Source organism: Lissotriton vulgaris, chromosome 7, assembly GCF_964263255.1.
Source record: "Lissotriton vulgaris chromosome 7, aLisVul1.2, whole genome shotgun sequence".
Lineage (NCBI taxonomy): Eukaryota > Metazoa > Chordata > Amphibia > Caudata > Salamandridae > Lissotriton > Lissotriton vulgaris.
This window is the reverse complement of record NC_141695.1, coordinates 1,053,805,759-1,053,877,847: the sequence shown is the minus strand read 5'-3', so window position 1 is coordinate 1,053,877,847 and position 72,089 is coordinate 1,053,805,759.

Sequence of the window (72,089 nt, the reverse complement as noted above, 5' to 3'; positions counted from 1 at the left end):
AGTGTATTCTGGCATCCATGAATCATTTTCAATTACATGCCTCTCTTTGATAGTAGATATTGATTTACTGGGACACAAGAGTAATGGTGTGAAGTCCTAACTCAGCTACATGACACATTATGTTATTTTGAGCAAAACAACTTCCAACTCAAGTGAAACTTGGAACCACAGAAGTAAATACATTATAAAGGCTGATATATATGTATTTATAGTTCTGTAGCACAATCTAGCTTGGCAGCAAGACAGAGCTGTGCATTATTACTAGGGGTCAGCAGAACTTGCGGAGTTTTACTCTGCGGAATTCCGCAAAGTTACATAAAAACTACACAAGATTCCGCAGAGTTCCACCAACAGGCGTAAATATGCATGTTGCGCTGCTCACATTGTTATTTAGTGCCAATAGAGCGAGCAGTGCTGATAAGTCATTTCTGGAACCTCAACGAGAACCGTTCAGCCATGCAGCGATTGGCGGAATTCGGCTAGAACTCTACGTTACCAGTCAAATTCCAACGATTCTTCGGGTGGAATGAAACATTCTTCCAACTCCTAATTAATATATCTTTGAATTACTTTTCATATATTTACATTGAAGCACAGGGAAATTAAAAGATTTATTCAGAATCGTACAGTTTTGAGGTTCAAACCCAATTCCTCAGTTTCAAGGTTGGCAACTTAGCCACTTGGCCACATTTTTTAATAAATTCAGCAAGATTAAACAAAAGCATGCGTAATATCCATTTCAGGCAACACATTAAGAGTCTAACTTTACGAGAATCTAAAATTCTGAATTACCAATGATTTGTTCAGAACTAAATTGCAAAACAATAACTACACTATGTTATACAAAAATTCTGTGCAAATATATGATTGCATTACTCTATGGTTATTTATGAAGTAGTAACTGTAGTGAAAGAGAAACAAAATCTCAATTAATTCTTATTGAAAATCACTTTACATAGAACTAAATTGAAAAAATGTGTCTTAAATGAATTTTTCGATTTTGTTTCAGAATGCAAGTAAACATTGTGTGCATGTAATATTTGTACCACTACTGTTTGGTGTGAATACACGACGAATAAACCACTAAGAGGAAGAGACTTCCTTTCTACTTCCAAACCCTATTATTCATTGAGCACCATTTGCGAGTTAAAAAAATTAAGTGTTTTTCAACGACAGTTTTGTATCACGAAATGATTTCACATATTGTTGTCTTTAAAATGTAAATTAATTAAGTAAAAAAAATGTTTTCTTTCAAAGAGAAGTATGTTTGGATTCCCTAGAATCCTTTGCTTATACCAATCCTAAATAACCGTTAAAACGTCTCATTTAAAAAAAACAACAGAAAACTAGCTCGTTGAAACAGAGGCCATTAAATGTACTCGTGCCTTTCTTTTTTTGTAATTATAATTATTTCCCATGGCATTTCCCGGATATTCTCTCCCCTTCTGAGGGAGAACGAATGTTAGTTTTATGTCCCTAACATTTTCACTTCAGCCAGGCCTTCAGTACAATTTATAACTTGCAGTTTCTCCTTTGTACTCGCCAGGTTAGTTTTGCTGTGGAAATGCAGGGTTTAAATTGGGTGAAATCAGGGCTCACATTTCATGCAAACAAAGCTCAGTTGAAGGATTACACAGCACAACCTCTTCAGTTGTGGAAAGGGGTCATTAGAGGCCAGCACTGTGGCATTGTGTGTTTCTGTTTGTGATGAAACGTGTATATAAAACAGATCTTAAAAACACGTGTACACGCATTACACGCTTCACAGTCCAGGTTAAAGCAAATCTGTGAGAGGGTGGATGGGGGTGCAAGGGTTGTCCAAGGCCATGGAAAGTCTGGGGTGAAACATGCACGCTTGTTTTTGCAAAGAATGTAGTGGTGTACATTATTTGTAAGCTTCTCGGTCTACACAAAATATTGCAACTTTTGCCACACCTGTTTCGGCAAGCGTACGATGACTGAATACCTGCACCCTGCTTTCCACCTGTGCTTATCCGTTCTATAGCGCCATGAAACCAGTGGTGTCTGAGCGCTCTATAAATATTTTTTACATTACATTTACATTACACCTGTGTGAAAAACTCATGACATTGGCGTTACTTGATGTCACACAAGTCCTTACTTAACATCAACAAAATAGGTCAGCATAATACATTCCACTCAGAAACAGTTCGAGCCCCATATACAAGGAAACATTACTGCTGAAGTTCATCTGGAAATTGTGGTAACCTACATCTACGAAAAATACACCATATATATAATAAAAATTGCAAACCCAGCACTTATCTTCAGACTTAGTTACAACTGGAAAGTTCTGATGTAAATGCTGCAAAATGTGTGGGAAGGAGGACCACGTACTACAGTTTTCCCAACCGGTAGGCTGTGAAAGTGTATGTAAAGGGAAGCTATTTAAAAATGAGAGACTAAAGTATTTGCTCACTTCATTTAAAATGGTGTGTAATTCCTACTCCCAATGTGTTGTGTTTTATGCATACTTATGAAGTACCAAAGTTAGGCTAGCAATACGGTACGAGAGCTATTTTTTTAGTAAATCCATACACTTAGGATGGTTCCCTAGAACAGGTGTAAGCCCCTCTTGTTTGAAAGCAAAAGTTTTTAAATACCCCAAATAGAGCAACATAGAGAAGAGGGTGTAATTTACGTTAGTTTTAAAGATACACCGGTATTGGTAAATGGGTCTCTTACTATAAATCTCATCTCCAGTTTTCCATTGTGCACAGAAAACGGTGTAGAAGGTAAAAAAACATTCTGCCTAAATGCCCAGCCCGGCTCCTTTCTATTTCAGTGAGCGTTACCTAGGTATGGGGAGAAAAATTGATCAGGAGAAGGCGAAACTGAGACCCTTAGCAAACTTTGGGAAAGGCGGAATTGGACAATTTGACAAAACTAGGCTTCTTATCCTAAGTCACTACAGAGTAATTTAGTATATGGTTAACACCAGAAGTGAAAACCTCTCAAACTAGCTTTGCAATTTGTTACTGGGAGAATTCTCATGATGAACTTTTGCAAGCATGGGTGCCTTAGCATTTCATTTCAACAAGCGCCTTGGAAACATGGCGTTGTTTTACCTCCTGTTCATTTTACCATGGATGACTGTCTCGTATCATCAGACCGCTGCAGGTTTGTCATAAACATGCTATATCTCTGCCGTTACTCTTTATTACAGCTCTATGGTTATTCTGCTTTTCAGTACCTACATCTGCATTAGTTGAAACCACTGCTCTTTTGCATAGGTAGAGTTTAGAGCCCATCACAGCACTGAGCTGGTGATGCTGTCCGTTCTTGACGAACTCAGACTTATGGCTGACAAAGAAGACACAGAGCGCCCTGGTCCTATTAGATCTATCAGCGGTGTTCAACATGGTTAGCCACAAACAACTGTTGGCCCGTATCACAAACTTGGGCATACACGGGTTGGCACACTAGTGGTTGGAATCTTTCCTGTCAGACCGTTCCCAGAGGGTTCAGTTGGGGGAGCTAGTATCGGACAAGGGCTTCCTCACTTGCGGCATCTCCCAGGGCTCTGCACTTTCCCCACTCCTTTTCAATATATATCTACAGCCCTTGGTGGTGGCCCTAGCCCCCATGGACTGCCAAATCTTTAACTATGTGGATGACACCCAACTCATCCTCCGGATCGACAATTCCACACATACTCAAGAGCTGGCGCAAAACATTCTTAGATTCATAGTAAACTGGATGACAACTAATTCATTAAAATTAATCCAGATAAAACAGAAGTCCTGGTCATTCCTACAAAAAAGAATCCCTGGAATTATCTTTTCTGGTCCCAAGAGCTGGGCGATACGCCCACTCCAGTACCCGCTGTAAAAAGCCTGGGCTTAAAAATAGAGTCTGAGCTCTACGTTGTTCAACCAAGTTAATTTAGTGGTTGGTACCTGTATAGGCCTCATGGGAAAGCTGTGGAAATTGGTCCCTATCCTCTCTAGAACATCATTACAGATGATCGTGTCAGCCACAATTGTCTCCAGACTAGACTATGGGAATGCCCTATATATCGGTCTCCCCCAGAAACTAATTCACAAGCTGCAAGTGATATTGAACGATGCAGCCAGGCTGATATTCAGGCTCCCCAGGAGCTCTCACGCCACCCCTCTTCTGTACAAGTTGCACTGGCTCCCCATTAAGCAGCGAGTCAAGTTTAAGGGACTCTGCATTGCCCATAAGGCAATTTTTGGAAATGCCCCTGCCTACATTAAAGATCGCGTGAGAACTATGTTCCGAACCGTACATTATGGTAATCACAGGCTTTTCGCCTGACCACTCTATGCTGCAATACTGTATCCAAAGGGGGCAGAGCATTCTCGGTCCTACTCCCACAACTTTGGAACCAGCTTCCTGACCACCTTCGGAGAGAACCCGGACTCCTCCCCTTTAGGAAACATCTCAAAACTCTCCTATTCAGGGAGGCTTTAGGTATTGTTTAAACTACCCCTCCCTGTAAAGTTGTTATGTTCCACCACAGGCCTCGGGCCTCTCTCTCAAAAGCGCTTAGAGACCTGCCGGTGATTTGGCACTATACAAAAATGAATTAACATAACGTATGCGATCTCATTCGCTTTCTAAAGCGCCTTGGAGAACATCGCTACTACAACTACAAATGTACCATGCAATAAACATTACGCCTTAAAGCATAGGTCTGCATAAGACCCCACTCATACTGCAGCCTAGCTCAGACCACTGCCTCTCAGATGGGTCCTCTTCGCTTGCAATTTGGGTCTCGTCCTAGTACCACCTATTTCTTAAGGTTGACACTATTTTACTGTAAACAGATCAATTGACTATATTAACTTTACAGATTTATTGGATTCTTGTTGACTTCGCCGGATTCTGGAGTTTCCTTTCTTTTGAGAGAAATCAGAGGTAGTCACATTTTTGCAAGAAGGGCACCCTGTGGCTTGATGCTGGATTATCACAATCATGCAGACACAACATGAAAAAAACACACACACAGCGGTACACACAAGCATTCTTAAGAGCACACACAGTAAAACAGCTAGAACTAATGATAGAAAAAGTCTGCCTCAGACTTTTTGACTGTAAATTCACCTTGGAGTAATTTTAATAATAATAATTTTTATTCGATGATTATAATCTGACCATTAGAACAATCTTCAATACACACCCTATAAAACATATCAATAAATATAAAATTCATAATAATCTTAATTTGACAATTTCCACAGGTCATACCACAATACATTATGAGCATTAAGTCAGTCAATCATTTTTACAAGACAAATAGGTAAAACTTAATTTTGAATATTATCAATTATAATTTCATTACTTATGTGCAAATTTGCATGTGCAATACAGAGTTTAATCCTAACTACTTTAAACGTCCGGATTTACTATACTCTACTCACTGGTATCCAGTTTCTTTATTGCAAGTATCAAAAATTTGGCAAAATTAGCATTCATTATAGTATACATCGGTTTAAAACAAACTACCACAGCTTTTCTACATTTTCGAACACCTCTATCAATGAAGCAATTCTTCAGATATCTCTTTCTTTCAGCCATCATTGACGTACATATGCAAACCAAATTAATAATATTTTCTTCCCACTGATTGCATAGTCTGCGGGGAATCTGCATAATTTGTCTCAGCCAATGCATCGTATACTTTAAGCCTGGCAGGTTGCTGAACCTTACTTTCATGAATATATTTTTGGTTTGTACTGTCCAGGGTATTTCCAGATATGATTGAACTTTAAGAATCGTATATTTGTTCACTATCACCCATGCTTCTTTATCTTTCAGAAGGGATAGATGTTTTATTGATGTATTATTTATTTTCTTAAAAGCTTGTGGTGTTAGATACATTTCCCAGATCTCATGCATTGACAATTCTTTCAGAACCATGTGAAGATATTTATAAAAGACAGACGTTTGATTCAGTTGAATCTCTTGCCAAAGAAGACAGCACATTGGATTATTAATATTGGTTTTAATTTGTTTCCCTGTCTTTACGTATTGACCCATCCTTGCAATTTGCTGGTTGCAGAAACCAAATTCTAGCCGAATCTGGGCAGGCGATGCATTAACTGCAATTCGAAACAAATGTTTGAGAGTTTTTGTTACAGCGTTATTCAATAATGTAGAGTCCCTACCCCAAAGAACTTCACTTCCATAGGTAAGGCTAGGGAGTAATTTCGCTTTTGTCACTTTTAGAAATGGAAGATAGGTTGGACCTCCCAAGGAGCCATGCTGTAAACGAAAGGCCCCTTGTAAACAGTTGCGTCTTTTTTTAATCTCTGTTTTATGATGTGAAAAATGTCCGTTCTCGTCAAACAGTATACTAAGATATTTATAGCATTTCACTTTTTTCAACTGCCGCTTTTGCAGATACCATTTAGGTTTACTGCAAGTCAATACCCTATTGCTGACTTCCATTATTTTTGTTTTTGTTTCGTTTATTACCATCTTATTCTTAATTGAATACATTGATATTTTGTTTATAAGTCGCTGCAACCCTATCTTTGTTTGACTAATCAAAGCAACATCGTCGGCTTATAATACATGTGATATTTGTTTATCTGCCAGTTTTAGTGAATGAGCCAACTCGTTATCCAACACTACATTGAAGTTCAATAAAAATAAATTAAATAAATATGGTGCTAAAACACAACCTTGCTTTAAGCCTTGGGATGTATTTGTTTTCCCAGAAAGCCGTGAGCCATTACCTAGTCGAACCCTAGTCCAGGTCTTGGTATATAATAATTGAATTGCTTTTAAAAGACCAGGACTAATACCATAGTGATCCAAATTCCTCCATAAAATGTGCCTATCCACACAGTCAAAGGCTGATTTCAAATCCATGAAACATAGATATAGTGGCTGTTTTTTCACTTGATATTTTTCTATTAATATTCCCAATATTAAAATATTCATTGCCGTCCCTTGGCATGTATAAAACCCGACTGATTCGGTGGGATCAAGTGCTTATCTGTTGCCCAGTCTATTAGTTCTGTGAGGAGAATTGAAGCAAAGAGCTTTGCTTCAATGTCTTGCAGCGTAATTAATCTATAGTTGGCTGGTAGTGACCACTCCCCACTTTTGTAGATGGGTGAAATTATGGAACCCTTCCAGGACTCTGGGATGGTCATTGCAATGCTTGATTGAATACCGGTGTTAGGTAATTGGACCAAAATAGCGCATTCTCCTTATAGAAGACAGCTGGAATCCCGTTTGGGCCAGGGGCACCATTAGATCTCTGTTTCTTAATAAGTTTGCATACTTGGCTTTCCATTAAAATTGTGTCAATATTCTTATTAAGCTGTGCTCCACTTATATTCTCAGAGATGGGATTCATATCCGTACCCGGCTTGTGATTCAAATACGAGTGTAAAAACTTAACCCATTCTGATTCAGTGACTGTATAAGAAGTAGGTTTCCTACTCGATCTCTTCATGTTGTTGACTAGTGCCCAGAATTCTCTTGTGTTACTCTTTTTACAGGTATATAAAGCTTTTACTCATAGCGCTTGTTTTGCTTGCATTTTATCCTTCCAGGTCAATTTCTTTACATCTGCATTATCTTTTTTGTTTTTCGCCATAGATTAGATTATCTGGGTGCTTCTTTACCAATCTTAGAGTTCTATTACACTCTTTTTTAATAGATGGCATTTAGAAGATAATTTAACCAGTGCCAATGATTTTCTTTTCTGCTGCCCTTTATTTCCATCTCTTTGAAACTGACTTGAGATAATTTTTTTTGTAAAGAGGGACCATTTTTCAATAGCATTCAAGAAGTCTCCTTTAAAATAAATCTCAACTGTTGCTTGTGCATTGGCTATGATTGATTCTTTAGAAATTTCTGAGCAATAAAGATTCTTATAATTTACTGTTTTTATATCTCCCGGGAGTGTCATATATTTTTCATGCCTTGTACCATTTAAGTTTAACTCTATTATTTGTTGATTATGATCACTCCCATTTGTTCCACCAATCTGATAAGACGACATTTTATTAAATAAGTCCAACAATGCTATTGTGTAATCTATTCTGGACTTGTTACCCATAGCTTGATACGTCCAAGCGGGTGGCGATTCTTGCTGAAATCCCCCCATTTAGCACCCTTAGACCTATAGATTCTAAGTCTTTTAAAAAACTCTTACTAAGGATAGAAAAAGTCTGCCTCATACTTTATGACTGTAAATTCACCTCGGAGTATTTCAACCCATATTTCTCAGATTTCCTATGCCATTATATAAGGGAATCAACTATCTGAAAAACAGTTGTACTCCACCCCAAATCGGGGAGACCAGACTGAACTTCTAATGCTACCCTCTAATTTCTGTTAAACGAGAACTCTAAAATGTGCATTCAGCTTTCTTCGTAATGACTGAGCTGCAGTTTGACTGTATGGTGGTGGGATTTTATCATCTGCGAGGTGCACCATGAGTTTCATCAGTGAGGGACAGTCTGAGGCTCTACACAACATCTTTGGAGAGGTGCAGTCTCATCAGAGAGGTACAGTTTGAGTCTCATCTGAAAGGTAAGGCTTGAGTCTCATTGGTGAGGTACAGCATGAGTCTCATCAGAGAGGTACAGCTTGAGACCTATGGCTCTCTGGCTTTCATCACTGATGAGATTCACCATGGTTGTCAACAATACATTACGGCTTGAGTCCCCACAACACTCAGGACCTCATTGTTAGACCTGACAGCCTTAGGGTGGGCTTTCCCCCAACTTCTTGCCTACCTGCTCCACTTTTCTGACCTAGTTTTTTTCTGACTCACAGACTCTGTGTACTTTACCACTGCCAACCAGTGCTAAAGTGCTTGAGCTCTCTCCCATGACATGACTTGTAGGTCCATAGTAAAGTGCACCTGATGTGCCCAGGGCCTGTAAATTAAATGCTACTACTGGGCCTGCAACACTTGTGACACCCACGTAAGTAGTCCTATAACCATGGCGCAGGCCTGCCATTATAGAGCCCATGTGTGCAGTTACACTGCCATTTCGACCTGGCAAGATAACCTCTTGCCTGGCATAAGACCTACCTTTTTTATCCATATAAGTCACCCCTAAGGTGACTTATAATGTAAATTTGAATACTCATTTTGGAGTTTAATCGGAGAGATAGAGCTTTACTCCTTATGGTTATCAATACTTCATCATTAGTGGGTCTCACCCGAGAGGAGCAGCTTGAGAGCTTGTGCTTTGCTGGGCCCTCATCATTGATGAGGTTTATTGTAAGTCTCATCAACGAGACACCACTTGAGTCCTTATGTCTACCAAATACATCATCATCGATATGGTAGAGCACTAATCTCACAAGTGAGGTACAGCTTGACTCTCCATGTTAAAGCAACAAGTCCCACGTCTGGCAACACCTCACCAATAAAATGAGACCTTTGCTGGGAAGAGTAAAAATAAAGAGACCAGCAATCGTTTGTATCACACTCAATAGTGCAGTTTAAACATTTCTTAGCGTCACAAATGACAGGTGTTAATGTTTCACATTTTTTAATGGTATGCCATTGATCAGCTTCAGAAGGATGAAAATCACACACAGATTTCAACAGTAGGCATTTAGCATACTGAGCTGCCGCACAAAAGTAATAGATGGGAATTCATGAATCCTTCATCCCAATGGTTAACACAAATTCAAGCATTTCAACTCCAGGTAGCCAAAGAGCAATACTAACTGAGACTTGGATGTCTGCCTCATCTAAACCAGCGGTAGACCTGACTATTCCTGCCGGGTATAAAATGCAGAATCTTGACCGAAATACTGGAAGAGGAGGAGTCATTGCCATTATTTATAAATATGTCTACAGTTTTTCGCCTTCCCTAGTCACAAAACTCATGGAGGCAGAGATACTGGAATTTCTCTTCTTGTTGACTGGTCAGCAGTCGATAGGGGGTCTAATAAGTTATAGACCTCCAGGGCTGGCGGAGTATTTCCTGAGCTCTCTTAATAAAGCTATGTTGCATGTTCTCCTGTGCTTCTCCCATTCCCATTGTATTATACCTGAGGACTTTAACATTCATTGGGACCTTCAGTCTGATAAAGACACCCATTTCTTAAATGATATTATGTCACTGTTAGGCTTTTCTCAATGGTTTATGCACACCACCCATGTGGGAGGTTATATAATTGACTTAATGTTTTCGAACCTTGGCATGTCCCCAACCGAGCCTATTCCTTTAACATGAATGGATCATTATTGGCTCCAATTTATTTTGCTCATTTTTAACCAGGGCAATCTAAGTGAGCATGTTGCTCCTCGCTTCACCAGACAGTTTTCTAAGATTCCGCAAAATAATTGTGGCTTGCCCTAGATAATAGCACACAACCCTTCCAGGTTCCATTGAATCTGTCATGAAGGGATACAACAACTGTCTGGCTATCTCTGTAGAAAAAGTAGCCCCATTGTCAAATCAGACACCCAGCAGAAATAGTATTTTTAGTCCTTGGTTTTATGATGCTCTTAAACAAGAGAAAAAAATATGTAAGAAGGCTGAAAGGGCCTGGAGAAAGAACTATAGTATAGAGACAAAGCACTCTATAAACGGCGTTGAAAAATTATGCAACTCTGATAAAATGACACTTAGAGAGTACTATGAATGAAGGATTGAAAGGGCAGGAAATAAATCTAGAGAGATTTTTAAGATTGTGAAAGACTTTTCAGATCCTGCTTTGTGCCGAAGTAAGGCTCCATTTGCTCTAGTTTCTTTCACGCCAAAATACAAGAGATTCAGAATAGCCTTTCAATAAATCAGATCCTGGAGGTTGATGTTTTTAGTTTACTCAATCTTCCAATACTTGTTGGTTGTCTGAGTTTAACACCATTTCCCGGGAAGACTCCAGAGGTGCTATTTTAAATTTTAGGTCTGGATCTCCTTCAGATCCCTGTCCTCCTTCACTTTCGGCTATGGAAGTAGATCTCATCTACCTCATAATGAATTCCTTTCCTAACAAGTCTTTAGCCACAGCTATAGTACCTAATTTCTAGAATCAGGCAAAATTGTTCCTCTCTAGAAAAATCCAAGTGCTGACCAAGATATCCTTGACAACTATAGGTCCATTTCCCTTCTTCCAGCGCCTTCTAAACTTTGGAAAAATGTGTGAATCGTCAGCTCTCCTAATATATATTGAGACTAATAGATTTTCTTTTTTTAGAGTTTTATATGGCGTGAACTAGACCCGAAAAATCGGGTATCAGAGCGCTTTACATAGCACCTGTTTCGTTACAGGACACATTCATTTTTGTGAGGCACGGGGAGAATAAGTAATTTGCCCAGAATCACAGGCTTTTTAGCTTTGTTGCCGAGACTTGAACCCGGTTCCCCAGCTTCGAGGTCGACCGCTCTAGTCGTAAGGGTACCTCCTCTCCTCGATTTTGGCCTGGGGCAGCTGCTACAGGATGGAACACATAAGTTAAACAACTTTTTCAAGGTTTGCTGGGAGGCTTATTGTTTTGCCTGAGCCCTTCCTTAATTTTTACCTACTTTACTCTGCTGTCAATTCAGTGTTCTTCCTTAACTCTCACGGTCTTGCCTCAGCCCTTCATCCCTGATTTCTAGTCCTTTCACAGATTGTAGTTTCACTTTTGGCTTCAACATTAGCAAAGCCAATGGACCTGCCTAAACACTTATAAGGTCCCAAAGACGAGACCTGTTGGCAATGCCAATGCTTGTTGTTTTGAGAATCTGGTCACCCTAAACCAGCCTAAAGTCTCTTACCACAGCTATGCAGCAGCAGACTTTATTTTAAAAGACACACACTGGCGGTTAGCACTCCTAATCCATTATAAGAGAGCCTCAGAGTGAAACTCGGGGTACCCCCCATTCAGCCTGGCTTCAGGCCAAGGTATAGTACAGACACTGCCCTTTTGAAAGTCTCTGAACAGATTAAAAGTACCATCCATGCAGGCAGTAAGGCTGTCCTGGTATTGTTAGACCTGTCCGCAGCATTTGACAAAGTTCAACATGCCAGGCTGCTTGCCTGCTTTCAAGAGATTGGCATTAGAGACAATGCCTGGAATTGGCTGAAAGCCTTCCTGGAAGACAGGAGTCAAGAAGTTTGCCTACCCCCTCACTCTTCGGGCAGTCAAAATGTCTCAGAAGGGGTTAATTTTCACTCGGCCCTTAGCCCCAAAATGTTTAAGATCTATATGTCTTCCATGCTGATTTAATTTGGTGGAATCATTTGGGGCCAAAATAATCTCATTTGCCGATGATACAGAGATTATCTGTTCCTTTGGTAAGGGGGTACCAATAGTACAGGATGGTATTCAACTTTGTCTCTGTGTTTTTTTGCTGGATGATCTATAATCAACTGAAACCCAATCCCAAAAAGACTTAGGTTCTCAGTGTGGGACACAATTTTGATCTCAATCTGGAAGTGCATTGGACAGAAGGGGCTTCCCCACCTAACACTCAAGTCAATACAGTGAAAAACTTGGGATTCAAATTTGAAAAAGGTATGTCTTTCCACAAGCAAATCAACTCAGTGGTTGGGATGTGCTTTGGCTTCTTCCGTACTGGGAAACAAGTGTCTATTTCCTTTTGTTTCCTATTAGGAGCACAGTGATTTTTGCTCGGGTCATGTCCAGGCTGGAATAAACCAATGCTTTATATGCTGGTCTACCGTAATACATGTTGAGGAAATTACAGACTGCGCAGAATGCGCCCACCAGCTATGCCCTCAGTCTTCCTAGAAGCGAGCATGTCAACCAACATCTAAGTAATTTGCACTGGCTTCCCGTAAACAAGCAGATTTTATTCAAGACCTCCCTGTTAACTATATGTTAGAGCCTTGCATTTCACCAATAACAATTTGGCCACAATTCCAAGGGTTTATCTTGTTATAGCAGGTGGACGTACCTTCTCCTTTTTGGGGTCAGTGGACTAGAACAATCTTCCTCTGGAACTGTGACAGATAGACTAGGAGGGACTTTTTAGGAAGAAGCTCAGACATGGCTTTTTGTTCAATAGCCAGCTTCCATTCTGTTTCATGTGCACATCACAGCAAAGCGCGGGGACATTCTTCATTCTTTTGACTAGCCATATGCTCATTAAATCTCTGTACATAAACATAATGCCATGACATCTAACTCACTCTGAAAGCTGCTTCTATGGTCCATAACTAACATTTGTGCAATGAAATACAATCAAACCGACTATCAAAGGTTGGTACGTCTTAACTCTTGGGTCCAGAGCCAGGAACCTCTATTACTTTACAAACAAGCAATTAAACCATTCCTGCCTCTTCATGTCTAAGGATACTAAATACAGGGTTGAAAGCTTATGATGTAGGCTTCAACATCCCTATGGCGTTCATAGTGTTTACTATTAATAAACTCAGTCCAAAGTGCAGCAATGAGACTTGCATATGTTCCTTCAGCTGCACTAGTTTCAATAACTGATGATATTACGCTAGATTATAGCAAATATCTACCTGATATGCTGAAATATGTTTCCTATCTGGGAAATTTGGCAAAAGAAGAAACAAGAGACATTGCCTGTCATGACCTCAGCCATGGTGACTGAATTGTAATTTGAAAACGTCAGGAAAATTTATTTGGAGGATCGTTGAGAGGTTTTTTCCATATAATATTGTTGACGGACACACATCTGTAAGGGCTGCACATGTGAGACTTTTGTTGTGCACTGCCCAGTAACTACACACAGGTAGACTGGAGCAGAGAGGAAGCTACATGATTGAATAATGACCTGTGGTAGGCCTCTTAATGTTAGTGTATGCTCATAGGGAAGGTCAGTGTGGTTTCGTGTTTTGTGTCTACAGTGACACTTCATCATACTCCTAAGGGGAGATTGCCTTAGAGTGCAGCTTCACTTCCGTTTGGCCTACAGAGATTAGTGGAGTTGGCCTACAGAGATTAGTGGAGTGTCAAACTGGGATGGAATCTGTACGCCAAACCCTAAAATGAGAGTTCCAAGAAGATATCTGTACAGCGTATTGGTCATCTGGGGATTGTCCTATTTCTCTGGATCAGCTCTGGGCCAGAACCCAGGCCGGTTGTCACCCTGCTGTGCCAAAATAATAAAGTTTCTCGCCAACAGCAGGAACAAAGGCCACCCACACAAAGGGAGCAATTAGGAGTGCTCCCCTCAACTCCTCAGCACGAAAGGGAAAGAGTTAAAGGATCTGCATCCATTAAATACATGTCACGCTGTACCAGGGATGGGCAATCATAAGCCCAACGAGAAAATGAGGAAGCCCTGACAACGTGTGCCAACAAAATAAGGGACTTCCCTTTGAGGTTTTAGTGGGAAAGGCCCTGGTAGCAATGTCAGTGAGGGGCAGAGCTGAGGCCCCCAAAGGAGTTGTGACTGGTGACTCCTGTGTGACACCATTTTGAATTGTCTCAACAAGATGTGCAGCAGGGTTGGGATGGGGTGAAGAGGTGACGTGGCACCCCAGGATAGGCCAGAGGTGCCTCGCTTCTAGAACCTTCCACCCTCACTTAAAAGGCCTTGCACAAGGGCGAGAGCTCTCTCTTGGTTGTGTTTTTCTGCTGCACACTTGGACTGGAGGCAGCAGCCTTGGACAACTGGAAGGAGAAAGCCTCTGAAATCCATCGGGACTAAGGACTCTGACTAAAGTTGACCCCAGTACCAGTAGGGGACCAGGGAAGCTGGTCCCCTTACACACTGTGAGGACTGTTTGAGGGAAAGACTGGACTTCTGCACCAAGGAGGAGAGAAACTCCAGAGGAGGCAAAGGAGAAAGGCTGGTCAGGGAGCCAGTGTATCCAGCTTTCCTGCAAAGTTGCCACCTCAAAGGCCAGGAGGCCTAAGGAAAGTGCTCCAGGTGACTAGGGCTTATCACCAGGAACAAATCGAGCCCAAGGCAAGCAAGACAGCCCACAGAGCCCGAGATATGAACAGGAGAATGGTTTCACTTTTGATGCCCAGAATACGTGGAGATGCCTGAGTACTTCAAACCCCCGGGGAGGGCCAGGACTCGGGCTCGCTGTAAATAACATGTTACATTTTTAAACCCTGAGATAGGGCATCCATGGGGCCCGCTTCCCTGAGCTCCAAGGGCCTGTGAATTCCAACACCCTGCCTGGATTTTATTCACGGAGGACCAAGACCCCTAACTTCGAGCTCCTTTGCTGCTGCTAAAGGAGCAGGTGATGCTGTCACGTCCCCGAGAGTCAAGTGATTGGGCCAGGATACCCAATTCCAGGCCCCTAAGAAAGAGAAGAAGGACGGGGGAACGTGTTGGCACAGGTGGTGAGCCTGCCTTGCTCCCTGTGTCTGGGGGGGCAGGTGGTCACCACCATGGGAGGCTACCAACTACCAACATCGGTAGAAGAGAGTGGGGGAGCTACATGAGCAATGTAGCTCCCCATAATGAGCCCCACAGAAATTGAATAAGGCAATGACCCTAATTTGGCAGGTCTAGAAAAGAATGACCACCTCTGGATTTTCTGTTCAGTTTCAAGCACTCCCCAGGCTGGAGCATATGAGCTACAGCTGCGAGTGCAGCACACTCCAGGGGCTAAGTTCATGGCTACAGGTTCTGTGGCCTAAAGATGGTTAAAAAGACACATGGTACATGATGGAAACTGCTTTATTTAAAGATTGTTGGCATAATGATCTGAAATGCTTTATTGAAATGTGTTCTTCGTGACAGTTTGGCACTACCTTCCTTCAAAGCATCATGCATCTGAGCAATGGTTTATTTAAAGATGTCAACAATGCTTTACTTAAAGGATTGTTAATGCTGATAGTAATTTACAAGCCCAAGAGGCTGCAATATTTTATTAATAATGTTGTATGCACCTTATTACAATGGCTGTGTACTCCTAATAAGTGCAGAAGGGGATTTCATGCTTTATTGCTGATAATACAGGGATGTCATGCTTTATTTCTGATGATGCCGGCACGTCGGTGCAATACTAACTATTCTTAAGAAGAGCAGAGGGATTATGGTTACTGACGTCAAGGACGGAATGAAGTATTACCATAATATGTGCTTCCAATCTTGAAGTGGAACAACATTGACCTAATTCAAACAGAAACCCCCATATATGGTTAAATGTTGTATTGTACATGAAGGAGGTGTCCTGTGAAGTTTGGTGTCATGACCATTTAGGGGTCAAATGGAATGTTGTCAAAGGTACTTCCACCAGCCTTATTTATATTTGTAAATTAATGTGTAGTATTTAGTAGGGGTATGTATAATAAATGCACTTTTAGTTTTCCAAAGAAAAGCACAAACTGGGCAATTATTTATTGAGTGTTATCATTGCGTTTCTGTGAATCGTGATTACTAGCACACACCACCTCCCTTGAGTAGGCCTTGAACTGCTTTGCTCAGCTAACCTGGGAGAGTCATATGCTACAATGGGGTGTTTGGCACTCATGTGGACCCATTACTTGTGCAGGCCACACATCTAATGGCACGTTTCCTCTCAACAACAAGAACCAGCAAGACAAGGTGGAAAAATTTCAGGTTAATGAAAGGTCATATGAAAAATCTGAAATTGCTATAGTCCAGTTTCAAGGCTGCGATCACAGTAAAGAGCTGTTACAGTGCAAAAGACAAAGGCATGACAGTTGGAAGAAGTAGTCTTTGATCCAGACAATGAAAAGTTGCAATTGGAAATAAAAGTTACTAAGACCAAGAGAGGAAAGAAGAAGTTCATGGTAAACAGAGCAGACAAAGTTGTTCAAAGTTCAAGCTAAATTTCGAGCCAAAGTTCAATGGTGAGTAAAGACACTGACAAAGACTGTTGCTAAACAAGGAAATGTTGAAGAAGATATTCCAAAGAAGAGAACTTGCAAAAGAAAACACTGTGAGCCAGAAGAAAAGCCCGAGAGACAAATAGATTTAAAAACGAATTAAGTGAATCACCAGTTACTAAGAGAACAATATTGGATAACTAACTATGCCACTACAAATTTGAGAGTGAATTTGAGACTGAGTTTAAAACAGAAGAGCCACCTCAAATTGAATAAAGGGACATTTTCCTTCTTAAGACCACATTTTTTAGACTGCTGTTGAACAAACACAACTGAGAATCGATCTGAAATTAACTTTTGAAACGGTTGAAAAAGAAAACCGAGAAGATTATTTTGGATTTTGTTTTGATTATTATTTTAATAAAAGAAGAGGAAAAGAAGAAAAGTATTATATTTTTAAAGACATTTTTTGATGATTTTTGAATGTGTCCTACAATACGTTTTTATCTCAATTAGAAGATGGAGTACAGCAAGTGCTGTAAAATGCAAAGAGTAGCGTTAGTAATAATAATAATATTAGTTTTAGTGGGACTGCTGTTGTGTTTACTTAACCCAGTGGGATACATTTCAAATACGCTAATGTTGAGTTTATTATTAAAAAAATGAATTAAAGCATGATGTGTCAGTACATAATGAACATTTGCTTAGTGTATTTAAGGATAATGTTTATACTAAATTAAGTTAGTGGGTGTTTTGTGTGTGCCTACCTTCCTACTTCAGCAGGGAAAGGTTCAACAGATGTACAACTACTTGTCTGCTACTCAGTCTCTTGCATTGAATTCATAGTGATTTTCATTCATTAAAACATTTATTTTTCCTTATTTCACTGATTTAAATGTGTCTTAGAGAATTTGCCTGTAGGAGAAGATAACAGAGAAATGAAGTATAATACATATATGAGAGTGATTACACAAAACAAATATGATACTAGTAATATTCATTAGTATGTGTGTATTTTTAGTAGTGAGAAGCATAATTTTATTAGAGGAGACAAAAAGAGGAGTCAAGATTGTGATAAACTTGAAAGAGCAGAAAGTTGCATCACAGCAGGTAAAAGAGGATGAAGAATTAAGATTGTCAGGTTTTACATCCTAGCTTGAGAATGTGTGGTAAGGTGTAGTTCTTCAAAGGGAAGTAAGGTAGTAGAATTTGTAGGAGAAAGTGTGTGGGATAATACGTATAAAGTCAGTGAAGACTATTTGCAAGGGGGAGAACCTATTTTGAGGGGAATGTATTGTGTCTGTAGAAAACTGTTTATTTCAGTCATTTGAGTAGTCATTTAGGACAAGTAGTTTTATATACACTAGTTGCTATACTTCCTTCTGTACGGGTGGCAATGAATATTGTCATAATTACAGCTTTTAAATTACAATTTTCAAAATGCCACTTTTAGAAAGTTGCTATTTTCTTGCCATAGCCATTTGTGGTTCCTGCAGCCTGCCTCTGGTTCTGGGTGTAGTTGACAGTTGGGCTATTTGTATTCCTCCTAGACAGCCACAAACACTGGGAAGCTTAGGTGTGACTGAACGGGCAATCATTGGCAGGATGGGACGGAGTAGATAGGCCCAGCTCAACTTACACTTGTATAGGTTGAGTCTTGCCTTGACAGAAAGGGATGCATACCCCCTTTAGTTAGTATGGAGCCGGGGTCAAGACGGCAGGGAACCTGTGTGCTTCAAAGGCATGCCTCTAGAAGCATCTCCCCACTTCAAATGCACAGCTGGGTAAAAAAAAAACAGACCTCAGACACCAACTCTTCAGTACACTTCTGGATCTGTGGATTCTTTGCAAAAAAGAAGGACTGCCACTCTTCTGGACTGCTGCTGTGAAGGAACTTCTTTCCCGCTGTGCTAACCTGCTGTCTGCTGCCCTCTCACCAGGAGAGGAAGAACTGGACCTGCAACTTCATCTTGACCCCAGGGCTCCAAGAGCTAGTCAGCTGGCCTCCTGATCCGAGCTTTAGAAACATAAAAGGCTACCCAACATTGTGCACCATCCCCTGGACTCAACTGAGTTCTTGACATCCAAGTGAGCTCCTGGACCCTTGATGTGGCTCACTGAGCTGAAATCAAGCTCTTGGACTGATCACATGAGACCTCACTGGTCACACATGATGCAGTTCGAAGTGCCATCAGCCCGACTCTTCCCGCTACAACATCAACCACCTCAGGGACCGCCAATGCGAAGCTCCAGCAACGGCCATCTGCAACACCTCACCTGCTTTTCATGCTATACTGTGGAAAAGTGTCAATTCTTTATTGGCATAAGCAGCAGCCATTTTGACTGTAGTAACCATTTAGTTTCTGTCGTGTTCATTTTGCTCTCTGTTGTTCACCTTTTCACCCGGCCTGTATCCTCAACCTTAGTGGACCTCTCTGACATGGTCAATCTGGTGTACGTGCTGGAGGGCTCCAGCTGCCGGTGCACCTGATCTCTGATGTTATCAAATGATTACTTATTGCCGCCATAAACATTCTTACTCCTCCTCCTCTTCTCCTGACCACCTGGTCACCCATCTGTTCTTTGCCTATAGTTATTTCTGTGCTTAAACTTGTTTCTTCCAGTTTTCCTTCCCATGCGATTACACTGCAACAACGGTATATAAGGATGATGGTTTTTGTATTCAATGTACTTCCTCCCACAACACTTGAGGGTGTTGTTCGGACGCAGTCCTGCTCATGAGTGTTTGATTAACTTGGTTTGTTTGACTTCACTCCAGTGCCGATGTCTCTTTTGTTAATCTTCGGACCCTTGGACGAGAAGGTGACCCTGCACCAGTGTACCCTCACGGGGGTACATTTCCACAGTTGGCACCCAACTTGGTGCCCCATCGGAGACACAGCCGTCTGATGGAGTGGTCTTGATGGAAGATCGAAATTTTCACTGAGGAGGCGCACTGCATGAGGAGACCTTTGTCTTTGCAGCCAACATGAACTTATCGGTTTTCCTGACTTGACCGTCCGGGTGGTGGCTGGTCTTGACTGGGGCTTCTTTGGAGAATTTGCAGTGACCATTAAGTCAACCAGAGATCGGCAGGTGGGAATTGAAGACTTCTGTTTGGTAAGGTCGCTGATGCGGCACTCTTGATTGTTTGGTTTGATTTTGGTATTCATTCTTTGCAAAGACTGAAGGCAGGTAATGTGTAGATTTTTCTCCTTCTGACATTTGTTTGGATAGTAATATTTTACATATACTTGTAAAACATGGATCACTGAAATATTATCGACGGGCACATTATCGACTTACCAAAATATCGTAGAAAAATTATCGACGACAAAAATATCGACTTTCTATACTTATTACACAAACTACAAAAATATCGAGTAAAAAATATCGAGTACTAACTATATCGAATACATAAATATCGCTTAAATAAATATCGACTACAAATATATCGTTGGACATGAAATTAGCCCTAACACTACAAAAATATCGACTACAAAAATATAGACTACCAAAATATCGAAAAAAAATAAATATCGAGTTCATGTTTGTACACTTTTATTTCTAAAATACCATCTTTATCATCAATAAAAGTCATTTCTCAATAAAAAATACATTTCACATATAATACCTGTTACTTACATAAAATTACTATTAATCCACATTTGCTATACATTCTATTACATGCTTTTTATCATTTTCTACATATTCTTTGCATTTAACTAACATTTTCATTACTTATTTTCACATATAAATATATTTCATTTAAACACGAACCTGCTTTAATGCGGGAATAACCACATACCACCATTCTCACATCAACAAACACGCCAAATAACTAAAAAAAATTCAAACTAGCCTATACTATGCTTCCTTACATCCTACAACCAATCAAATCAAAGCACACATAACACATATACTATAAAAGGGATACATGCATTCTACCATTTGTTGCTGCTACCTCTCTGGAAAGTAGATGCCAACACTCTGAAGATTTTGTTGCAGAATAAACATCTTTAAAGATCCAGCTCACTAGCTAATTAATCAAGTAAGTAACACAGCATTTTTGTAGAAAACTAATTTAGAAGTGCACTATTTTCCTTACATCTCCTACACTTATTTTATTTTCATCTCTTCCTACTTTTCTGATAGAAACTACTCCAACACAATTCCTATTACATGGTCATATTTCTTCACGTGCAAAATCAGATAGTAAGTATATAATAATTCTCTGTTATACACCAACTGCTGTTTTTAAACACTAATTTACAAGAGTATTTAATTTTTAAAAACATTATCTTTACAGATATACTGAAATTGTGCTATTTCTACAGCAAAAACGATAAAACTACACTAATTACACATGTAAGTACAGATGTGTTTGTTATAAAACTGCCAATTTCATTAATGCACATTTCGAAACAACATATCTTGCTTTTTACATCTTCCCTGTAGATCATTTGAAAGATCCAACATCAACTATACCAAAACACAAGAGTACCCTTCTGAAAAAAGTAAGTATAATTGTAATTTGGCAAAAAGTGGGCACAAAAAACGCTAACTATATTCTTAACACCATGTTATATATTTTGAATTACCTCTACAGATATTCAGAAAACATCATACATCTATTCTACATATCATATGAAAACATCCTACACAAAATATACCAATATACAAGAATAGCCTTGTAAAAAATGTAAGTATACTTGTCATTTCTCAAAAACTGCCGAAAATAACACAGACTATGTTCTTAACAAAATGTTATCTTTTTTATATTTCCTCTACAGATATTCTGAATACATCATACAGCTATTCTACCTACAACAAAGAAAACGACATATTTAGAAGTTAGTATACGTTTAAATCTGTTACTTTTCCAAACGGTTCAATATTAAAATTATAATATTTTGCTTTTATTTCTTCTATCTACTCTACAGATCAGACCTGTACTAACTTGATGTACTCCAGCAATTACTACTATTCTACTATTTAAACAAGTAAGTATATGTAATGTTTACATCAAATGCACTAGTAAGCAAAAATGACAACTGCTTTTGAGTAGAAAATACGTTTGTTATGTGTAAACATTAACGTTGCTTTTCTATATTTTCATACCAACAGCAAATAAAGACATACATACAAGAACATCATTTAAAAGACATTTCTGCTTCTGTGACTACTACTTTGATTAACTGTAAGTATAAATGCATCAATAATGATGTTAGCACCACAAAAGTAAAAAAATGTGTTCTGATTTTGTTTCTTTCTACTCTTTCCTAGAACAAGTAAATCAAAATGACTGAAGGTGCAGAATTTGTCATGTCTCAGAAAAATAAATTGCTATTATGCTACATGGGTTATGTGTATAATCAGGAGAGACAAAGTGGTAGAAAGGTTTTTTGGAAGTGTACCAAATATTACTCCAACAAATGTTATGGGAGGGCCACTACTGAGGAAACTAATGTGCTATTTACTAGAGAACATAATCATCCCCCAAATGTCACAGAAATTGAAATTAGAGATGCTTTAGAAAGTATTAAAAGTGCTAGCACACAAAGTGACAAACCAACCACTTAAATCCTTAAGGAAGAACTGGTAAAAATCCCAGCCCATGCTTCAGGTCAACTACCCTCTATTGACTCCCTGAAACGCACAATTGCACGCACTAAACGACTCACTAGCACAACCCAACCCAACCCAACTTGTTTTGAGGAAATTATTATTTCACCCGAAATGGCCATCACACACAATAAAGATAAATTTATTCTTTTTGATAATGAAAGCAGTACAAACAGAATAATTATGTTTGCAACTGCAAGTAATTTACGAAAAATCCAACAGTGTCCCCAATGGATGATGGATGGAACATTTAAACCCTGCCCAAAACCCTTTTATCAACTGTATTCCATCCATGGTTTATACCATCATTCTAACATACCTTTCATTTACTGTTTGCTACCCAACAAACAGCAAACAACTTACACCGAAATTTTAAATGTTCTCAAAACGGAAATCAATAATTATTTTCCCGAAAAAATAATTATTGATTTCGAATTAGCTATGATTAATAGCATTTTGAGAACATTTCCCCACACAGCAATCCAGGGTTGCTATTATCATTTTAATCAGAGTATATGGAGGCATCTCCAAAAATCTACTTTAAGTATACTATACTCTACAGATAGCACCTTTGCCTATCAAGTTAAAAAGTTAATAGCCCTGGCCTACGTCCCTGTTACAGATGTTGCTGAACATTACAATTTATTAATTGACAGCGCATATTACAAGAGGAATGAGGATAAACTAACACCATTGCTAGACTATTTTGAAGACACTTGGGTGGGAAGGTTGCACAGATCTGGACATCGACGCCAGCCCAAATTCCAAATCCCAAATCCCTTGGTGGAATGTCTATCTTAGTACTTTAAACCAAGAGGCTAAAACCAACAACAGTGTAGAAGGGTGGCATAATGCTTTCCAAGCAACTACAAACAGAGGCAAACCCACATTCCATAACCTTCTAGAAGCTTTGAAAAAAGAACAAAGCTATCAGGAACAAAGAATGGAACAATCAGTGTCACAAATAGGTCCAAAACTCACTAAACAAACCAAACAAATGTTCCGACTACTTCAAAGTCAAGTCACACTATACCCTACAACTAGAGGATTAGAATACCTGGCAATAATAGCAAAAAGTCTACTATAAAAATGTAAACTAAATATACGAATGTCTTCTTACAATAATAGTAAAAATTACATGTAATAAACATATATAATGAATTATAAATAAAACATATTTGTTTGACAAACTTATGAAATTTATGTAAAAAAATTCGTAACAAATATGCAATGTTTATAATTTTTTAACACATACACATAACATTAAAAATCGACATTTCCCACCCAATCAAAATTGTAAAATAAATACTTACAATTTTTGGACATGAGAGACGCAATCAAGGAAAAAGCAATCCATACAATCCAATCCAATATCTTACTATTCCAATATGGGAAACCCTCAAAAACCCGAAAATAAAATGTAAAACTTAAAAAAACGCTCCAGGAAATCCCGAAAAAAGTAGTGTGGACACTTTAGGATTTAAAGTTATATACACACAATTTAAAAAAAACGGTCACGCATATCAATGTATCAATCCGAATCGAAACCCTCAAAAAAACCCGAAAAAGGTTTAAAAAGTGTTAAAACCGCTCCTGGCAAACACGAAAAATAGGAGATAACTGTCAAAATATAAGCATAATAACTTAAACATTTGTTTCTCCGTTAAAAAACACGCTTCCTTCCATGTAGTTTTCATGCGAGGAACCGAAACCTGTAAAAGAACATACATAACGAAACCCACCCACAAATACCCCCTTCACATGTGTAAATATACTAACAATGAACATTAACCATGTAAGGAGACATTTCCGAACACTTAAAATAAGACTTGAAGGAAAAAAAGCACGACACATCTATAACGGAGACTTTTCACCCAAACGCTACTTAAACTATTAATACATACACCATAAAACACTACAAAGTTCGATTATACCCTCAAACATGACCACTTACTTATAATTTGTAGTTAAAAATAACCTTACCTCTCTCCATGCGAAGCAACTCCCAACCGCGAGCTTCTCCAGTCCTGAATGGAGCGCAATAACCTTACGCGGTAAAAAAGTAGTCCCCTTAACCCATTTGTGTAAAAGGATAATAGAATAAACAATGTAATATGTAAAATATATAATACATACACATGTATAATGTAACAAATTAATACACTATACTCATGACAATTTTCCTTTATTATGAAAAATAAATATATTTAATATAAATTAATATATGATATTTATTATATATTAATAATATTAAATAATTATGTAAGACTTTGAATAAAAGATGTAAATATTTTGTTATTGTGTATATTTATATGAATAATTTTGTGTTTAATTGTAATTAAACATTATAAATGTTTATGGTAATAATTAATAATGATAAATAATATAACTTATTTATTGTTATTAATATAACAATTAGAACCATTTACTATATAAAGAATGGCCTGAAAATAAGTATCTATTTTATCTGTGAATGTATCTATTTTTGAAAATAATAAATGAATGTTTATGTTTATTAATTTATAATAATATTAATTAATACAATAATTATTATTTTTATAAATTATTACCAAAAGTTTTATAATAATTTCTAACTATAACAAAAGTATATAATTGCTTTACTAATATTTGGTCAATACCAGATATTATAATTCAACATATTGTTTCCCTATACAATTATAAACTTTACAACCAAATCGATTTTTATGTTTAATGTAAAAACAACATTTTCTGAAATATACACCAAGAAAATATTTTTTTTGTATTTCAATTTATCCTAACAAATGTAATAATAGTCATGTTACTTGTTAAAAATAAAAATGTATTATATATATTTTATTATATTAATATTTAATATTAACATTATTAAATATTAATGTAAGAAATGTATAACAAATCATTGTTTTATGTATTTCTATATAAATACTTTAAACTGTAAGTGACTGATGGGAATATGTAAAATTTACAGAAAGAATGTTGTAAACAAATTTTTTTTTTACATTGACAACATGTATATAAATGTAAAGATGTTATTCTGTGAATACTAAAAGTCAAAAAATGTGATGGTATATTTGTTTGTGATTGTATTGTAGTACACAATAAAAAATAAAAAAATTGTTTAATAAAGTTATTTGAAAACATCCATGTTGCATTAATTTTTAATATTAAAATACAGTAATGAACAAATGTATACAAATGTGCTGCACACTGACCAATTTTATATGTAATATTACTACTCCAGTCAATCTAATATCATAGAAGCTGCAGGACACTAGCAAAAAATTATTTACTATTCCTACTACACTCAAGCTAATACCATAAAATGTGGTGGAGACTGACCAATGTTTATTTCTTAATCCAACTCCAGTGTAGGTAATATTACTGATGGTGCTGGACACCAACCAATTAATAATTAGAATTCCAACTCCACTCTAGCTACTGTCTAGAAACATGCTAATACATATATTGTTTTGATCAAAATAAAACGTACTAATGTAAAGTTATAATAGTGTCTATTTTCGTGTAATATATTTAATGTATCAGTGTTTTATGTTACACTATACATCAGCACTCTAAAATACCCAAAACTGTCCCAAAACACTAAAAATACCCCTTCACCCTAAAGGCCAAAACTGACCCAGAACCCTACAAATACCCCTTTATCAACAAACTTAAAACTGACCCAGAACCCTACAAATCCCCCTTACCCACAAACTGAAAACTGACCCTGAACCCTACAAATACCCCTTTACCCACAAACTGAAAACTGACCCTGAACCCTACAAATACCCCTTTACCCACAAACTGAAAACTGGCCCTGAACCCTACAAATACCCCTTTACCCACAAACTGAAAACTGACCCTGAACCCTACAAATACCCCTTTACCCACAAACTGAAAACTGACCCTGAACCCTACAAATACCCCTTTACCCACAAACGGAAAACTGACCCTGAACCCTACAAATACCCCTTTACCCACAATCTGAAAACTGACCCTGAACCCTACAAATACCCCTTTACCCACAAACTGAAAACTGACCCTGAACCCTACAAATACCCCTTTACCCACAAACTGAAAACTGACCCTGAACCCTACAAATACCCCTTTACCCACAAACTGAAAACTGACCCTGAACCCTACAAATACTCCTTTACCCACAAACTGAAAACTGACCCTGAACCCTACAAATACCCCTTTACCCACAAACTGAAAACTGACCCTGAACCCTTCAAATACCCCTTTACCCACAAACTGAAAACTGACCCTGAACCCTACAAATACCCCTTTACCCACAAACTGAAAACTGACCCTGAACCCTACAAATACCCCTTTACCCACAAACTGAAAACTGACCCAGAACCCTACAAATACTCCTTTACCCACAAACTGAAAACTGACCCTGAACCCTACAAATACCCCTTTACCCACAAACTGAAAACTGACCCTGAACCCTACAAATACCCCTTTACCAACAAACTGAAAACTGACCCTGAACCCTACAAATACCCCTTTACACAAGAACTGAAAACTGACCCTGAACCTCAAAAAAACTCCTTTACCCACAAACTGAAAACTGACCCTGAACCCTACAAATACCCCTTTACCCACAAACTTAAAACTGACCCTCAACCAAAAAACTCTTTACCCAACACCTAAAAAGTGACCTTAAACACTATAAATACCCATTTACCCACAAACTTAAAAATGTCCCAAATCCCACTAAATACACCTTTACTGACCCTGAACCCTAAAAATTAACCTATACCAAAAACTATTAAACTGAGCCTGAACAATATAAATAATAATGAACACAACATTAAACATTAATATATAATTAACAAAAAAAAAATATTTTACAAAAACAAAAATAAAATATATTATCACATTAGCTATAATAATAAATTTGATTAATTAATATTGTTTAATTCCAATTAATTAATTAACATCAACATAAATTTAAACATTACATTTAAATGTATCCAATTAATGTAATTAAGTCATTATTATAAATTAATTACCAATTATTATTTTAAATAATATGCAATATATTAATTAGATCATTAACTAATTATAATTAATGTGTTAGCAATTTATAAATGTAAATAATATGCTAATTCTTAATAAAAATCAATAATTATTAATGATTAATAACCAATGTATCAATTAAAATAATATACAAATCATTTTATAAAAACAATAATTAATAATAATTAATTATTCAATTAATCAATTAAATTATATGCAAAATACTTAATTAAACTATTAACTAATTAATATTAATTAATTACCAATTAAAATCTAATTAAAACAATTACCAAACATATATTAAATAATTAAATATTATTAAATTACTTCCCACCCTATTCCCCTATAAACCCACAACCCGCTCCTAAACATTAAGTACTATTTATTTATATATTATATATATATATTTTTTTTTAATCATTTTTTTCCAACATTTTCTCGATATTTTTTACTTTCAATATATTTCGATATTTTGTCTGGTCGATATTTTTGAGTCGATATTTTTGTATTCGATATTTCTGGGTCATTTTTACAGTCGATATTTTGTCCAACGATATTCCTATAGTCGATATTTAGTTAATGTCGATATTTTTCCGTCGATATTTTGTCCATTCGATATTATGTAGTCGATATTATGTCCAGTTACCGTAAAACATGCCTGTACTGAGCACAATTCGTAAGTGGTGCTGCTGTTGCAGTACCAGAAATGTTTTGGAACAAAGTCAGCCCGTTCCTCCAGAAGGGACGCCGAATAGAGATATGTATATAAAATATGGTATTCATCCCATAATGTATGGCTCAGTGTGGAACAAATACACAAAGAAAGAACCCGACCTACAGTGGCCAGTAAATGGGTCATTTGATTTTAAGAAGGTTCAGTACGTGAAACAGTGTCTGTTCAAAAGAAAGAGTAGGCAGGATATGTTTGATTGTTTGCGTATGTGGGATAAGAAAGTGCGAGAGAGCGCGAAGAAAGCGGAAGCTATAGCGAAGAAAGAACAGCGGAAGACTATATATCAGCAATGTGTTGAATTAAGAGATAAGGAAATGCAGGAAGGAATAGAAAAGAAAGATAGAGAATGTCAATTGCAGGTAAATGGCCAGTACCGTATTAGACGTCCTGTCCATCGAATACTTGAGACGCTTAATGATGATAGTATAATATTAGAGTGACCCCCGCCCGTATAAATCCCCCATTCCAAGTGCCCCTGAGGGTGGTGCTTCTGATGATGAGGTCTTCCCCTCAAAAGATATGGACAAAGATCAGCGATCCATGTGACAGACTCACTCTACTTTGTCTAGCGAAGATAAAGATAAATTGAAGGGCAGTGCTAGAGAAGAATCTCGTCGGACTACTTCAGCGACAATCCGCACAACTACATGTCAGGCTTTGGAAGACGCAAAACAGTTATATATTTTATAGAAAGTTTCTGTTGGGATGTATTATATATTTGGCAACATATCTCTGATGAAGCAGGCCCAAAAGACTTGAATGGAAGATGATAAGCTATTAGGAGATGGAACTTACTCTTTCAAAAACATACCTGATACACTTAGACGGGCGGTTAAACAATGGGATGACATATTAAAACTGCAAAAAGAAAAATAATTAGCTAGGAAGAGTAAAGTTGTAGAAACAGAAAAGTCTCAGACAGAGAAAACAGATGTTCCGGTGGACGCGGATAATCCTAGTAGTAATGAGCTTGCTATTAGACCAATGCGTGAAGCCGCACCCCTGTATGTTCCCCTGAAGGGTGCGGGAACTAATGATGATGAGAGTTCCGTTGATGCAAAGGGATATTTCTTATATAATTGGGTCTACACTCCTTGGAGTAGAGCAGATGTTATGGCCCTTAAGACTGCCTTGCCCGACCCCCGGAAAAACTCAGCCGCCTTCTATGAAGAGGTGGAGAGAGCTATCAGCTCTTGCACTATGACCTTAGCGGGGATATAGATATGCTCTTTGGGCTTATTTTTCTCCCTGATATGTGGAGGACAATATGTAAAATTAATGACGCTGTGGCATTTGGTGACACATGGGAAAAATTAGAAGAAATAGGAACCTTCCCAGAAGCCCCAACATGAGATATTAAATATTCCTAAAGCTATTGTGATTAAATTGAAGACTCTCATACCCTCTAAGAAAATAGATTGGACTACGTTAGTGTCCTGTAAACATAAAAAGGATGAGTCAGTTTCTGACTTCTTTTCAAGATTTGAGGAGACATTTCATGACTTTACTGGCCAGTCGTTGGCTGACGAGACAGGCAAACACCTGTTTGTTGACAAATTTGTTGCTAATGTGTTACCTGAAATATCCAGTCGCCTCATGGCCAGTGAAAGTTCTTGGACCACGTCCTCTCCAGTTTCCCTTCTGACAATGGCACAATATTATGAGCAACAGGAATAGGAAGCGAAGGGAAGGTAGGATAAAAAGGTTATTGATTTAAAAGCAAGGGTTATGATGGCTCAAGCGTATGGTCCACCATTTAGAGGAGGTGGAAGAGGCGGACGTGTAATGCATATACCCGGAGCACTCCCCCTCCTCTGGGTGAATTTGTCTCCTGGCCAGTGCACCTATTGCAAGGAGACTGGGCACTGACATTCAGAGTGCTCCCTTTGACAGGGCCAACAACATAAACGGGGAAGGAGAAGTATGAGAGGGCACCCCGGGAATGTAGGGAGCAGGGGTGGTGCAGGTGCTCACCCCTGGTTTGAGGCAGTTGAACAAGGACCAAAGTACCCTAATACCATTGACACACAACATGAGTACCAAATGACTGATTTTTGTGCTGATACACCAGCAGATTCTGATTATGCAGAGGGGTGCCTAGGACAGTGTGTGGGACCAGTTGAGGTGCCAGTAGATCAAATGGGTCTCTATGTTGACGCAAATGTCTTGGTATCTACTGATCGATTTATGGTTGACACAGGGGCTACCCGTAGTGCCCTGTCTAAACGACTGGTTACTAGGGCCCATCTGTCTGGCACAATGATAACATCAATTGGGTTTGATGGAACTCCTACACCTAGCCCAATATCACATTCACTTGAATTCGGACTAGATAGATTCACTGCAACATGTCTATTCTTGCTCTCCCCTAACACTCCAGTTAACATTGTAGGTATCGATATGCTAACATATTTTCGTGCTATGATACGCTGTTCCCCAGAAGATGTACGTGTTATCCTCAATGACAACAATCCAATAGTTGATAGGTCTTGCCTTATCAATGAAGACGTCTCTCTGGCATCCCTACCTTGCACTCTATGGGCTAGATCAGACACTGATGTGGGTCAAATGGTTATTCCACCTGTACAAATTCAAGTGAGGGAGGGCGCCTCGTTGCCTCATTTTCCCCAATATAAGATATCTCGAGAGGGCGAGGAAGCATTAGCAGGTACTGTTCAGGGTTTGATTAATGTAGGTGTAGTGGAAGAGGTTCCCTATGATACCTGCAATAGCCCTATCCTTCCTATTTTGAAAAAGGACACTGATACTAAGATTTACAGGTTCATTATTGATTTGCGTGAGGTCAATGAAATAGTGGTGCCCCAATATCTGGTAATTTCTGACAAAACAACCCTCCTCACTATGGTCCCTCCCACTACCACCACATTCCCTGTGATTGATTTGAAGAATGCGTTCTTATCAATACCCATTCACCCGGACAGCTGTTATCTATTTGGATTCACACTGAAAAACAGATCATTCAGGTTCTGTAGAGCTCCACAGGGCTATACACAAAGTCCCTGTATTTACAGTCACGCATTAAAGAGCCAACTTGATTCCTTTCCTGAACCAAAAGGGGGAGTTCTAATTCAGTATGTGGATGATATTCTGCTAGCTGCAGACACTCCTGAGTAATGTGAAGAAGGTACATTGTTGTTGTTATCATTTCTTGCATCACATAATCACAAAGTCTCTAGAAAGAAATTGCAATACTGAGGACAGCAAGTTACCTATTTAGGTCACCTCCTGTCTAAGGAGGGACGTGCGCTCACAACAGATCGCATTTGGACCATTCTAGACACTCCTGTACCCATACTCAAAAAGATGTCACTGCATTGATTGGCCTTACTTCCATTTGTAGGCAGTGGATCCCCGGTTTTTAACATATTATCAAACATTTGTTAGGCCTTTTGATCAAAGACACTGATGCCCTTCCCATGAACTGCTGAGTGCCAGAGCACATTCCAACAGTTACGTCAATCTCTTTGCTCTGCACCAGTATTAGGTACCCCAGATGACACTAAATCTTTCCCACTCTATGTACATGAAAGGGAAGGTTGTGCCCTCTCGGTCTTAGCACAGATGCACGGTGATAAACAATGCCGTGTGCATATTTTTCAGCTGTTCTCGACCCAGTCACTCGCGCGCTGCCTGGATGTTTCCGAGCAGTGGCAGCAAAGGCTGTATCCATTCGCCAGAGTGAAGGAATAGTTCTGTAAAACAAACTGCTTGTGTTAGTACCCCATTCAGTTGATGCTCTGCTAAATCAAACAAAAACGCAACATCTGAATAGTGCTCACTGGACAGGATATGAATTGACACTTTTGGCCCCCCATATCATGCTAAAAAGAGGCCTGACATTAAATCCAGCTACACTGTTACCATATCCATCAACTCAGCCTCAGTCACAAGAGTCAGATGATTGCATATTTCTCACTGAAGAACAAGCAAAAGGTCGAGTTAACCTGCAAAACTCTCCCTTCTCCATTACAGATGGGGAGGTATGGGTTGATGGGTCATGTTTGAAATTGCCCGATGGCACTACATCTGCTGTCTATGCTATTATGACACTCCAGACAATAGTTGAGACAGCTCGTAACCCACAGAAATCAGCTCAAGCAGCTGAATTGATCACTCTAACCAGAGCATGTGAGCATAGTACAGACCTGATTGTCAATATCTACACTGGTAGTCAGTATGTGTTCGGGGTAGCACACAATTTTGGCCGCCTGAGGAAAGAACGCAGTTTTCTCACTTCACATGGAACACAGATAGTGAATGGAGAACTAGTGCACAATCTTCTTACTTCCTTAACCTATCCAAAGAAAATAGCTATTGTCTAGTGTAGCGAACACAAGAAGGTGACTGACAAAATAGGAGCAGGTAATGCCTTTGCAGATTGTACAGCCTGTGAGACTGCAACGTAGCGAAGTACCACGTCTATGTATGTAGTTAAGTCGCAAGCTGAAGGTTGGCATGATGCTAGACAGGGAGTGTTGGATATGCAACAATCTGCCTCCTAAGATGAATTAGACCAAGGGTCTAAGGAGGGAGCATTGGACCATTAGGGCTGTTGAAGTAGCAAAGATATGACTAAATGGAAGTTACCCACCGCATACCTATACCCTCTGATTCATATGGCACATGGTCCAGCGCATGTTGGTGCATCTTCAGTAGCAAATCAGCTTATGCAAGTCTGGGACCATCCTGATATTGCTGGAACTGCCAAAAAGATAGTCCACAATCCTGGAAAGGGAACGCAAACTCCAACAGGAGGGTTTGCGACACCATCTGCACCCTTTGAGGTCCTTCAGATGGACTATATCCAGTTTAAGCGATGCAAAACCCTTAAATATGTCTTAGTAATAGTTAGCACCTTCAGTAAATGCTTGGAGGCCTGCCACCCACTGCAAGAAGGTTCCACTCACCTTAGTGGATCCTACTGTGTTGAAAGATCACCGTGGCATTTTGGTCACAGAGACAGGACAAGCTGCATCATCTGACAGAACTGAGGAAGTCTTCCCGGACCACACAATCCCCGGTACATCTAGGAACCTACTCCAACCCAGGAAGAAAGGCTCTCCAGTGCAAAACAAGACAGGTGAAGCCATTGTCCTGAGTGGTTAAGTCTGACTACAAAGTGGCTACTCGTCTCAGCATCAGTGAAGAAACCAACATCTTCTCAGGACTCTTAGAGGGCTACCTTTCTTGTCGTTTGCCGAAAGATGATCCCTCCTAAGCCATTAAACATAATGTGTAATGGCTGTACACTTTGCATCTTTGGTGGTTCAACTTTGATTGCTGCCCTTATCGCTACTGTAATGTGGGTAGTGGTGGAAGTAATGCATGGGGCTTCCTTGCTCAACATTACTGCTACATTGCCTATTTCAAAAAAGCACCATCATATTTATTTGCTGCAACATGAGCGGGTATACCAGCAAAATATGAGACACAATTAATTTCTTCAAATGTTGCATCAGACACACCAGCTAAGCAATGATACTAACTGTTGGTTTGTGACAGGATTCCTCCTCACCAGAACATAAGAGGAATCCCGTTGCCACCACTGCCATTTTCTCACAATGGCTCATGCCAAGCTTGGTTTAAGCTACTATATGCTTCCTATAAATGTAACCTCTCTTTTTCTTTTTTTCTTTTTTTTTTTTCTTGTGTCCACATATTTGCCACAGATGGAATAACTCTAGATTGAAACTCTCAATTCTGCCAACACAATACCTAACTGTGCGCCCTGGAGCATTCTATTATTGTGTTTAGCTATCAAGAGGTCTCCCAGAGGTAGGTTCTCTACCAGTCCAACTCCCCTGATCAACGTCACTGTAACTTGTCTTGGGGAGGACCGGACCACAAACCCCTGGCATAATCATTGGATGTTTGTTGTCTAACTGTCCGACCATCTTATCAGTGGAGCCCAGATCTTTGCCGCCTCCTCTCCTCCACACAACATGTCTATTTTACTAACAGTCATAACATTTTTTAGGCAATCTGCAAACCTAGGGGGAATTGGGGATTTCCATTCTCTACATATCTCCCTCCTGGCAATTATAATGACGTAGAATATAAACTGGGTGATGCTGTCTCTAATATCATATTCCTCTGGCAAACCCATCAATATCAGTCTGAGATTACACATGACTGATCTGGACAATTCCTCCTCTAAAAAGGTGCAGACCGATGACCAATAGTTCTTAATCTTTATGCAGTCTGCAAAAATATGTACATCGTCTGCCTCTGTGTTTTTACATCTGGGACAGAGGTATGGAATTCCCAATATTTTTGAGAGCTTGGAGGGAGTCCAATAGACCCTGTATGCCGTGTAGAGATGATTTCTTCTGAGGTTAGCAGGTTTCACTATTTTTTGAGATGTTGCAAATGAGTCTAACCAGACCTCCGATTGTTTCCCTGGGTTATCTCCTATTGTATCCCCCCAAAGTTTCGAAATCTCTTCCTCCTGTCTATCCTTTGCCCCAATTAGTATGTTATACCATGCTGAAACCTCACCCTTCCACCCTTCTTGTCTGTTAACTAGATCTAAAAATTTGCACCCGACTGTTTCTGACACCCAATTTTGGCTTCCCCACCATGATGATATTTGATAATATTTAAACCTCGCTAGGGACCCTCCCGTCAGATTAGATATAGATGTCCAATCTAATAGTTCTTGATTTATCTGGACATCTCCCCATCGTTTTAAACCAGCCTCTCTCAGGGGAAGGGAGAGTCGGCCTAGTAAGCATTCAGGTGTTCCGGGGGAGTCCCAAATTGGTGCCAAGAAATTATAGTAGGGGATTTTCCAAATTTTACAGGCTGCTTGCCACAATTTTAAGGCTGTTAGTAACATTTTAAGGCAGACTTTTTTATAGAATATTTGGGCGCCAAATTTAAACAAGAAAAATTCAAGACCCTTAGGAAGGTTGGATAACAGAGCTTGAAACAAACGACCATGTGATGATGAATCTAACTTATTAGCTAGGAGTCTAACATTTTTCAACTGGAATGCATAACAGTAAAATAACAAGTCTGGGAGAGCTAATCCTCCTCTTTTTAGCCCCCTCCTCAACTTCTTCCATGCTATTCTTGGTGACTTAGATGCCCAGATAAATGAACCAATTTTTCCCTGAAGATTTGAAATATCTTTATTACAAAATGTTAGTGGAATACTATTAAATAGGAAAGTCACTTTGGGTAATACTACCATTTTAATTAAATTAACTCTTCCATAGATACTAAGAGGAAGATTGGACCATCTTTGGAGAAGTTTAGCTATCTCTTTTACCACGATCTGCCAGGATAATTTGGGTGTCTCTTGTAGTTTCTGAGTAATATATATACCCAGATACCTGATCTTTGTTTTTGTATCTGGTATAAGAACGGGACTATTCCAACTCATTACATCAGTTTTATTTTTGTTGATACCATAACCTGAGACTGCTCCAAATTCCTCTGCTAGATTAAATAACTTCGGGATGGCCTCTAAAGGGTTAGTGGTGTATAGCAACAAATCATCAGCGTACAATGCCGTCTTTAGTTCCAGCCCACTCATATTAAATGGAAGAATTGTTGGGTCAGAACGTATCGCTATCACAAAAGGCTCAATATACAAATCAAAAAGGAGAGGAGACAGGGGGCAACCCTGCCTCGTCCCTCTTGATATCTCAAACCAATCTGACAAGGTCCCGTTAATTAGAACTTTAGCTCGAGGACGCCCATATAGGTTTTTGACAGCCTGGATAAAAAGTGGTGGAAAGCCAAACCTTGTAAGGGTGTCCCACAGAAACACCCAGTTAACTTGGTCAAAAGCCTTCGCGGCATCTATTGCCACGATGGTAAGTGGCAGTCCCTTTACTTCGGCATAATCGATTGCACCAATGACCTGAAAAGTCAACTCGTTCAGTTGTCGTCCAGGGATAAAACCCCTTTGATCAGGGTGAATGACAGATCTGATAACTTTGGATAGTCTCTCAGCCAAAATCCCGAGAATATTTTAAGGTCCGAATTTAAGAGGGATATTGGTCTATATGACTCTTGGTTCTTTGGGTCCTTATTTGGTTTTGTTATTAAAGTGATGGTTGCCTCAAACCAGGAGGGTGGAATATCTCCTCTTTGATGGTAAATATTGTTAAAAAGTGACAGTAGGTGTGAAATAGTCACCTCTTCATTATCTTTATAAATCTCAGTTGGCAAGCCATCGGGGCCTGGGGCTTTATTCCTGTTCATCTTTTTCAACTGAGCTCTAATTTCCCCCTCAGTAATGTCTCTCGACAGGGTCTTTTTATCTTCTTCATTCAATTGGGGTAAAGTCCTTTGGTACCACCATTTCTCCAAGTCTTCTATTCCAACCTTAATGTTTTCCCGATAGAGTTCTTCCATAAATCCTCTAGCTTCCTCCCTGATCTCTTCTTCCTAAATTAATTGCTCTCCGGAGGACCTTTGGTTTAGAGTTTGGATGTTGTTTCTGGTCCTGTCTGCTCTGGCCTTCCACGCTAAAAGTGCCCCGCACCTCTCTCCATATTCAAAGTTTTTTAATTTACTGATCTCCCATCTATCATGGATCTGTTTGTCAGCTCTAGCTTTAAGACTCAGCTGTAATCTTTGAAGCTCCTTTTCTAATTCTGGAATCTTCTCCCTTTCCTCCAAGGCTGCGTACTGGAGCTCCTGCTCTTTCTTTTTAATAGAATCTAGTTCTTTAGTTTCTATATCTTTTATCTCTCTTCTTTTTACCCTCATGTGATATCCCAGTAAACCTCTAAGAAAGGGCTTAAATGATTCCCAAACAAACTGCTCCAGTGCTGAACCCTCATTAAATGAAAAAAATTCCCTTATGCTATTTTTGATTTTAACTCCAATGTTGTCATCTAAGAGAATAGTTCTATCTAGAGTCCATCTTCGTTCAGTGGCGATATTTGTGAAATTTATATTGAGTTGTACTACAGAGTGATCAGAAAGGCCCACGGGAATATGAATAACAGATACCAAGACTGTTTTCAAAGACTGGTCTATCAAAAATAAGTCAATTCTCGAAAATTGCTTGTATCTCTTACTGTAAAAGGAATATTCTCTGAGGTTGCCGTTCTTAGTTCTCCAGGCATCCATCAGGTTATGGTCTTTCATTATATTTTTAAGAGCGGAGAGGCATTTTTTAGGCAAGTTATATTTTGCTCTAGAGGTGCGATCCAGTTGAATATCTAAAATAAGATTAAAGTCCCCCCCAAAAATCAAAGGAGCCCTACTCGGGATTAAGGCCCTTTCAAGTTTGCCCAAGAAAATTTCGTTGTCCTCATTCGGGCCATAAAATACTGCAACAGTGTATGGTGAGCCCGTAATTAAGAGCTCGGCTATCAACCACCTCCCGGTCTGGTCTGTATCCCATCTCTGTATTTTAATGCCCTTATTTGCTCTAATGATTATTGCAACTCCTCTAGATATTCCCTTTTGCCATGAACATAAAATGTCCTGAACCCAATGCCTTTTCTCGAAAACCTTTTACACTCTTTTTCTTCAAGATGTGTCTCTTGAAGTAAGTATATACTGGTTTCGAGATTCTTTAGAAAGTCGCATATTCTCTGTTGTTTCTTGAAGCTTCCTATTCCGTTAAGATTCCAGGAGATAATCTTACTACTTGTATGGGGATTTACTGCCATGGCCAGATTTTACTCTCCAGATTACTCTCCAGGATATTGTCTGAATATCCATATAGATACTTATATGTCTGTGTTTGTCTATATATGTAAATGTTAATTTTAGAGTTTCTTTGCAAAAATGAGGACTTTTTTCCCCCTCCCCCCCTCCCTCCCCCAAGGAACCCTCCCTTCATCTTGGGTGTTTGTCCTGCCCCTATGGAGCCCTCCACCTTACAGCACCCTGTCTACCTACTTGTCCCTTGCATCGGTAGCTATATCTGCTAACATCAGCATGAATTAGTATAAATTAGTGTATCTTTAATACTTCCCCTCTTCCCTTCTCCTTGCCTACCTTCTCCCCCCCAAAAAAATCCAAGAAATAAGATTTTTTTTTCTTCTCTTCATCTCTCTTTTCCTTTTCTTTCCCTTCTTTTCCCTTCCTTTCCCCCTTCCTTCCTTCCCTTTTTTTTTATTTTCTCCTTTTTTAACTCCCTCAGATGTGATATGCAAGCCCCATTGTTGTGTGTGAGTTTTTTTTAGTTTTTTTAATGTATATCGTACAGTTTAATGTACAGGTTTATGTTTCTCCTAGATCTCTGAGTTACTAAATTGGATCTTGACTAACCTACTCCCTTACATACTCCCTCATTTTCTGTAGCAGTTCGTCTACCTCCTCCGGCTGGTTATAGGTGAAAGTTTTGTTATTCCACATAACCTTAAGCAGGGCTGGAAACTTCATCTGTACTTTTTGCTCCCAGTGATCTTAACTCCGGCATTCTTGATCCCAGTTCCCATTGTCTCTGAGCCGTTCTACCTCCTATGTCAGACCTGATCTGATATGGGTTGGCCCTATAATGGAGAGAGGCACTTGCTAGAGATCTACTCAGTATCAGCTCTGTAACGGTGTAGGTCTGAAAATAGACCAATATTTTCCTGCGCCCTTTACGGTCTTGATGTATTCTAAAGGGTCTCTGTGGACTCTCTGGACCTCCGCTTCGAGGTCCAGAGAGTCCACGAGGTAATAGGCCCCTTAGGAGTCTGCAGACAAAAGCTTTTATATCCCCTACTTCCTCTCCTTCAGGGATCTTCAAAATGCGAATATTGTACCTTCTCGAATGAGCTTCCAGTCTTTCCATGTCCACCATTAAAGTCTTATTCTGTTTCTTTAAGGCATCTAATTCCTCACTATTTTCTGTTGTAGAATCTGAATGGGTAGAGACCTTTTTCTCCAAAGTAGCTGTTCGCGCTTCTATTCCTTCTAATCTGGTTTCCAGTAGGTCAAACCTATCGTGTAGTCTTTTCTGATTTGTCTCAGAAATTTCAAACTTCTCCATCAGGTCGCGACCTGATGGAGAAGTTTGACATTTCTGAGACAAATATAAATGTAACCTCTCAGAAACATGGGATGTGGGTGACCTCAATGCCAAACTGAATAAAGTATGCTATCCCAATGAAGATGAAGATCTACAAGCAAAGGGGACCGTCTTGGAGATGGAAGAATATAGTGGAGGAAATGCAGCAACAAAATATGTGTATCCGAACTTTAGATCGGCTAAAGGAAATGGGCCAACTGTTATCTCTGTTGTTCTGACTACTTGCCCCCTGTGTGTACAGAGTACAGGCAATGTGCCAGTGGACCACAGTAACTGTACTACAGTGTTACAAATGACCACGAGGGGCCAAAGCAGCTTCTTTGCCTCACATCATACTTAATTTGTTTGTGAAGCTAAGGCATACTACTTTCTACCTTTAGGCTGGCCTGGTACCTGTTACATAGCTTTTCTTCTACCACCTGTGTTTCTAGCTCCCTCAAAATAACACCAAGATTTGCAATTGTTCAATCACCATGTTAAAAATAGGGGAAAACGTGCCATCAAGGTCTCTGTAGTCGATCAGACAGAAACCATGTGGGAGCAATATACAGACTTTAATAAAGGATTGTTCTTCTTCGTTAGCCCAGTACAAAATGGCAAGCTGGTCCGTCGCCTCACTCGTACAATGGAGGCAGTGATTATTCAGACAACTATGGCCTTAGGAAACTTGACGGAAGAGTAAGCATCAATCAGCATGGTCGCTTTACAGAATAGACTTGTTTTAGATGTTGTTCTAGCTGACCGACGTGGAGCATGCCGTGTCATCGTATCCAGCTGCTGTGTTTTCATACTGGACAACTCACCATCTGCCTGGGAGGCCATCTCCAAACTACACAAGCCACCAAAATACATCAAGACCCAGGAACATGGACTTGGACTGGGTGGTTTTGGAACTAACTTTCAGTTTGGGGTTTGAAAGTATTATCAGTCCTGTTCATATTAATAGCTATTATCTTCTCTTGTTGTTTGTGTGTTCATTGTGGCCCAATGCTCTGTTCACTCTGTACTTCTGCCTGTACTGCCTGCATACCGTCTAAAGCGAATGTCCAAAATGTAAATGCCTGCCTAGCAGTCGAACAAGAAATATATGGACTAATGGCAATAGATGTTGAGGATATATGCTATGCCCCTTAGAAGGGACAAAAACTGTCTTAGCTTATGCTAATAGGGTCGTCTGTGGAAAAGTGTAAATTCGATGTTTGCATAAGCGGGCACCATTTTGGATGTTGTGTCCATTTTGTTTCTGTTGTGTTCATTTTGCGCTCTGTTGTTCGCCTTTTCACCCAGCATGTGTCCTCAATCTTAGCTAACCACTCTGACTTGGTCAGTCTGGTGTACGTGCTGGAGGGCGGCAGCTGCCGGTGCACCTGGGCTCAGATGTTATCAAATGATTGATTATTGACGCCATAAACATTCTTACTCCCCCTCCTCTTCTCCTGACCACCTGGTCACCCATCTGCTCTTGTTTGCTTATAACTATTTCTGTGCTTAAACTTGTTTCTACCAGTTTTCCTTCACAGGCGATTACACTGCAACAACAGTATATAAGGATGATGGTTTTTGTAGTCAATTCACTTCCTCCCACAACACCTGAGGGTGTTGTTCGGACGCAGTCCCGCTCATGAGTGTTTAATAAACTTGGTTTGTTTTACTTCACTCCAGTACCGATCTCTCTTTTGTTAGTTTTCAAACCTGTGGACGAGAGGGTGACCCTGCACCAGTGTGCCCTCACGGGGGTACATTTCACAATACAGACAGCCTCCCTCAAAGCTCTCCTTGCTCCCCACAGCCCCCCTCCACCATGAATAGAACTCGGCATGGATTTGATAAGGTAAAACTTCAGCAAGCCTAAGCTGGTGGCTGTAGCCAACCTGCAATCCAACGCGGTCAGCCTGAAAGTGTGACTATGATTTGGTCCAGCACAACTAGATAACCACGGTTGGTGCTTTGTGCTTTTTGGTGCTATTCTACCCTAAAACCTTTACAAATCTATAACTCTAGCTCTGCTGATTGGATTTTTGTAATTTTGGTCTTATTCTATTTGGTAAATACTGCTCTACCTTTCTAACATCCTTATTTTGTTTGGTGTTTTACACGTCATTCCTGTTTGAAGTGTTGCACAACATGTTTACAAGTCTCTAAGTTAAGCCTGACTGATTTGTGCCAAGCTACCACAGGGTTAAGCATGCCTTAACCCTGTGCCTCGCCATGACAATGATTGTGCTTGCTGCTTGACCATGGCTCACACCCCAGTCAGCCAACAACCCAACCTCTCACAGGTAGCTATTATGGCGATACAAATTCATTCAGCATTAGATATTTTCCTAGAGAAAGAGGGTAGATTCTGTTAGGTGATAAAAGAAATGTTGCGCTTATATACCCGATACTTGTAGAACTATTGATTCTTCCATAACTAATTTACCCAATCTTTCACATGAGATTAAATCTTTTGAAGAACCGGTTCTATGCAAGAATGCAGTTTCATGGTTTTGTGAGTTATGGAAGAGTTTTGATAAGGCCGGTGAATGGCTAGGTAATTTAGGTGGAAATGGTTTCCAAGCAATATTAGCCCTTATTGTAATCATAGTGATTTGTGTAATTTTTCTGCTTCTTTTTCTAAAATGTTCTGAGTATATGATTAGTTCAGATAAACACAAAGGTAAAGGTAAAAGGTTAAAGAAAAGGAAAAGATCAAAAGTGGTAGATTTGGAGAGTCTCAAGGATCCTATTCTCAACCAGATGGAAATGGTAGAGGAAAATTCTCAAAAGCAACTGAAGATAATGACGTCTTGTAACTGATGGCTGATTCATTTATTAGTGTCTTTTTACTGATAATATGATAATCAGAGGGGAAGGTTGCGGAAGATGTTTCTTAATACATGATTTTGAGTGAAAATTATTTTGTTTTTGAATATTAATGTTTTTATGATGATTTCTAGTTGTAACTGATAAAGTATTAATATTGTACTTATTTTGATATGTCATTTAGAAGTGTGTTTATTAATGTGATTTATTTGTGCCACATTTGTACAAATATACAATTGTTTAGTAACATGGATCTTCTGGTGTTCTGTTCATCTTGCTCCTGCTCAATCCTCCTCCCATTATTTATTTTATTTGTTCGATCAAATATATGATCATTTACATCATAAAAGAAACATTTCATACGTGTAAAAACTGTTAAAATTTGACATTAAAATGTATCATAAAAAGAAATTGTGTTTTAAAACAATCTATCATAGCGTCTAGAAATGTTAACATTTGGAAAATGTCCACCTCATGCAGGGTAAATTGGACTAGACTTCTTTTCCCATGATCTTGAGTAAATCACTCATAAAATTCATAGTTTTGTTCCCTGAGCTCAATTTGATGTACATATTCATATTAGATTCTCATTTTTTAAAACATAATTTTGACCTCTTCCATTAGGCAAACCTAGTGGTATGTTACCAGAAAATACGTAGAGCTTCACTGGGGCATGTAAAAGATAATAAACTGCAGCCAGGAATTATCCAATCCTCCTCCCATTAAGTGCCCCACGTGCCTTCTCTCCCCACTGTCTTTGCAGAGCACAGGACACTGTGACCTAACTCATTATTTTCTTTAGAGTGCATGTATTGTGAATAAAACTTTCTTAATGTATTAAATGTTGCAATCACAAGGGCATTTCCACAGCAGTTCCGATGTGGGCCTTTTAAAATACACTGGTGCATGGGTTATTGTTTGAACAATGTTTCATATTGTGTTATGCATCTCCAGACAGCAACAGTGCTGGAGCCTTTCTTAAAAGTGGGTTTTTGTTATGTACTATATTATGAAGATTTTTCCTCTGATATATTCAATATGTGTTATAACTAGTCATGCTATACTGAATTTGCAGTTTTTTCTTTTTTACCGGTTCGTAGAATGTGTTTAAAAACCCTTTGATTCTGGGGGACTTTTCGTGTTCTACTAGGGATGCTGTCCATTCCTCTTATGATTTTGCTGTTCATTCGGACTTAGAATAAATCTTATTTCTTGACTATATACGCTGTACTCGAACCGTCGTGGCATATTTTATATTTCTGTGTATCGCGTAATAGAGGTTTTGTAACAAATCCCTCCAAATATTCTATGATCTAGAATGCAGCAATTGAGTGGTCCCAGTTACTTATTTATTGCTCTGCTAAACTAATGTTGCATCTGATATTGAGGAGGATGTTCTTTAATGCTAGGTCAAGGGGTTGGAGCAGAGTTTCTGAAAGTAATATTTTGGGGTGTCTAAGATTTTGGTGTTCTGGGTTCTGCTCAGTCAGGGGTATTAGGGAACCACCCAAAGTGGTGCACCTTTTAAAATGGGTGGCTACTGCCCTCATGACCAGAATGTGAGGTTACTACTGGTAGGTGGAAACTGATTTCAGTGGCGAGAAAGCCATAATTCTTCCACAGGAAACTCTTCAGCAGTAATATGATTTTAAGGCCATTAGTTCAATATGCTATCTGCAATCCCACATGTGTCTGCGAAATTAATCACAGGTCCATGGCATACAAAAAGTGTCACAAAAAAGAAAGGGAGATATAAAATTAAATGCAATTATTGGTCAAAACAACCGTGTAATTTATTGTAAGGAAAATCTCAAATTATGGTGCTACAACACATTGTAGGGTGACAATGCAGTGTTCATGTAGATCAATTATGCAAAGAGTAAAGTGAGTAGTTTATATGGCGAACAAGATTAAAGTTGAAGGTATCTTGTTTATAAGGTAAGGGCACAGCCCCTTTTTGGGTGTACCCCAGTGGGGAGATAGTCTACAATTTATTCTCTGCATGAGAGTATTTGAGAAATGTGAAGTGTAGCAATTATTGTTCGGGTCCCCTTATATGTATCAAACATGAAGATCAATACTATATGATAGTGAAGCTAGACATATGCACGCTTTCAAAAAATAATTATAACATAAGATCAACTAATAATGTTTCAGGGTGGTGGTAGTCAGGATATTCTGCCTCTTCTAGGCTTCGTGTCATGCTAGGTGAGTACCTCTCCCCTGCTAAGTCTTTGCAATGTGGGGTGCCACAGGGGTCGGCATTGAGCCCGACCCTGTTCAATGTCTACGTGGCCCCCCTTGCAAGACTAGTAAGATCTCAGGGGATGGAGGTAGTGTCGTATGCCGACGACACGCAGATTATGGTATCCCTGACCCACGCTGTGAATGAAGCCGCGTCAAACTTTAGGGCCTGCATGCAACTAGTTGCAGAGTGGATGATTTCCAACTCCCTAAAGCTGAACGGGGACAAGACAGAGGTCCTGGTCTTTGGCAAAGACCAGGACATGTGGTCAGGTGAATGGTGGCCTCCTTCTCTGGGCATCTGCCCCACACCTACTCAATCTGCCAGGAACCTTGGTGTCATCTTTGACACTCAGCTCTCTATGGAGCTTCAGGTCAACCGAACGGTTGCTACCTGTTGGGGCGTCATCAGGACCCTGAAAAGGATTGTCCATTATCTTTCCCCACAGGCACGGAAACAGGTGGTGATCGCCCTTGTTGGCTCAAGGCTTGATTATTGTAATTCACTCTACTCCGGGGCCAACAAGGGCCTTCTGCAGCGCCTACAGGTCATACGAAATGCGGCAGCACGTTTCGCCCTTGCCCTGCCTTGGCTGTCATCTATGACCTTGGCGAGGAAGAATCTCCATTGGCTCCCCATTCCCGCAAGGATCACGTTCAAGCTTCTTTGTCTAACTTTTAAGGCCTTAAGTGCAGGCTCGGCGGATGCCCTCGGATCACTACTTACCAGATATGTCCCGAATAAATGCCTTCGCTCCAGCGAGCTCAATCAACTGGTAATTCCTCGAGCCAAGAAGGCTAGATGGGGGAGCAAAGCTTTTTCCATTCTGGCACCCCAGATGTGGAATTCACTCCCCCTTGAGATCAAGTCACTCCCATCTCTTGACCTTTTCAGGAAGTCACTGAAAACTTGGCTCTTTATTAAGGCATACCAGTAAGCTCTATTTCTGACTTTTGACAGCTAGTTATTTTTTTTAGGCGCCTTGACGCCCATTGGGCATAGCTGCGCATTACAAATGCCATTTCATTCTTCTCACATTGCAAGGCACCCTGGGCTGCTCCTCTCAGTTCCCCCCTCCACCTACAATATTTTGTAAAAGCAAGAGCAATTCTCTTGTCTCCACAACTTGTATTGAAGGAAGAAATACAAACCATTTGTTGTTCCCTGGACTGAGCTACCTACCCTGGTTTCAGCAGGTTAATCTGTGGCCTGGCTCTCACAAAAAATGTGTAAAAGTTAAACTCGGCTTATATGTCCCTTATAGTGAAGAGTGGTACCCCACATCCTGTGCTTTGTGCTGAAAGTCAAGTGCTGTCTCATCTCAATTCACAAAACCAGGAGATTAGTTTTACCTGAAACTGGTTATTGTGACAAGGTGAATGCAGAAACAACAGTTGAGCTCAGCTTATATGTCCCTTATAGTGGAGAGTGCTACCCCACATCCTGTGCTTTGTGCTTAAAGTCAAGCGCTGTCTCATCTCAATTCACAAAACCAGGAGGTTAGTTTCACCTGAAACTGGTTATTGTGACAAGGTGGCAATTTGAAAAGAAAATGCATTTCGTGCCCATTGGTTGTCCTAAATGGTTTTGGTGAACTTTGAGTTTTGAATTGTCAGTTGTTAGGCCAGCTGCCCCCAGAATTGGGTACGAGCTGACTTCTGCTGCTTTTCACTCTTGTAACTCTGCATATCAGTGTAGAGGAAGGTAAGAACCCACGCACAAATGTTGCTGTCTTCTTCCTAGTGGTAAGGACCATACCCTAAAGACTGAGGAAGAAATGCTGCAGTGCTGATGCTGAAGGACCCAGTTGGAGGACTGCCATGGTGAGCAGAGGACTTGTACTATTCTGCAAGAAAGCAAGTAAGTGTTCAGTAACTTGCCATGAGGATCTTGGATGACTATCACAACCAATGCACATTGCGTGAGTAGTGCTCCCAAAGCTGACATACTCCACCACTGTTGCTATGGTGAGAGTCCGTGTTCATGTTCTTTCTCCATGTGTGGTACAAGAAGCCTTTGTGGCTGCACATGTGCCTATACCCCGCATCGCCTGCACAATGTTTTGTAAGCAATATTGAAGGCATAACAAGGCCTTCAAGCCTGTAACCTACGTTACTACTCATCACTTTCTTCAAGTGATGTTGAGAACCCAGAGGCCAGCTAGCCTGTAAAACTAAATCACCTCAAATCACTTCTTCAAATGATATTGAGAACCTAGTGAGGCTTGAATGCCCACATCTTGTATCTTTGCTGCAACCTTGCTCCCCTTGTACATGTGTGGCACCCAGACACCCCATTGTATACCAATGCTGCTTGTTGCATTGTATTGTATTGTGGTATACTTATAGAGCGCAGCCTGTCACCACCAAGGGCATCCTGGCGCTTGTTGATGTCCACTACACTCTGAAACAGCCGCTCTTTCTGCCATCGCAACTGATGGCCACAGGCTTTCTCACCTAGGGGGGGGGGGGGGGGGGGGGGTTTGTGGTGTGACCCCCAAATAAATGCACTTTTGGATTGGTAGTTGGGTCTGTGGTCCCTTAGTCGGTGCTGCTATGTCTGTGTTTTTTTCTCATCTTTTTTAATTTCACTAAGAGGTTTAAACGTGTTCATTATTTTGATCAGGTATTTTCAAATATGTAGCAATGGGTTAAAAAAAGTAGCAAATCAGCACCCATAGAGGTACTCCTTGAATAGGTGCACATATATTACTTTTTAGAATTCGCAAACATTGGCAGTAGTAGGCTTGGAATGCTGCCCTACTCCTAGTTTTTCAGGCATATTAGGGGCAATGAAATACACAAAAGGTGATGGGGCAAATGCTTGCAAATCGTTTAACCAATGGTAATTCCTCGGGGTAGCATACCAAACCATTGTTGTTTGCCCTCTGTGTCATTGCATACAGAGGGCCTGAATTAGGGTTCAGTATACAGAGTACAGCAGACAGAGTGGAGGAGGACTTTACGTCGACCACACTGCCTTTATTTCGCCCACCATATTTATAGATATCTGCCTGCCCAGGATATCTCAATACATTCGCAGGAACTGCCGTCATGGCAGTTCTGTAAGTGTCAGAAAAGTTCGACAGATAGCTCCATCAAACATGAAGGCCGGCCGTCAAACTTTTCCAAAGTTTTTTATTTTTCAAAAAACAACTCCCAAAGTTTGGGTTATATTTGAAGAGTAAAATAAACTGATGACCCCAACAGAATGGAGTTTTCTCCCATGATGTAGGGGTACTCAGGCCTTGGGGCTTTGGTAGCTGCTCAGCAGGAAGGGGTTCAAAGCAGTAATAAAGATGGTGCAGCACTCAACTAAACATCAAAGTCACAGGAGGAAAGGATGTTTAGCGATAAAGGATTTAGACAAATGGGCCTTGCATGCATATCTTTATTGCGTAAAGAAAGAAATCAAAGGAAGATGGAGATTCACAGCCCTCCCATAGAGATCAATGCTGCTCAAAGAAAGGTGAGCAGCAATGAAGGCTGCAAACACATAGGCCTCATACAGGTATTAGTGTCACGTGAAGAAAAATGCACCTCAGTGCAGAGTTAAGGCACATAGGCCTCAGACAGACTTCAGGGCTTCTTGTTTCTGCTCACTGACATCGGCAGTGGGATAAAGCACACAGGCCTCAGAGAGGCTTGGAAAGGAGGGAGAAGATCAAGCTATGCACTACTTGCTCGCTTATGGTCTCTACAAGCTTGGATTCTCTGGACTCCTCAAAGCAATGTTCTCAAATGTAGGACTTAGGACCTCAAATGGGCCATTCACCTACTTGTCTCTCTTAGCATTAACAGGCAATTCTTTCCCCTCAGCCCGGGTGGAATGGTTCCTACTCTTCAAAGCCTGGTGCTTATGTCTGAAAAATATCAGATTTAAGTTCTCACCTTGCAGCTTGCTGGACTTTAACTTCCTCTTATCCTGTCTTCCCATCAACTGTGCTGAACTATTCAGCGCTCTGACATGACCAGAGGGTACTGCATATCATATTATAACATCCCCTAAAATACATAAATCCTCATTATTTATATAAAATTTATCATACAGGCGGAACCAAACAATGTACATTATATGGCTGTCTGCCACAAGAGTGTCTGGCACCTCATAGGTTTGATAAGAAAACCCTCACACTCCAACCTAGTTGGTATCATGCTTCATCATCGGGTCCCAGCTGGGAAGCGGAATGCTACCCAGCTGTGCTATGATACCTGTTTACAGTGGAGCAGGTTGAGGTGTAGGTGAGTGTGATGAAGTGAGTGTAAATGTAAAAATACCTCCAGAATTCTACCCATTACTTTATTCCTGGTGATCTGGGGTATATTTAAAAACAGGAAAGTGGGTAATGGGTTACAGATACTACATGTAGCCTATTATTACCCTATGGTGGTCAACATGTTTCAGCCCTCTAGAACAAATATTGGGGCTTTCTTCAGGACCTCTCAGAACAAAGGTGAGTGATGTGAAAAAGTGAGTGGTAAAAATACCACGTGTAAAGCATTTTTAGCACTTGCGCTAAGGAGTGCTATATATGCGTAGAGGACTGACCGTATGTGAGTCCTCACAAATTATCGAGTACCTGTAAGGAAGGTACAATATGGTACAGTATATTAGTTAAGAAAACAATAAATTCATTCAATGAATACCACCAGTATTGATGGTAAATATATGGTGTTTATGCGGCACGCGGTGTCAGACAGACATGCATACCCAGCACACTCGGGGTGAAAATTGCAAAAAACAGAGTTGATGGACAGAATGTAGAACAATGTCATACATTCACCCCAGTACAAGGATCTGGGCCTAAAACCATCGTTGTTTTGCACTCCACACCACCCTGGGTTAGACACAGGCTATATGCAAATCAGCTCTGACCCTGTGCCTCATGGGAATTTTCACCCCGAGTGTGCTGGGTATACTCAGACGTGAGTCCCAGGCTCTCCACACCACTGGAGTCAAGGTATCCAGGCTGAATGAAGGCTGATAGCCAGAAACCGGTCCTTGGATGCTTGATTCCGGTCTGGGAAAGACATGGCTTGGTAGTTCGGACTGGACTGTTCCCATGGGGCACAGGGTCAGAGCTGATTTGAATATAGCCTGTGTCAAACCCAGGGTGGTGTGGAGTGCAAAAAAACGATGGATTTAGGCCCAGATCCTTGTACTGGGGTGAATGTATGACATTGTTCTACATTCTGTTCATCAACTGTGTTTTTTGCAATTTTCACCCCGAGTGTGCTGGGTATACTCAGACGTGAGTCCCAGGCGCTCCACACCACTGGAGTCAAGCTATCCAGGCTGATGAAGGCTGATAGCCAGAAACCAGTCCTTGGATGCTTGATTCCGGTCTGGGAAAGACATGGCTTGGTAGTTCGGACTGGACTGTTCCCATGAGGCACAGGGTCAGAGCTGATTTGCATATAGCCAGTGTCTAACCCAGGGTGGTGTGGAGTGCAAAAAAACGATGGATTTAGGCCCAGATCCTTGTACTGGGGTGAATGTATGACATTGTTCTACATTCTGTCCATCAACTGTGTTTTTTGCAATTTTCACCCCGAGTGTGCTGGGTATACTCAGACGTGAGTCCCAGGCTCTCACACCACTGGAGTCAAGCTATCCAGGCTGATGAAGGCTGATAGCCAGAAACCGATCCTTGGATGCTTGATTCCGGTCTGGGAAAGACATGGCTTGGTAGTTCGGACTGGACTGTTCCCATGAGGCACAGGGTCAGAGCTGATTTGCATATAGCCAGTGTCTAACCCAGGGTGGTGTGGAGTGCAAAAAAACGATGGATTTAGGCCCAGATCCTTGTACTGGGGTGAATGTATGACATTGTTCTACATTCTGTCCATCAACTGTGTTTTTTGCGTTTTTTCACCCCAAGTGTGCTGGGTATACTCAGACGTGAGTCCCAGGCTCTCCACACCACTGGAGTCAAGCTATCCAGGCTGATGAAGGCTGATAGCCAGAAACCGGTCCTTGGATGCTTGATTCCGGTCTGGGAAAGACATGGCTTGGTAGTTCGGACTGGACTGTTCCCATGAGGCACAGGGTCAGAGCTGATTTGCATATAGCCAGTGTCTAACCCAGGGTGGTGTGGAGTGCAAAAAAACGATGGATTTAGGCCCAGATCCTTGTACTGGGGTGAATGTATGACATTGTTCTACATTCTGTCCATCAACTGTGTTTTTTGCAATTTTCACCCCGAGTGTGCTGGGTATACTCAGACGTGAGTCCCAGGCTCTCCACACCACTGGAGTCAAGCTATCCAGGCTGATGGAGGCTGATAGCCAGAAACCGGTCCTTGGATGCTTGATTCCGGTCTGGGAAAGACATGGCTTGGTAGTTCGGACTGGACTGTTCCCATGAGGCACAGGGTCAGAGCTGATTTGCATATAGCCAGTGTCTAACCCAGGGTGGTGTGTAGTGCAAAAAAACAATGGATTTAGGCCCAGATCCTTGTACTGGGGTGAATGTATGACATTGTTCTACATTCTGTCCATCAACTGTGTTTTTTGCAATTTTCACCCGAGTGTGCTGGGTATACTCAGACGTGAGTCCCAGGCTCTCCACACCACTGGAGTCAAGCTATCCAGGCTGATGAAGGCTGATAGCCAGAAAGCGGTCCTTGGATGCTTGATTCCGGTCTGGGAAAGACATGGCTTGGTAGTTCAGACTGGACTGTTCCCATGAGGCACAGGGTCAGAGCTGATTTGCATATAGCCAGTGTCTAACCCAGGGTGGTGTGGAGTGCAAAAAAACTATGGATTTAGGCCCAGATCCTTGTACTGGGGTGAATGTATGACATTGTTCTACATTCTGTCCATCAACTGTGTTTTTTCAATTTTCACCCCGAGTGTGCTGGGTATACTTAGACGTGAGTCCCAGGCTCGCCACACCACTGGAGTCAAGCTATCCAGGCTGATGAAGGCTGATAGCCAGAAACCGGTCCTTGGATGCTTGATTCCGGTCTGGGAAAGACATGGCTTGGTAGTTCGGACTGGACTGTTCCCATGAGGCACAGGGTCAGAGCTGATTTGCATATAGCCAGTGTCTAACCCAGGGTGGTGTGGAGTGCAAAAAAACGATGGATTTAGGCCCAGATCCTTGTACTGGGGTGAATGTATGACATTGTTCTACATTCTGTCCATCAACTGTGTTTTTTGCAATCAAGGCTATAGCATTTCATTAACCCCTTCCATGCTGATGACGGAATCGCTCCGTCATCAGCTACAGTTGAGCTGTGCTGATGACGGAGCGGTTCCGTCATGGCCCGGCCGCCGCGCCTGCGCGGCGCTGATTTCGCGCCTGCGCGGGCGTTCTAAAGAGCGGGGCGGGTCATGACGGAACCGCTCCGTCACCAGCACAGCTCAACTGTAGCTGGTGACGGAGCCGTTCTGTCACCAGCATGCGGCGGCCGCGCGGCCGCCCCGCCCCTTTAGCGCTGCGGCGGAATAGCCGCCGCAGCGAAGGGGTTAAAGCTTACATTTCCCATAGTGTTCTCAATATGTTTTGGTGATATGGTATAAAGCAGTCCTTTTGTTAGACTAAAGGCAGTGTGTGCTCTTTGGTGTATTTATTTTCCTGATATGATTACATTTTAATCACTGAGGTCTGATTCTGTTAGGTTAGGAAGAGTGTGCTATTTGGATGCATTAACTTGTCATAAAGGCATTCACTAATCACCTTTGCCTGCTTGTTTGTCTTCCTTTGCTTTCATAATAACATGATGTTGCAGTGTTTTTGTTCACAAAGTGAAGACGTGCAAATATACACTTTCTTAAAGTTGCAACAAAATATAGTCTTTTTGTTAAAATTATCTCCAATGCAATACGTTGCTGTGTATGCTTTTTAAGTTTACCTCGAACAAAATAAATGTCCTCTTCAGATTGTATTGCTTAACACTCTTATTTAATGCTACTGCTTAACTCTGCTAATAAAGTTTGTTTAGCAAAAGGCCCTATTGTAAGCTTTCATATTGTTGTTAGCCAAGATGCTGCTTCGTTATGGGATAGGACTGCTGGGTTAACACACGCATATTTTCCAACTATTATTATTCATGCCACCTAACAGATGTTGCAATTCTTGTTTTTTGCACAGATTTTGTGTTGGAATTATCAAACATCTTAATTTCTTAATGTATACTTTCATTTTTAAATCCAGGCACAGGATTCAATATCTTTCACTGATTCCTTTACTCTATAAATTGGTAGATAGTCAATTTAAAATTTCAAGAGGTCTGGTATTCTTCAGCCCTGTCTCAACAAGTGTGTATTCTGCAAGCTGTTTTTTTCCCTGAAGTTACCGAATATCCTAAAACCCATTTTTAGTGTTGGCCCACAATGATAACAATTTAAACAACAAAGTAGCAAGTAATGGTGGGGGTTATTAATTATTGTGAGTAGTTTGTCAGTGGTGTCATATTGCTGCAAAAGATTCATTTAATTACTGTAACTAAAAAGAGTTGTTAAAGTAACAAAGTTTGACATCTAGGGCCTTATGTACCTGTAGCAAGGTGGGTATCTTGCTTTGGAAAATTGTACTGTATAAGTGACTTGTAAAGAAACACAAATAAGGTGAATGGAATATAATACCTGATAACTTGGAAGGACCTTTCAACACTAACTATGGTGGAAATAAAAATGTCTTTTGTTGGCAATGCTCCAAAAATAAATTCACAGATTTTGACATTAAATAGCCTCCAGTCGCAAGTGTAGGTGGCTTTTGTAACTATATCTTTGTTAAAACGGAGAAAGAAATGAGTAGAGTCAAACAACTCACATCTACAATATTAGAACTGCTAATTGAAACTTCACAGCTAGTTGATCCCTGACATGCCCAGCAGCTTTTTAAATTGAGGTAAAATTAATATTTCTGACAGTACAAATCTTACTTCTATTTTTTATCACAGACACTTATTTTAAATATTGAGACTACAATTGTTTCTGGCCAAGCTACAGTTGAGAGCATTAGAAAGGTAACTGTTTGCTCAAGAAATTTCGAATGCAGAATGCTTTGATTGTAGATGTTTTTATTTTTTATATTTCTATGAGTGATGAAGGGTAGGATTCTCAATAACGTTTGTATGCATAACTCAAAAATATGTAAATAAAAAGCTATTTTAATTCTGTGGATCTACTACAGACTATACATTTTACAGTTTTTCTGGTACAACAGGGACCAAGCATTCCCTGTCATAACACCCAAATTTGGTACTTTAAAAGATCTTATACCAAGTGCATAGGTTGGCCTGAGGATCACAGGAAGGGTGGTTTGAGGAAAGGTGACAGAAAAATAGCCCACAGAATTGTACATTTTCAAGATCTCAGAACTGTCCACAGGATACAAATCAAGGACTGGGTAAGACTGTGCATGGACAATTATATCTGCTGCAGTAGTTCCTAATTGCCAACAAGAACTTATCCTACTAAAATTCATTTGGGGCAATCCCTAACCTAGCCATAGGCACAACAACTGCCCCGTTAGTCTTAATTGAATGGAGTGCCAACATTTATATTAAGTCTGTCAACCCTGTCTCTCCGTAACCAAACAAATGTATTGACTATCAGGGAATATGAGTTTCATAATTTACTGCATTCCAGCTACCGCAGTCATTCTCTAGCTAGATCGCCCTATCCTGGGTTTAAGCAAGCATGATGTGTGTGATCAAGAATCAGCCATTTCGCTTGGTTGTCCATTGACCATGCTACCTATAAACATCTTTGTGTCTCTTGTAATGCACTTTGTGGTGTGATCTTAAGTTTACCAAGATGAGTAGTGACCAATTTTATAGTGTTTTATTTTATACTGGGTGTAGATTATGACTTGATTAGTTTAGATTATATTAAGGAGATGTTACATTTATGATGCACAGAACGGCAACAAATATCTTTAAAGCAGCCCCTCCGCATTTCACTTGAATGAGCTGCACCAAGAGCAACACAAGTTTAAGGCTGCCCTGGGGACAGCACATTCATCGTAATATGGCATATTTTTCCTGTCTGCGCACAGCGCATCTATTTAAAGGTGCGCTGTGACACAAATAGGGGACGTTCACTGTATATGTACTACAGGCCCCAAATGTAATGACTGTGACCTCACAATATTCATACCAATTAGTAATAATGCCTAAACGCATATTAAAAAACAAGGTTATATAGCATAATATCAACAAACACAATTCTGATTTAACACAATATTGCCCAAAAAATCTTAGACCAAATTTTTTTTATCTTTGAATAAAAAACAAAAACACCAATTTCATTAACAAAAATATCACTAAGGGTCAGTTGTAGGTAAATCTATATTTCTGACTCTTAAATACCGACTCATACCGAATCGGTAATCAAGAATCGGAAGATGTGATGTAGGAAAAAAATCGGTAAATTTTACAGATTCGGTATCATTCGGAATGTCCAATCGGTATTTACCGAATCGGTATTTACCGATTCGGAAAATCCCGAATCGGTAAATCACATTCATTCCAATGGACCAATTGGCTCATAGGAATGAATGGGATTTACCGAATCTGCAGTTCGAAAATCGACATGTGACCCTGCCAACCAATCAGGGACACCCTACACACCTCACAACCAAGGCCCAGAGCATCCAACCAATCAGAATGAAGCACCCCTCCCCAGTACCTGGGAGTGGCCACACCCATGCAGGTGCACAGCAACTGAACAAACAACTGAGCTGAGGTGAGAGGAGCTGACTCTCCAGAGCCAAGCTGTTCAACAGAATGGAGTCTCAGGAAGGGCAAAAGGATGGTGGAGATCGCAAAAGAAAGATCAAGTTCAGCCCAGCAGAACTGCAGGTGGTTGTAGAAGAAATTGTGAGTCACTACAACCAAATTTTGGGAAAACAGTCTCTGCATGTTGCAGAGTCTGTGAAGAGAAACATATGGCTTGGCATATAGGGCAAAGTCAATGCCATTGGTGTGACGCACAGGGAGATCAACGACATCAATAAACAATGGTATGACCTGCGCATCATTACAAAAAAGAAGATTGCTGCCCAAAAAAAGGATGCTGGTGTGACAGGAGGTGGCAGGGGCAAAGCACCAAAACTGACTGAGATGGAGGAGCTTGCAGAATCAACCCTGGAGCCTGAATGCATCCATGGGATTGGAGACCTGGACAGTACTGCAAGAGCAACTAAGAAACAAGGTAAGATGCATGGACCCTAATTCTCAACCATTACTCTGAACCCGTACCCCACTGTGTATAATCATTACACTGCAGAACAGCTCATACTTGGGGCCAGCAATGCATCATGGTAGACGTAGTCATGATGATATACATGCAATGCATACACCACAAGACTCAGCAAGGCATGCCACACACATCTCCAAACACACAATGTACACTGGGCGAAAGTGTGTAAACAATTTATTTAAGAACTACACACAGGTGAACAACACCATTGACCCTATGTCCATATGTTTCCACAGGAGAATCCTCATGCAGTACAGCACCAGCAAGGGAGGAGAGAGCACCAGCAACTAACAGAAGAGAAAAAGAGAAACAAAGCACAGGTCATAGCGCTGTACAAGGAGGCAACAATACAACCCAGGAAGCCTCAACACCAGAGCGATCCTCAACACCTGTCCCGCTATCACCTCTTTTGTTTGGATCACCTGAATTGGAAAGCACACCACTTACACCAAAACCAACATCCAGGTCGTCCATGCAGAGAAGGGCTAGTAGGCCTGATGTGCCCCCTCAGAGGATCCTGCAAACCTCAGATGAGGATGATGATGATGTTGAACACCATTCAATTGCACCTGTGGCTGACCAGGGCAGACCACAGATTTCAGCAGCTGCTGCGCGGACCAGTGTCCTTGGCAGGAGGGCACGTGAGGGTGGCGATGGGCAAGAAGGTGGGAGCGTCTTCTGTGGCCTGGAGGCCACAATGGTCAAAGTACAGCGCATGCAGGCCAAGGCAATGTTGGCCGTGCATAGGCAGGTGCGCAGCATGAAAAATAAAATGTCACACATTGACAAGGGAATAGGCCGCATTGCTTGTAGTCTTGAGTCAATTTCCAAGGGGATGTCAGACATCTCCACATACATGGGTGTACTGTCTGATAAGTTGGACAGGGACCAACTAGAATGTCGCAGGTAGCGGCAGTATATGCGGCATCAGTCCAAGGCACTGAACAGATTTGCTACAGCTACATCACTACTGTGCCGCCGCTCAATATCCATGCAGGATGCTATTGTGCACTGCTGCACAGACTTGACACAGGGCATGGGAAGAGTGACCTCTGCGATGGAGCAGATGCTCACCACTCAAACTGGTATTAGAACAGAGCCACCCAATAGTCCCACCAGGACTGGGTAATGTAAATAATATGAGCTAAATGTCCAGGTAGGAATCATTCACAGTATAAATTTGTTAATCAATAGTGTCATAACTATGATCACTCAATTCAGGAGGGTAACCAAGGGGTTTCAACAACAACAAAAAGTGAATAGTATCAAAAATATATTTTTATTTTTTATATAGTTTTAACTATGTATCACTTTTTATACAGAAATCCAAAAGTCTGGCAACAGTCAACCACCGACGTCAAATATCACAAATCATAGGGTGGTGTACAACACCTTTACCACGTAATGTGGACACAATGAAAGGACCACATGCACAATCTTGTATGTGCACCCTAATTCACACAGTATTGTTTCAAGTGAATATATACAATATGGTTGTATAAAAGGTGTTTAGGCGTCGACGTTTCGGTCCATGTTGGTCACAAAGATCCGGAGGACCATCTTCAGGACAAAAACGTTGCACAGGGGTATCTAATATAAACATAATTACAAAACAATATCAGTGAAACCCTGGGGTACACGGAGAATTATTTGCAGCTCAAAACCAAAAACAAAGTGACAAAGCACTCAGTGTGGCATGCACCTTCAAACCACCACCAAGTGCAACTAAAACAACACGTTGGTATAACAGTGCCAAAGAACATACCATCAATAGAACCACGTGACTAGTGCCTCCATGTCTACATCACTAATATGCTATGAAAAAATCACTAATGTGCCAGAAAAAATCAACACTTCCACCTCATAGGAATTATACCAAACTTGCATGTCTATAACTTGCATGTAGTTAAAACGCCTCACAGGTCGTTCTGAAATAGTCAAAAGAATGAATGCATAAGTATCACCATGTCAACCGGAGAGATAGTTATCTAACTAAACATGCACGTGAAATCGCTTGCATATATGTGGCTGCCTGAACCTATGCAAGACAAACAAGTCCGTAATCAATACACTACGACCGCCAAAGCTACTTGGCATTCAGTTATAACGTGCCTCAGAGACTTACTTGACTAGCCAAGAGACGCCGGCTCAGGAAGAGTCCGTGTGTCTGCGCTGGTAACCCACGCAATAACCTAAATGTTCCGAAAAATAAATAAAACGAAACCACAATCAGGGGGCTAAGCGCATCAAAAGCTCTTCAGATCTAGTAATTGCTCATACTCCAGACTTACTTATTAACACGGGAGACGCCGGCTCAGAGGAGTCCGTGTGTCTTCTCCGAGTGCACTCGCGGAGCCGATCGGCTTCTGCAAAGTACGTAAATAGAAGTGAGCGGCATGACGTCACTTCGGCGGTGAGTACGGCGGCCATCTTAGAGTGGTCTACTCGGTTGAATTAACTAAGGCTGATAGGACAGACAAACATTAATAAACATGAATAACCAGGGGAAGGGGAAACTGAAATACACCAAAACAGAACTCAGCTACAATCCAGTTACTGATGTAACATACAGCCGTATGTACAAGACCAAATTCGAAAAAGGGGACTTACATTAGGGTGGCCAGAGAATGCCATTCAATAAAGGAATTTAACCCATTTTCTACAGTATCGCATAACCAGATCAGTTTGTTTTCCCTTTGAGCAAGCAATTTATCCACATTGGGACGTCTCCTTGTACCCCTTACACACTCAATAACAAACCATTTCAGATCAGTGGGAGCATGTGACATGCTAATAAAATGCTCTACTAGTGGTGCCGTTTGGATTTTGCATCTAATGCGGGACTGATGTTGTGTTATCCGTTTTCTTATTTCCTGTGTTGTTTTTCCCAGGTAGTACAGACCGCATGGACACTGGATGCAATACACCACGTTCTTGGACATACAATTAGAATGATGTTTCAGCGTGAATTGTCTCCCATTAATACAGCAGGTTTTTGTTACTTGTGTGGTCGCACATGCTGTGCATCCACCACAGGGGAAATGCCCGACAATAGGAGCTAGGCCCCATAGGTTGGTTAGGGTGTTGATTTTAGGTTCCCTATAGGCTTTGACCAAATGATCCCGTAGATTCTTTCCTCTTTTAAAGGCAAATCTCGGGATAGCAAGTTGAGGTTCAACCTTTTGGATCAAATGCCAGTTGCGTTTGATAATTTTGGTAATTTCTGTGGATTCAGTACCAAAAGTCAAAACACAGGTTGTGGATACTGTGTCTGATATGATGTTAGGGTTAGGAGTTGGCTTTTTTTGTAAAAGGGCTTGACGGTCATAATACCAAGCACGTTTCATAGCATGCTTTACCAGCCGGTATGGGTATGACCGGGTCACTAGTTTTTCTTGTAAAATTTTTGCCTCCCTGAAATAGTCTTCCCTTTTAGTACAATTCCTTCGGATTCGAAGGAATTGACCAAAGGGGAGATTGTCCCGTAAATTTCGGGGGTGGTGACTGTTGTACCTCAAAAGGGTATTTCGTGCCGTGGGCTTGGTATATAAACTCACGGCAAGTTTCCCTTCAGCATGTATGATATTGAGGTCAAGAAAATTCAGTGCCTCACAGTTACTCTCCAGGGTGAATTGCAGATTTTCATCCTGTGTATTAAGCCATCCGTGAAATTCCTTCAGCCTGTCCATGCTTCCCTTCCAGACAATACAGACATCATCGATGTACCTTAAATAGTGAACCAAATTAGATGCATAGGGGTTATTGACATAGATGACTCTTTCCTCAAAATCTGCTACAAATAGATTCGCTATTGTGGGAGCAAAAACTGCTCCCATTGCCACACCCTTTAGTTGGACAAAGAAGTCATTGTTATAGAGAAAATAATTTTCTTCAAGAGCAAGTCTAGCACATTCAGTGATGAACCAAGTCGGAACTTGGTGAGGCCGAATACGAGTCTCTAGAGTGTTATAGATTACTTGTAGTGCCTCTGTCTGATGAATATTAGTGTAGAGACTGTCGATGTCCATTGTAGCTAGAATGTTGTGATTGGGGCTAAAATGGACACCCTCCAATTTCACAATTACATCTCTACTGTCTTGAGTGAATGACCTGGTTGTGGGAACAAATGGTTTTAAAAAATGATCTACGTATTCTGCCAAGGGTTGGAGAATAGACTGGCAGCCTGCCACAATTGGTCTTCCCGGCGGTTGCTGACTGTTCTTGTGAATTTTTGGTAGCGTGTAAAACGCAGGGATACTGTAGTCATCCTTATTCAAGTAGTCGAATTCCTTTTTGCTAAGCCATAACCCTTCCTGGCCTTTAGTGGTTAGAGTAAGGATAAGTTTGCGGATCCTAGCCGTAGGATCACTAGAAAGTTTTTTGTAATGGTCTTGGTTGCTCAATTGTCTATGGGCCTCCTGATCATATGCAGTTTTGTCCTGCAGAATGATTCCTCCACCCTTGTCAGCCGGTTTGACTACTAGGTCTTCCCGCTCAGACAAGGTTTTGATAATAGACATGTCATCCTTCGACAGATTAAATCTGACATACTTTCTGTTTTGGAAGAGTTGTTCAATTTCTGTAAGTACCACATTTTCGAATGTGATCATTTCTTTAGGTATTAGGTTATTGGCTGGGAAAAATGTCGATGGACATTTAAGGCCACTGATGTTGCTAGGTGTGCTAGTCGTTGTTTTATGAAAAAAATGTTTCAATCTAGAAGTTCTGAAAAATCGATGAGCCTCAACTAAAATAGAGAACAGATCATTCCTATTGGTGGGGACAAAAGATAACCCATGACTAAGAACTTCTATCTCCCTGGAATTCAGCTGATGTGAGGATAGGTTAAAAATTGGTACTACTTCCATATTCGGGTGGTTGGTGGTGAGCACAACTGTATTATCAATAGGGTGTGTGGTTACCATTCGTAATAATTGTTGCGTGTTTGTCTGAATCCCGGAGTGTACTGGTTCCTGAACCAACCACGTCTCGGATTCCGAGCTCGTCCTCTGTGTGGCGTTTGGCCTCTTCCTAAAAAAGGTGTGGAATTGGTTCCTCTATTAGACCTATGAAAGGAGGCTGCTCTATTGTGGTTATCGTCAGAGCTTGAAGAACCCGAGTCAGAAAAAGTTGTGTGTTTTGGGGTTGGATTGTCTTGATTCCCTGTTTGTTGGAAAAAGTCTTTCTTCAAGTATGGATAGGTGCGTTCACGGTTATAGTTCCTCAGATCTTTTTGTAATTTTTCGGTTTTTTTAGAATGTTAATACGTTGGAACTCAGCTATGGTCACGTCAAGTTTACTCAAGAAATCGTTTGCGTCAGTAATTGCTGGATCTTCACGTATTTGTTTTTCAAGATCTGCAATTTCTGCCTTGATTTTGTCTATCAGACGTGCCGCTGTCTCTATACTAAGCACCATCCAACTTCTTGAACACTTGTTGGACACAAAACTAAATCCAGTCTTATATTCTTCGTCCTCTATAAAAATACAGGGAATATTTCGCACCTGTAGACCTATAGGAATGATGTTATTGGAGAGGCAGTCTCTTAAGAATTTCGCATGCAATTCCGTTCTGATCAATTTTTTATGGAGTCTTTCCAGATTATTACGTAGGGTACTTTGTGGGGAATTTAAACTACTAGTATTTGTTTGAGGGCCTAAGAGAGAAGGTCCACCTGCAATTGTCTTGATGTAATCATCAGTATAAGTGATGGTTTCGAGTTCAGACATTTAGGTATTTCAACATATACAGTTAAACCAAAAATTGTATATATCTATGGCACAATAATCAAAACATACAACAAATACAACATCAAAGAGCTGACATATATACTCTAACGAATAGGACAAACCACTTCTTAAAGGGCCCTTGCAGACAGCGTCTGCGCTTCACAATGGTATTAGAACAGAGCCACCCAATAGTCCCACCAGGACTGGGTAATGTAAATAATATGAGCTAAATGTCCAGGTAGGAATCATTCACAGTATAAATTTGTTAATCAATAGTGTCATAACTATGATCACTCAATTCAGGAGGGTAACCAAGGGGTTTCAACAACAACAAAAAGTGAATAGTATCAAAAATATATTTTTATTTTTTATATAGTTTTAACTATGTATCACTTTTTATACAGAAATCCAAAAGTCTGGCAACAGTCAACCACCGACGTCAAATATCACTAATCATAGGGTGGTGTACAACACCTTTACCACGTAATGTGGACACAATGAAAGGACCACATGCACAATCTTGTATGTGCACCCTAATTCACACAGTATTGTTTCAAGTGAATATATACAATATGGTTGTATAAAAGGTGTTTAGGCGTCGACGTTTCGGTCCATGTTGGTCACAAAGATCCGGAGGACCATCTTCAGGACAAAAACGTTGCACAGGGGTATCTAATATAAACATAATTACAAAACAATATCAGTGAAACCCTGGGGTACACGGAGAATTATTTGCAGCTCAAAACCAAAAACAAAGTGACAAAGCACTCAGTGTGGCATGCACCTTCAAACCACCACCAAGTGCAACTAAAACAACACGTTGGTATAACAGTGCCAAAGAACATACCATCAATAGAACCACGTGACTAGTGCCTCCATGTCTACATCACTAATATGCTATGAAAAAATCACTAATGTGCCAGAAAAAATCAACACTTCCACCTCATAGGAATTATACCAAACTTGCATGTCTATAACTTACATGTAGTTAAAACGCCTCACAGGTCGTTCTGAAATAGCCAAAAGAATCAATGCATAAGTATCACCATGTCAACCGGAGAGATAGTTATCTAACTAAACATGCACGTGAAATCGCTTGCATATATGTGGCTGCCTGAACCTATGCAAGACAAACAAGTCCGTAATCAATACACTACGACCGCCAAAGCTACTTGGCATTCAGTTATAACGTGCCTCAGAGACTTACTTGACTAGCCAAGAGACGCCGGCTCAGGAAGAGTCCGTGTGTCTGCGCTGGTAACCCACGCGATAACCTAAATGTTCCGAAAAATAAATAAAACGAAACCACAATCAGGGGGCTAAGCGCATCAAAAGCTCTTCAGATCTAGTAATTGCTCATACTCCAGACTTACTTATTAACACGGGAGACGCCGGCTCAGAGGAGTCCGTGTGTCTTCTCCGAGTGCACTCGCGGAGCCGATCGGCTTCTGCAAAGTACGTAAATAGAAGTGAGCGGCATGACGTCACTTCGGCGGTGAGTACGGCGGCCATCTTAGAGTGGTCTACTCGGTTGAATTAACTAAGGCTGATAGGACAGACAAACATTAATAAACATGAATAACCAGGGGAAGGGGAAACTGAAATACACCAAAACAGAACTCAGCTACAATCCAGTTACTGATGTAACATACAGCCGTATGTACAAGACCAAATTCGAAAAAGGGGACTTACATTAGGGTGGCCAGAGAATGCCATTCAATAAAGGAATTTAACCCATTTTCTACAGTATCGCATAACCAGATCAGTTTGTTTTCCCTTTGAGCAAGCAATTTATCCACATTGGGACGTCTCCTTGTACCCCTTACACACTCAATAACAAACCATTTCAGATCAGTGGGAGCATGTGACATGCTAATAAAATGCTCTACTAGTGGTGCCGTTTGGATTTTGCATCTAATGCGGGACTGATGTTGTGTTATCCGTTTTCTTATTTCCTGTGTTGTTTTTCCCAGGTAGTACAGACCGCATGGACACTGGATGCAATACACCACGTTCTTGGACATACAATTAGAATGATGTTTCAGCGTGAATTGTCTCCCATTAATACAGCAGGTTTTTGTTACTTGTGTGGTCGCACATGCTGTGCATCCACCACAGGGGAAATGCCCGACAATAGGAGCTAGGCCCCATAGGTTGGTTAGGGTGTTGATTTTAGGTTCCCTATAGGCTTTGACCAAATGATCCCGTAGATTCTTTCCTCTTTTAAAGGCAAATCTCGGGATAGCAAGTTGAGGTTCAACCTTTTGGATCAAATGCCAGTTGCGTTTGATAATTTTGGTAATTTCTGTGGATTCAGTACCAAAAGTCAAAACACAGGTTGTGGATACTGTGTCTGATATGATGTTAGGGTTAGGAGTTGGCTTTTTTTGTAAAAGGGCTTGACGGTCATAATACCAAGCACGTTTCATAGCATGCTTTACCAGCCGGTATGGGTATGACCGGGTCACTAGTTTTTCTTGTAAAATTTTTGCCTCCCTGAAATAGTCTTCCCTTTTAGTACAATTCCTTCGGATTCGAAGGAATTGACCAAAGGGGAGATTGTCCCGTAAATTTCGGGGGTGGTGACTGTTGTACCTCAAAAGGGTATTTCGTGCCGTGGGCTTGGTATATAAACTCACGGCAAGTTTCCCTTCAGCATGTATGATATTGAGGTCAAGAAAATTCAGTGCCTCACAGTTACTCTCCAGGGTGAATTGCAGATTTTCATCCTGTGTATTAAGCCATCCGTGAAATTCCTTCAGCCTGTCCATGCTTCCCTTCCAGACAATACAGACATCATCGATGTACCTTAAATAGTGAACCAAATTTGATGCATAGGGGTTATTGACATAGATGACTCTTTCCTCAAAATCTGCTACAAATAGATTCGCTATTGTGGGAGCAAAAACTGCTCCCATTGCCACACCCTTTAGTTGGACAAAGAAGTCATTGTTATAGAGAAAATAATTTTCTTCAAGAGCAAGTCTAGCACATTCAGTGATGAACCAAGTCGGAACTTGGTGAGGCCGAATACGAGTCTCTAGAGTGTTATAGATTACTTGTAGTGCCTCTGTCTGATGAATATTAGTGTAGAGACTGTCGATGTCCATTGTAGCTAGAATGTTGTGATTGGGGCTAAAATGGACACCCTCCAATTTCACAATTACATCTCTACTGTCTTGAGTGAATGACCTGGTTGTGGGAACAAATGGTTTTAAAAAATGATCTACGTATTCTGCCAAGGGTTGGAGAATAGACTGGCAGCCTGCCACAATTGGTCTTCCCGGCGGTTGCTGACTGTTCTTGTGAATTTTTGGTAGCGTGTAAAACGCAGGGATACTGTAGTCATCCTTATTCAAGTAGTCGAATTCCTTTTTGCTAAGCCATAACCCTTCCTGGCCTTTAGTGGTTAGAGTAAGGATAAGTTTGCGGATCCTAGCCGTAGGATCACTAGAAAGTTTTTTGTAATGGTCTTGGTTGCTCAATTGTCTATGGGCCTCCTGATCATATGCAGTTTTGTCCTGCAGAATGATTCCTCCACCCTTGTCAGCCGGTTTGACTACTAGGTCTTCCCGCTCAGACAAGGTTTTGATAATAGACATGTCATCCTTCGACAGATTAAATCTGACATACTTTCTGTTTTGGAAGAGTTGTTCAATTTCTGTAAGTACCACATTTTCGAATGTGATCATTTCTTTAGGTATTAGGTTATTGGCTGGGAAAAATGTCGATGGACATTTAAGGCCACTGATGTTGCTAGGTGTGCTAGTCGTTGTTTTATGAAAAAAATGTTTCAATCTTAAAGTTCTGAAAAATCGATGAGCCTCAACTAAAATAGAGAACAGATCATTCCTATTGGTGGGGACAAAAGATAACCCATGACTAAGAACTTCTATCTCCCTGGAATTCAGCTGATGTGAGGATAGGTTAAAAATTGGTACTACTTCCATATTCGGGTGGTTGGTGGTGAGCACAACTGTATTATCAATAGGGTGTGTGGTTACCATTCGTAATAATTGTTGCGTGTTTGTCTGAATCCCGGAGTGTACTGGTTCCTGAACCAACCACGTCTCGGATTCCGAGCTCGTCCTCTGTGTGGCGTTTGGCCTCTTCCTAAAAAAGGTGTGGAATTGGTTCCTCTATTAGACCTATGAAAGGAGGTGGAAGTGTTGATTTTTTCTGGCACATTAGTGATTTTTTCATAGCATATTAGTGATGTAGACATGGAGGCACTAGTCACGTGGTTCTATTGATGGTATGTTCTTTGGCACTGTTATACCAACGTGTTGTTTTAGTTGCACTTGGTGGTGGTTTGAAGGTGCATGCCACACTGAGTGCTTTGTCACTTTGTTTTTGGTTTTGAGCTGCAAATAATTCTCCGTGTACCCCAGGGTTTCACTGATATTGTTTTGTAATTATGTTTATATTAGATACCCCTGTGCAACGTTTTTGTCCTGAAGATGGTCCTCCGGATCTTTGTGACCAACATGGACCGAAACGTCGACGCCTAAACACCTTTTATACAACCATATTGTATATATTCACTTGAAACAATACTGTGTGAATTAGGGTGCACATACAAGATTGTGCATGTGGTCCTTTCATTGTGTCCACATTACGTGGTAAAGGTGTTGTACACCACCCTATGATTTGTGATATTTGACGTCGGTGGTTGACTGTTGCCAGACTTTTGGATTTCTGTATAAAAAGTGATACATAGTTAAAACTATATAAAAAATAAAAATATATTTTTGATACTATTCACTTTTTGTTGTTGTTGAAACCCCTTGGTTACCCTCCTGAATTGAGTGATCATAGTTATGACACTATTGATTAACAAATTTATACTGTGAATGATTCCTACCTGGACATTTAGCTCATATTATTTACACCACTCAAACTGGCACTGCTGGTGACACGGGTGTGGAGGAGACAGAGGGGTCCACCAGCAGGAGTGGCTCCAGCACACCTGTACCAGAGGTGCGCAGGAGCATCAGGCCCAGCAATGTTGAGTCAGGCCCCAGCCAAGATATGGAAAACCTGTCACGTAAATCCCACAATGTAGTGCGTGGGCGTAAGCATTGAACATTGCCTAAAATTCACAGGACTGCTCACAGTCACAGCAACTGAGCACACGCAGTCATGGACATGGACATTAATGGACAATGGCTTTTCTATCTTAATCCTGGTGTATTGAATATTAAACTACACTTGTCAAACACTATACCTGTCTGTGTGTCATACATTACCTAGAAATATCGACGTGTAATCTCTGTCCGTCCCAATCTTCCATCTGTTGCTGCTGCTCCTGTTTCTTGGGGTCTACATGTTCTTGGTCATCATCAATGTCCTCGTGATGTGTCACCTCCACCTCTGTGCCTTCTTTGGTGGCAAGAATGTGCAACATGGCACAGGTCACTATAATCTTGCAACACAGGATGGGGGTGTACTGTCGTGCTCCTCCACTCTTGTGGAGGCAGCGGAACCTGCTCTTGAGGAGTCCAAATGTGCGCTCCACTACGTTGCGAGTTGACCTGTGTGCTACATTGTAACTCCTTTCGAGGTACGGTGTGAGCACAAAGGAACGCAGGGCATATGCACTATTGCCTAGGAGGGAATGAGAGGTCCATGATTTACATACACATGACACATACATCTGCCATTCATATCAGGGTGTGTTACACTTATTTACCTAGCAGATATCCATCACCAAAATCTCCAACAACAAGCCGTGTGTATATTCCGCTGTTCTGGAAAATATAGGAGTCGTGCGTGCTCCATGGAAATTTGGCTACTATGTGTGTGATGATGTTGCCAGCATTGCATATCACCTGCGTCAACTTACAATTTCTGTAGATGTGTTCAGTGGCTGCAGGTGGGCATAGTGGAATGTGGGTCCCATCTATGCAGCCTATCACATGCGGGAAGTGTGCCAGTTCATAGAAGTCAGTTTTAGTTTTTGCAAGTTCCGCAGGTGTGTCAGGGACCGGATGTAATGTTCCATTCTCTGCGTCATGGCATCCAGGAACTTCCTGAAAAAACGGGACAGGCAGCTCTGTGAAACCCCACCAACTACAACAATGACACTCTGGTAGCTCCCAGAGGCAAGCAGGTGTAGGCTACACAGCACATGGGGTGGGATCGCGTGGGCCCTGGGTGTTGGGTGAATCAGGTATGGGTGGAGGTCCCTAATTAAGTTCAGGATGGTTCTGGGGTGTAGCCTGTACCTCTGCAGTATCTCAGGCTCAGTCAGTTGAAATAGGGTGATCCTCTGTCTGTATTTTTGTCCTTTCCTACATCTCGATGGGCCTTTTTTACCGTTTCTTAATTACCGAGTCGGTAAATAAGAACTCGGTAGGTTTTTTACCAATTCATATTTTCCGATTCGGTACATTTTTGACACCTACATCTCATTTTCCAAATACTGGTAGGTAACAGCCGAAATTACCGAATTTCGGCCGTTACCGACCGGTATTTGCCTACCTACATCGGGCCCTAAATGAGTAATATTGATAAAACAAATATTATTTAGCCATTAAATACATACAAAAATAAATAAAATATTGAAAACACAAATACAATAATATAGGCTTAAATAATGCAAACATTATACAAAAACATAGTACATTAAAAAATTATAAAAAAATCTCCATAAAACAGATACCATCAATAAATATAATATAATATTAAAAAACATTTTACTCAACAATACACCAAAAGCAAATAATACAAAATTATAAAGCAAGTCACATAAACAGAAATACAGCCTAGAATTACATTACAACACACTAAAATGATAACAAATATCGGAACATAAAAATAAATATATATATATATATATATATCAAACCAACAAAGTTTGCCCATTTAGGAAAGCCATGGACAAGGCTGGATTCACTCGACATTCAGCTATTTGGACAGTAGGTCGTGTTGCAGAAGATGTAAATTGCAGCTTGTCACGAAAGAGACTTTTTACACACCCACTGTGGTTTGAAATATGTTTTACTTATGGCTAATGCAGAGCAACTCACTCGAGTTTTACTTGTGACACTACTGGGACCAGCAGGCTCAGCGCGAGCCCTCGTCTACTGGGGCGGTTGGTTTTCAGGTATAATTACAGCCCTGTGCTCTGCATTATGCTAATGAACTGCCTCTGAAGAAATGCTCGTGGAGCATGAAACGCGTCAGGCTTTTGAATCTGTGAAAAACTGCCTTTTGAAGCATGCTGCAGCCTTTGCAATAAACGGAAGAATACCTACCTGTTTTGGTGCTTTCCTAAATGGGCAAACTTTGTTGGTTTGATGTTTTACGGCCGGCCCGGTCGTGGGAGAAGCCCTGCCTAAACTGCGATGGACAAGGCTGGATTCACTCGACATTCAGCTATTTGGACAGTAGGTCGTGTTGCAGAAGATGTAAATTGCAGCTTGTCACGAAAGAGACTTTTTACACACCCACTGTGGTTTGAAATATGTTTTACTTATGGCTAATGCAGAGCAACTCACTCGAGTTTTACTTGTGACACTACTGGGACCAGCAGGCTCAGCGCGAGCCCTCGCCTACAGGGGCGGTTGGTTTTCAGGTATAATTACAGCCCTGTGCTCTGCATTATGCTAATGAACTGCCTCTGAAGAAATGCTCGTGGAGCATGAAACGCGTCAGGCTTTTGAATCTGTGAAAAACTGCCTTTTGAAGCATGCTGCAGCCTTTGCAATAAACGGAAGAATACCTACCTGTTTTGGTGCTTTCCTAAATGAGCAAACTTTGTTGGTTTGATATATATATATATATATATATATATATATATATATATATATATATATATATATATATATATATATATATATATATATATATATATATATATATATATATATATATATACACAAAAGAAGGATAGAACCCTTGGTAGTTCTCCAGTTTAGGTGGAAAGCAGCTTCTGTTAGAGCACTCTCAACACCAGCGACACTCTAGATCAGCTCACCTCAAATGTCTGTTTTTCTATCAAAGTCTTTAAGCATAGGATTAGCACAGTGCTATCCACGTTGAGATAGAAAAGGACAAAGTCTTTTGCCATTTCTACAGTAAAGTCTTTAACATAGGATTAGCACAGTGCTGTCCTTGCCGAGCTGTAAAATGACAAAAGCCATTTATCACTCCAGGCATAGTATTACAGCTTTGAATTGGTAAAATACCAACTCAAGCCAACCTGAAATGAGTAAAAGCAACCCCTGACACAGTGTTTCCCTCTAATTAGAGCTCTTCAGAGAGGTATAGCTTTGTCCAGATACAAGGGAGCACCCAGTATAAGTCAAAACAAAATCCTTTCAGGCATAGAGTGACGCATAAATTATGCAAAAAAGAAGGAGAGAACTCTGGGTAGTTCTCCAGTTTAGGTGGAAAGCAGCTCCTGTTAGAGTACTCTCAACACCAGCGACACTCTAGATCTGCTCACCTCAAATGTCTGTACAATCTCCTACTGGCGGTCGCCTTTAGGTAGTTATAGTTAGAACCTATTAGCCATAGGAAATCCGCAACATTCAATTTGGAATAACTTTGGCGCTGGTTGACGAATCTTCGGGAAAATTTCTAAACTGTTGGGGCGCTCTGCTCCGCTCCTATCCTGAAAGTCTCGGGGGGATTTGTCAAGCTGGGCTGAGAAAAAAGGGGGGTCCCAAAGTGTGTTTTCCCCATGCAATTTCCCATAGGAACCTTTAGCCGCAGCTACAGCCCGAACTGCTGAACGGAATTACACCAAGTTTGTCAAAAAGGTAGCCCTTGGTTCAGAGTCGTGCCTTTTGTGTGAATCCGTTCAATAGTTCCTGAGAAAATCAAAAGTAAAATCACATATACATATCTATGGGCGCAGAGGATCTGTGCCCCCTGCCGAGCACGAGCTGTATGCTAATTGGCGGTCAACACTCCAAACCAACCATCTTGTCCCTCTGTAGAACCGAGGCACAAGAAAACAGAAGAAAAAACACACAGAACACAAAAAGGGGGCAGGGTAGAAACACCCTTACCCCTAGTCCTGCTCAGGGGGTCCCACAAGTACCCCCAAGGCCCCAATTCTTTTTTATTTATTTTTTTAAATCGGCAAAATCCGCCCAGGGTGCGCGGATTCCGACGAAAAAAAAAAGCGTGGCCTCCCCGCTTCAATGCTAATTAGCCCCCAGGGGGGCCAAGTCCTGGGGGCATGTTCAAAATAAAGTTTGGGAAGCCAATGCCCCCCCACACTGCCCCAGGGACAGCCACCCCCGGGGCAAAGCATAAATAATTGCAGGGGGCAGACGGCCCCCCGCAGCCCCGGGGAGCGGCACCCCAGAGCTTAATAGTATAATGTTGGGAGGCCTCTAGGACTCCTGAGGCCCGGGGACCGCCACTCCCGGGGGCTCAACTTAATTGAGATTGTGGGGGGCACATTGCCCCCGCAGCCCCGGGGACTGCCACCCCTTGGGCTTAATAATATAATGTTGGGGGGCTTCCAAGGCCCCCCGAGCACCGGGGACTGCCACACCCCGGTGCTCAACTTAATTGAGATTGCGGGGGCACACTGCCCCCGCATGCCCCGGGGACATACTGCCCCTCGCATGCTCCGGGGACCACCACCCCCAGGACTTTTTTGTTGAAAAATATACCCTGTGTGGGGGGGCTCAAGCCCCCCACATGCCCCAGGGACCGCCACCTCCCCGGGGCTTTGAAAATGTCATGAGGGGGCCACGCAGCCCCCCTCCTGGAGCCATTGATATCCCTGGGGACTGCCACCCACCAGGGCCAACTCCTGCAGTGTCCCGGGGTGCCCACCCCTGGGATGCTGTAGTTTGCTATGGCAGGGTGGGAGCCTCGCGGCTCCCACCTTGTCATAGCAAACTTGGTTTGAATTTTGAAAGAGAGAGCAGGGAAACCCGCTCTCTCTTTTTTTCAAAATTCTAACCAAATTGCTTTTCCGCATGGGGAGCTGCATCTTAGCAGCTACCCATGTGGTAAAGCAATGCCGGCTCCCGCTGGACACGAGGAAGCGGCGGGACTGTGGATGGATAGGGGACCCCCCATGGTCCCCAACAGAGAGGGCCAGCCCCGGGGGATGGAGTCCCCGGGGCTATTAGTGGCCCGGGAGAGGGGGGGGGGCTTGTGGCCCCCTCCTAAAATATGCAACATTTTTAAAAAACATTTTTTTTAGAAAAGGTCAGCCCGGGCGTATGGGGTCCCCAAGGCCATAAATGGCCTATGGAGGCCGGCAAGGCAGCCCCCCTTAAAAAAAAAAAAAAGTAATGGGGTCCCCAGGGCAGATTATGGCCAAGGTAGGAGGGGCACACCTGACCCACTTCCCAAATTTTGTATTTTAAAAAAAAATGAGGGCAGGCCCTGGGGGATGGGGTCCCCAGGGCCAAGATTATTAGGAGAAGGAGGGGGCCACACAGCCCTCCTTCTTAAAAAAAAAAACGGCATCGCGCCGGAGGCAAAGCCCCCTCATTTCTGCACCCTGCAAACAGGCCCCCTGGCACGTTTGAAGATGGGGAATGAATTCCCCTTGAATACTGAGGGTCCCTGGGGGCCAACTAGCCCACCAGGAACCTCCAGTATGCGCAAGGGGGCTGCATTGCAGAGAGGTGTTCTGAGGCCACACCTCTTTTTACACCTCTCTGCAATGCAGCTCTGTGGTGCTTAATGGAGGTAGTTGGTGGGCTAGCTGCACCCCAGGGTCCCTCAGGATTCAAGGGGACCTAATTCCCCATCTTAAAACGCACCACAGGGCGCGTTTGCACAGTGGTGAAGGGAGGGGGCGGGGCCTGAGGTGACATGTGTGCAATCATGCCCTGTGATGCGTTTTAAGTTGGGGAATTAATTCCTCTTCAATCCTGAAGTCCCCTGAGGGGCCAACTAGCTCACCAGGTACCTCCAATAAGCGCCACAGAGCTGCGTTGCAGAGTGTTGTAAAAAGGGGCATGGCCTCTGAACATCTCTCTGTAATGCAGCTCCCTGGCGCA